Source organism: Seriola dumerili, unplaced genomic scaffold, assembly GCF_002260705.1.
Source record: "Seriola dumerili isolate Sdu_G_001 unplaced genomic scaffold, Sdu_1.0 BDQW01000003.1, whole genome shotgun sequence".
NCBI classification, from domain to species: Eukaryota; Metazoa; Chordata; class Actinopteri; order Carangiformes; family Carangidae; genus Seriola; species Seriola dumerili.
In genome coordinates, this window is record NW_019174258.1 from 7,401,907 (window position 1) to 7,473,995 (window position 72,089).

The 72,089-nt window shown below is 40.0% G+C and overlaps 2 protein-coding genes across 2 annotated transcripts; one reads left to right on the top strand and one right to left on the bottom strand.

Moving 5' to 3' along the window:
* Positions 1-277: 277 nt before the first annotated feature.
* On the top strand, positions 278-6,806 carry LOC111220692 (secretory carrier-associated membrane protein 5-like). The gene is made up of 7 exons (XM_022743873.1): positions 278-446; positions 897-959; positions 1,053-1,172; positions 2,653-2,809; positions 4,043-4,144; positions 5,032-5,149; positions 5,506-6,806. The coding sequence occupies exons 2-7, from the start codon at positions 953-955 to the stop codon at positions 5,683-5,685; spliced, it is 684 nt and encodes a 227-aa protein (XP_022599594.1). The 5' UTR covers positions 278-446; positions 897-952; the 3' UTR covers positions 5,686-6,806.
* A 14,421-nt stretch (positions 6,807-21,227) lies between these two features.
* Positions 21,228-36,412, bottom strand: LOC111220595 (lysyl oxidase homolog 1-like). Its single transcript, XM_022743730.1, is given in 6 exon segments — positions 21,228-21,347; positions 21,719-21,814; positions 22,124-22,280; positions 28,385-28,522; positions 29,627-29,735; positions 34,878-36,412. Coding segments are annotated over 6 exon segments (1,725 nt in total). The 5' UTR covers positions 35,983-36,412.
* Positions 36,413-72,089: the final 35,677 nt, after the last annotated feature.

Here is a 72,089-nt window from a genome sequence, read left to right on the forward strand (position 1 = left end):
ATGTATGCGAGTCCACTTATTATGAAGCTATGAAAAATATTAATCTATGAAACAACACAGAAATGAACGGTAAATGTTTTCAGTGTGTTTATCTTAAGCGACAGACAAATGATGTTAGGTTTACCTCAGTCAGTGAGTCGGTTTCAGCACCATGGACAGAGAGCTGAACGGTGATTGGGTCAACAATACAACGCCAAGGATTAGAGTAATCCGCCTATTGGTCTGAATCAAAGTGACAGCAGAGTGAAGCACGGTGATTGGTCGAGTGTCAGGACAGTCAGGATCTGTTGCTCTATTCATCCCGTTCATAAGAAAAAATAATAATAGTCTAATAGTTTGCGTTTAGATATCGTCCGATTGGCAGCCGCAGTCTATTCAACGCGCATCTAAAGCCTTCAGCGGAAACTGTGCAGAGTGAGACCAGAAGCGCCTGCTCTCTGGAGGAGGTAAGCAGATTAGGTTTCCCTCGGAATCCGTAATTCCTGGCTATGGTAGCCAGCTCTCTGTCAAACTATCTGCGCACATGTACTGAAAATTGCTGCCTCATTTCATCCGACAAATGCAGCTCCGGTGTGATTGCAACCGCCGAGTGTTCCCGGTCACCCGGGGTGTGTGTGTGGGGTGGGTGTGTGTTTTCACTTGGGGTTAAGATCTTATCACCACCATTGAGACGTGCCTGTAGGGCTCACATATTAAATCCCCCGGCAGGATGTCTCAGTTCAGCTTATAGCACTCTCTGTTAAACGTCTATTTTTTTTTCTAACAAAGTACAGTATGTAATTTTGCAATGGTATATTGAGATGTGGTCACAAACATATAAATAAATTGCAAATAACCACATATACAGGAGCTATAAAATAAGTCACCTTAACCTGCAGTTTCTCCTTATTTGACAGACTCAAGAGACTGAAGAAGGAGTGAATCTTAGTGGCAAACTTGACACTGCATCCACATGGCAGGTCAGTAATTACATACACATGTACTGGAATAAAAAAAAACAAACATCATATACAACCTGCCATAACTAAATGATATGGAATTATATGTTGTAGAGCCCAACTTCCCTCCACTGCCTGGATTCATTCCACTCAAGCCATGTTTCTATCAGGACTTTGATGAGATCCCTGAGCAGCACCGCAGCATGTGCAAGAAAATGTACCACCTGTGGATGTGTGAGTGGCTTTCGGTTATTCAACTTATTATGTTACATTGTCCTTAGATCAAAGCTGCTATCTAAACTTTGGAGTTTAAGTTTCAACTTTTACTTTTTCAGCAGAGGCTACCCAAATCTGCAACAAAACAACAGGCCCTTAAAGGAGATTGAAATCATTTGAATTCTCCTGGAGGTCCCATAAACTGTCTTCTCTGTGGTTAGCTCATGATAAGAACAATGTAACAGAAGGGCAATGGTTTACAAGGATCCTTTTGGTCCAAAAAGATTTTTATTTTTATTGGCTGCGACTGTGATACCCTGACTGGTTTATTTGCTAATGAGTCATAGTGCTGACCAGATGGCCTTGGTTTGAGCAGAGCAGTTAACTTTGAAATTGTGTTAAACAATTTTTGCCAGAAGCACTTTCATCAAAGTTTATTACTCCATAAACAAGCAGTACAATGATATTTGTGATATTGCTCTGCTCTGGAAGCTCCCTGCCCGTCCGTGAAGGTGTGTAAGGGAGCCGAGGGCACGGAGAGCGGTAAGAAAAAGCCCAAAGCTGCTGCAACAGTGATGTATGTGCTGTGACATTAATTTAGCAGGTAAGAATAGAACAACAAGCTGAATAACAATAAAATAATATCATGAAAATAATGAAAACAAAAGGTGAAGCTGGGATGCTGACACAAGGTTGTAGTTGAACTTGGTCAAATGAAGAACTCCAATATACGTGCAGTAAACAACATGTGATTTGTTTGCAGGGCACAGTGAACAAAACCAAAGATGTTTTCTTTTCTTTCTGCAGGCGTCCTCTATTTTGTAATCGATAAACATAAGCAGGTATTCAAAAGTCGCAATCTGCTTCTTGATGTGTTATTATTCTTTTTTTCTCTGTATCTGTCCGTCTTGTATTTGGATTTGCCATTTTCCATGTTACAATGTGCAGGCATTGCTTTTTACACTTTATTTTTGTTGTTACTTTTATCTTGAGCATTTCTTCCTCATTCCATGTGTTAAAACCGTTTTAAGCCAACATCATGTTTTTTTCTTCTTCTGCTGTGCATTTGGGAAACTAAACTGTTTACTTAATTGCTGTCATGTTGCAGCTGTGTTTCGCTTCATAATTTTCTTGTGAGGCAATTTTCTTTATAGCCCAAGATTTGAAATTGACTGGCCTCTTTTGCTAGTTTAGAGAAGAAATATGGAACCAAAGCTCAGAGCTCCAATTAGAACCAAGTGCAACTAAAGTGGGGAGGACTGTAGATTCATAACATTACTGAGAATCAATAGAAAAGGGCACACACACAAAAAGGCTATTCAGGGAACACAGGCCATCTTGTGTCAAGTATTATGATTACATATTTCATTTTGTGTTAATGCTGGCTGTCTTCATATCCACTTTTTGTTTCTAAATACTTCTCTGCATCTGCATGTGTGTGTATGTGTACTGAATTGATGCATCAATGCCTAAAATATCTCTGTTGTGGGTCTTACAGTGAATAGTGCCACACTTGCGGTGAATCTCATTGGCTGCTTTGCTTGGATGTTTGGTGGAGGTGGAGTGACCAACTTCGGACTAGCTATCATCTGGCTAATCATGTTCACTCCCTGCTCTTACGTCTGTTGGTTCAGGCCCATCTACAAGGCCTTCAAGTAAGTCAAATATAAAGTACTGACATGCTCATTATAAAGTTGTGTTTTGCATTTTGCTGGCAGTTGTTGTAGTTGTTTAAAGTATAAAGTAACACAGCAACAATATAATAATTAATATAATATTGATGTTAATGTGTTATATTGAGGTATAAGATGTTAAAGGCTATTTTTGTGTATTATATCCGCTCAACAGAGACAATAACTGCATCATATACAATATAATGTATACTATGTTATTAAATAATACTGAGTGGCAGAGAGAATATTTCTGGCTCAGGGTTGCATATAGTAACAGTACCTTTTTTTCCTCACATCTCTTGTAGAGGCCAAACTATTTTTCTTAATAGAAATAAAGGATATACACTACACACGTGCATCTTATACTGTATTTTGAGGCGAAAATATGACAGTAACCAGACATCCCTCAACCATAGAAAGACTACATGGCATCTTCCTCACAGTAATGGGGAGTTTGCAAGATGTTTCTGACTCATTTCTACACACTACACTATTGTGTAGTCCAGAGCTACTACGTAGTACGTATAATGTGCACTCAGACTGGGTGATGGTCCACTATACACTAAGTGTAAATTGGGGCTTTGAGTTCCTTTTGCCTCCAGCAGGGTCAATGGAGCACCCAGAACATCCTCTCGTCCCTTTCGTCGAAGGGCAGTGCAAATTCCAAATCCTCTGCTGACATGGAGCTCTTGTCTCATGAGGTGACACACGATACGGCACTAACATGTGACCACTGACTGTACTGCCGAAAGAAACATCTTCTTAAATTGTTCTTTTATCTCTGAGGCTTAAGCATATTTCTTGTTCCCTGACTACTTTGCACAGCCAAGGCGAAGCCAATGTGTTGCATAGTACAGTCAATGATTCCCTGGTGCAAAATGCAGTGCTTACCTGCTTGGAGGAGAGAGGAAACATTACCTACAGACAGGTTAGGAGAAGTGGCACACATTTGTAGAGGAAGAGAGCTGCTGCTGCCATGCTCCGCCACACTTTTGTCACAGCACAGCACCAGGGGAGGATGCTAGCACACTCTGGTCACTGCTCTCTGGCAGCACTGTGCATTTGACAGCACATGAAACCAAATTGAGATAAGATGAATAAGATAACACAAAATATAACATGAAAATACAACATTACATGTAAATGTGGTAAATTTGGGTTTGCAAGTATGAATATTTTTTTTGCTTTTTTTTTTTGCTTTTTTGCTTTTCTCAGGAGTGACAGCTCTTTCAACTTCATGCTGTTCTTTTTTGTGTTCATGGCCCAAGTTGGCATCAGCATCATCCAAAGCATCGGCATCCCAGGATGGGGAGTATGGTAAGAAAACACAAATATTTCTCTCAAATAGCCCTAATCAATAAGTTGCATTTTACTCACAATATTCAGAGAGAAAGAGATTCAGATTTAATTTGAATTAATAATTACAATGAATTAATAATTTTCTTTTTATGTCAAGTTCTTTCAAGAAAATCATGGGAGGATTTGGAGAAATTTACTCACATAAAAAAAGCTTTAGTGACAGTTTAGTCAAGGGTAACTCTTTGTCTACTGATGCTAGATCTCACTGTTGTAACAGTAACAGTGAATCAGTCATGAATCAAAGTATGTGGCATCACTTGATAAGTAACTCATACCAGTCAAGTGTAACTCAAGTACCCCAGTCATTGATAAAGTGATTCATTTAAAAATCAGAAGCTGTTTTAATAAAACTACAAAATATGCTTTTGAATGAAACATTTTGAGCTCAAGCAGTAAGTCCAGTCAGGTAGACTATTTTTTAAAAGACCTTGTTCGCTGCTTTCATTAACATGACAGTGATGGACCATCAGAAATTGCCCTCATATAACATTTATGATCGTCCTGTTATTAGATTTTGAGAGGCTGTTAAAAAGCCCCTCAAAATGTCACCTGACTCAGGCTGATGATCAGAAATTACTATTATGACAGCCTCCATAAAGTTTATAAATGTCACCATGTGCAATTGGATATCCTCATGTATGAGCTATAAAAATTTTAAACTTTATATCACAGCACTTAAAGTCCACAAAGTTATTGGCATTTAACGTCCAGATGTTCAGTGGTAGTATCATGAGAAATACCAGACAATCCAATAACAGATGATAACGGATCACGTTGTGTTCATAGTCTAAAATTAATAAATTTTTTGATGAAATCTGGTTAATGGCCATTTGTGTCTTTTTCAGTGGTTGGCTTGCTACTATCTCTTTCTTCAGCTATAATATCTTGATCGCACTGATCATGCTGGTCCCTACTCTCATGTTCACTGCTGTGGCCTCACTGTCCTTCATTGCCCTCACCAGGGTAAGAATTTCACCAGGGCACTTCTACAAAGGGAAATGTAGGGGTGTTGTAGAGTGAAGAGTTTTGGGATATTTTATTATTGTTTTACATTAAAAGTAATTCTATTATTTGAATCAATTTAATATTATTTTCTGTAGTTTCTATGCTGTCTTCTGCTAGATGTTGCAGATGTTTCTGTACCAGAGTTTCAAGATTCAAACTAACTATAACACTGTTCAAATAGGTCTTAATAGAAAAACTTATTGATTCGGACACATAGTAGCATAACTCTAAAAATCTATGTGATACTATCAACTAAAGCAATTAAAACCACTTAACCTTTGTTGATAATAACTAGCGCTCCGACCTTGCTGCAGATCCATAATTTCTACCGTGGCAGTGGGGCCAGCATGACCAAAGCACAGGAGGAATGGACCACAGGAGCCTGGAAGAACCCTCATGTCCAAGCAGCAGCCCAGGAAGCCGCCATGGGGGCAGCTGCCGGAGCCATGCAGAATCAGTACTCCAGCCCACAATACAATGACAACCAGATGTAGCCTCTTGACAACAAGAGGTGTCAAAGAAGTGACGTGACAGTTATGCCAAAGTTTGAGCGACAGGGTTAGGTAGGGTTAGGAAGATCTCACCCACAGTACTGTTTCAGAAAAAAGAACACTGGCATATTTTAACAGGTTCAGTTTTTACATTTTGGTCACGTCACTCACTAAGCAGAATTGTCAGTGATTTCAAACAATTTCATCATTTGGCAAACAAATATCTCCCAGTGGGATGTTGGTTTTCACCTTCCCGTGTTGAAGGGCATGCTAATTATTTGTCATGTTTTATATCATTTCTCATGTATTTTCATGTTTGAGAAATTGAAATGTAACTAGTTTTGAATGTGTATTACTTTAGTGGCTCCATCATGAGAGCTGTGTACTTTGTGTTGACCTACAGTCCTAGCAGTTTTTACAAAAGAGGAAAAATATATTTTTTTTTCTTCAAAAATACAAAGATGTACAATAATCTTTATTGTATTGAAGCCTCAAATAGTGTGTATTAAATAGTGTGTAATAGTAGTGAATAGTGTGAATTCATGTATTTATTTATAAATGTTTGAATGAAAAATTACTTAGGATGTAACATTTTAGTATTTCTTTCATTTCAAACTCAAGGGTAAACCAAAGATTCATTGTAATTTTGTAACTTTATTTTAAATTATGCTACTTTCTGTGACCTCGGCACAATTTCATCATGTTTCTATGCAGTTTATCAATGCTTGCACTGTGAAATGAAAGAATGTTGCTGTGGAAAAAAAAACGGCGTTATCGCAAGTCTTAAATTGGATTTAAATAGAAACAGAAAATTTAATCTCACTCAAAGCTGCCTCTTTGATGTACTTCCTGTTAGCATGTCTACCTACACTGAAAATACCAGATTTACATCACAGAATGAACTCGTTTTGAATTAGTTCTACATAAATTCAGGAAAAAATGAATAAGTAAAAATAAGTGAAATACATTAGTCATGTGCTGTAGCCATTTTACTTTATTTAGTTTTGTGCTGACTGTCAGTTCAGCATGGTCTTTTATAAACGGTGTTGTCGAATGCAGTGTTTAAAAGACAACCTTTCTGCTGCTGTACGGCTGTTTGACCACAGAGAGGCGCTGATGGCTTTAGTATGAAATAAAAACCTCCAACATGTACACATTACCTTCATTCATCCTTCACAGATCACAGTCTGCATTTATGGTAGATCCTCCTATTCTATTTGTCTGCCTCTCTTTCTTCATGTCTCCCCATCATAGCAAATGAGGGCTGTGGAAATCAAGGTAATCACTTAATACCCACTCACAGCCACAAATATATATAAGTATTATGCTATTTTGGGACGTGTGTTCTATTTTAGCAGTTGTCTGCATCACACTGACACAGTTGCATAAATGGTCATTTGGAGAGGCGCACAGCGCACTAAGTAGCTCTACTGGTGAATCTGGGGTTTAAAAGCCTTGCTCAATGGCACCTCAAGGACAGATGGTAGTGAATGGCACACCATTGCTCACTCTGACCTTTTGGTCAGCACCATTCTCAAACGCACTTAATTCTGTGCGTCTTCTAACAAATTGTGTTTCCAATGCATGCATTGTGCAGTACATTGTGCGGTACTTTACATTTTACTTGACAGTTTTCTCTTTCATATATTGGCTAAGATGCAGGACCTTAATGCATTAACCACCCTTGTTTGAATAAAATCGTAAGACGGGCTACTAAGTTTAATATCCACAGATTGCAAATAGTTTGTTATATTATCATCGAGCAGTTACTCAAAGAGGTTGCTTGCATTGAGCATATTTGTTTCTTGTCTGAGTGTTTTGTTATATTTGCCCCATTTAATCAAGACATTGTACTCAATCATTAAAATGTGATTTTAAATTGTTTCCAATACATTACACACTGCAAATGATTCTACAGCTACATTTAAACACTGTTAACATGGGAGATAAAGAATAGGAGGTGCACTCTTTTCCTTCAGGTGGCAGTATTGGCCCTCTGTAGCTGCCTACCAGTCACACTGACCTTCCACCAGGGGCACTATATGACCTTTGTTTTTCTTCCCATTTCTCTGTTTATGAAGTCTGTGCAAGAGCACAAGAAATCTGAGATAGTTAGGGTGATTCATACTTGCCTGACCAAAAATTTTATCTATTTTTTTTAACTTACATGCAGCAAACACAATTTCTGTGTTGACATCCTGTGAGCAGGTGACCATCATAAATTAGATTCAAAGTACACTTGAAATGGATTTATCTGTGGATGTCCTCCTTACTGCTGTCTGCCTCTGCCTGCGTTTTGAGGGTGATAGAATTACTCTGTGGAGAGGGGGATGAAATTATACGGCGATATAGATACCCAGAGGACCCACCAACAGCCACCAACAAACACTGTAATTGCCATACACATGGAAATCTCTTGTGACAAGCTGTGACAGCAAAGACTTGCGCCTTCAGGTAAACAGGAATGGTTGACAGCTACAGAATATATTCATTGATTCATAACAAATCAAGACTGTACAAATGCTTTCGTCTTCTACAATTATATTCTGACCACTCCCAGAAAATGGGAGGAAATACATCTAACTACGTGCCTCTAGTCATTTAATTCAGGCTTTAACAAAGAATGCAGATCTGACTTACAGTGGGCTATGGGTTGTCTCAGTGTGGGATTCCCATACTAGCCAATGTACTCTTCAGCAAATGTTGGGAATACTGTGGTGGCTTGCAATTGCCAAGCTGTGACAGCAATGACTTGTGCCTTCAGGGAAAAAGGGGTGTTTGTTTTGGTATATTCCTGCTAAATGTTCCACTATGTTCACCAGCTAGTTGCAAAGTTTGTCCTTCTGCCTTTTGGTGCTATTTTGGTAGCCTACAATGGGTTTTTCACTGAAAATAGTTGCCACATCTGGAGAGTGAGAGGTTTGGAGGAAGGAAGAAGGAAGGAGGAGGGGAGGTCTACATAAAGGGCACGGTATGACCTAAAGTTGACACAGCACAGAGGGTCTTTTTGTTTTATTTCTCAGGAGAGATGGCGCTAGAGTGCCCTTTAATGCTGTTAAACCACACACAGACATTGCCATCTGGACAAAGGTGTACAGATGTGGAGTCATGCACTCACAGAGGCATGCCTTTATGCTTGTGTATCACACACAGTTACGCGTGTGCACATGGAGCTGGGGTCCCAACACCCAACATGTCTCCTATAAAACTGTTCTCTGAAGTCACAGTCCCACTCAGACCTCCTGTGGGTAAAATGTATAAGGGTTGACATGAGGACCAAGGTTAGGAAGGAAGTGCCTCGCTCCTTAACATGGTAATTAATTCAGGGTTGAAAATACAGCTACGTTTTTGGGGTAAACTTCTCCTGTGTGGTGCTGATCATAACACACAGGATAAATCACAGGAATTGTCATGTGACTTTGGTCATGTACGCCCACAGCAACGTCTCAGCACTAATTGCTTTGACTTACACTTTTCAGGGCAGAAGTACAATGCTGTTTTCTTATGCTGTCCCAGTTCACCTAATGTTCCAATATACCTGAATTCACCCTAACTCATTAGCCATCTGCCATTCACTGTAGACATGGGTGACTAAGACTAATAGCGAGCACATGACAGGGATCCAAAACAAATGTTTAGACTGAGTTTGCCAAATGACCTAAAGAAACAGACTTAAATCAATGTGTGGAAGTGAATCAGTTAACACTTCCTCTGTGAATGTGCATCCGCAGCCTGAGGTTTTGCAAATTGGGCAGTTAATGATGAAGTTGGCTTAAAACAGAATAAAACAGAGTAAAAAGTAAAAAGGAAGAAAAAATAATAATGTTCATAATTATGTTCGTTTGCAAAATTACCCATTTGCATCCTTCTAAAGTGGTTACTATTAATAATGGCCCTTACAGCTAGTGACCCCCAACACACCCCTGCCTTTGTGCAATGACTGATAACACCATAAGATGCCATTAGTAACATAACAGCAACAGAAGCTAAATCAGAGCATTTCACTGAGATCATCAAAAGTTTGCTGTGACTTGAAATAGGCATCACACTTTTATCTCTCATGAGAAAGTAAACAGCAAGGGAAGCTGAAAAGCTTAAACGTGGTAATGGTACATGCCAAATGATGATCTTGTTGCAGTGTCACTTGTGGATTTTACAACTTTATAACCCTGAATACAGTTTTACTTTGAACTACAAAATAGTTACACCCTATGTTAACATAACACACAAGCTGTTTCACCTTCTTTAGGCTAAGCTAAGCTAACTAGCCGCTGGCTGTAGCTTCAAATTTACCAGACACATTCTTACTGAGAGTGGTATCGATTAAGTGTATTTCCCAAAATGTCAAACTATTCCTTTAACAGTGAAGTGACTTAATTCTGACATTGTTCAACATTGGAACTACAACAAGGGTCCAGTCCCAGTTGGACTTTGATATTTGTGTTGACACAGACTCAAACAAACACAGAAATCAGCAGCTCCCAAAAGCTATTGGCATCATGCAGAAAAAATTTCCACCCTAGATCTTTACATGTGCATTATGAGAGGAATCAGAGCATCCAGCCAGCTTCTAAGGAGGGGTCACCCAGCTGTCTGGAGTGGGGCCATGTTAGTCAGCTACAGCGAGGGAGTGCTGCTGCCACCAGCCTGTGAAATCACCGATCTGATGATGGGAGTCGTCCCCCTGACAGCACAGGAAACGGTGACAGTGGAGGTTGGAGAATGAGTCTGGTGAAATATGGGCCTGTCAGAGGGGAGAGAGGCTGAGCACAGTGGCGCAGGGCCGTCACTCCCGTGGCTGACTTCATCATTGACACTCCCTACGGAGCCAGTGGAAGGGTGGGTGGTGGAGCGGGGGTTTTGCGAGGACCCGATTAAGGCTGTAAGCCTATCTTCCTTCTACAAGATCTCCTCATTTGTTCCAATTGCCTGGGACTATAAACACGAATATCCCAACTTCAATTTCTACCTTTCAAGGAAGGAAAGCCTTAATGAGAATTTATTGCCCTGTTGTTGTAACGGTGTGGACTCCCAGGGATCCATTTGCATACTCCTTGAAATTGATGAGTGGGTAAAGTGAGGCAAGTAAGTTGTAGGAAAGCGTGCTTTTTCTGCAGCAGGCACCAAAGACTAGCCAGATGTTTCAGTGATGGGGCAGGTGGTATTTAAACTGTCAGGCAGTGCACTCAAGTGTGTCTTGTGTCTATGACACGAGCTGCTTCTTTGCCCCGTATAACGCCCATCGCTTTCGATGTGGAGTGTTAACACAAGAAGTGAAATGTTTGTTAACTCAGATATATATGGTGGCGTCAGCTCTGCATAAAGTGTGTGAAGGGTGAGCTATTATCAAAACAAATGAGCCAGCAACTGCAGCTGCATGTAAATCAGAACACTGTTTTTCCCTACTTATTCAAATGTCTTCAGCCATTCACTATCTCCGAGCCAGTGGTTTCTCATCTGCCTCTATTCTTCCTTTACAAAGCCAGCCTTTCCTCTTACCTTTCCCATGCAGCAATGTGTTTATCCCTACGGAAATGAAGATTTCTTCACATCTTTATTCATTTAATTAGGTTGCAAAGCAGAGCTAGAGCCAGAAGATGAATTACCTGTGGCCTTGATATTGTGCCACAGAATCTCTACACAGTAGGCTCTGCAGAAATTAGACCTTAAGTCTGGAGGTGGGCTTTTTGGCAATGTCGGCTCCCAGACTAGTCCCTATTTTCTCTTTCCACTAAATTCAATTATCCTCACATAAACCTGCTGGAGTGAAGAGTGGAGGTCTCAAGTCATGTCTTTTAGCCCTGTCTCACTGTAAGATAGCTGGTCAATTAGGGTGGAGCTGTTTTAGTCTGTCAACAGTGCAATTTATTAATATGAGGAGAAGTCTAACTAATGTATCTGAGAACTTTGTAACTTTGCTGGACCAAGAGGGTGTTAGTAAGTTGAGCACTCTGCTCTAGAAAGACTTATGTTTTTATGATTACATCTATAAATATTACCATAAAAAATAAACAAAAATAAAAAAATATCTTGAGAGAAAGTCCAAACTAATAAATAAAGAAGCATACATTCAGTAAAAGCTTAATTAAACTCTGGCACATGCTACATGCAGATTGTAGAAGCAATAGCACCCCAGACAAAAAGTCGGATTAAACACAAACAATTATAATTTACACACTCATGATGTGACCTCAACATGAACTAATATACACACTGGCTGTAGCTAAAAAGAGACAGGGATGGGGAGGGTAGTAAAGCAAAATGTTGTCACTTGTCATCAGTGTCACCACAAACTTATGATTATGCACTGCATGAGTGAAATTAATGTCAGATCAACTCAACTATATGGTGCACGGGGGAGGAAAAATAGAAAAGGCGAAAAGGAAATAGGAGGAGGAATGTCAGTTTGTAATAATATTTTTCGAGGTAAGTAAAGGAGAAATTACTTTAAATTATTATTAGGAACACCTGCACAGCGGGTTATTCATGCAGCCAACCAGACGATAGCCACTACCACTAGACCACCAGCATCTCAGACCAAAACAAATGCTTCGTCGGCTACACTTCCGGCCGTAACCCCCGTCCCCTCCCTTAACTTTCTCAGACAGCAAAGTAGTACAAAGACCAGTGGAAGCAGCCACTAAACACACACAGAAGCACAACTGAATAAAGTTACCGTGTACACGAAAGCCTACAAAGAACAATCCAGCCACAACCATTAGCCCACGCTAGCATTGCCCTGATAGGAATGCTGACAGTTAGCAAGCTAGCATAGCAACATTTGCGAACATATTTATTATAATATAGGTGACAGCAAGTCAGCTGTCTACTGCAGCCGCTCACTAATGAAAACAGACTCATAACATTATGTATCAAGTTACTTACACATTGTGGGGAAGAAAAGCCAGTTCTGCGTCAAGCTGGAGCCCATTAGCATCTTGTGTGTCTTTCCATCTTGGTAAAGCCAGACCAGCCTATTGGTTCCATGGTCGGACCCGGACTAAAATTCAGCCTTGGAATTATCTGCTGGGACCGCAGGACTGACACTGACTGAGCAGATAAAGACACTGATGTGACACAGATAAAAAACTTTTAAAACTTAACGGATGCTTTGATGGCCCTCTGGCTGACCGGGATTTGAGCCAGTAGTCCCCGTGGCACATCTGCCTGTGCCCAGTATCATCTCTTTCTTTGTCAGAGGCCTTTTTTTTCCTTTTCTTTTTTATAATGAAAGCGTGATTTCTTCAATTGTGGAAATTTTGGACGTGACTCCCTGTGTGTTTCTGAAGTGGGGAGGGCCAAAGGTTTAACAGGGGGGACTGGCATGCACTAACATGCACACGTACATGCACTAACATGCATGCTACCTGACCAGCTACCAAAACAAAGAAAGAGAAACTAAGATTAAAACACATATAAAGGGGGTGTGACTTAGTGATCAGCTCAAGACGCAATTTATATTTACATAATAGTAGTAATAGAAAATAGTTGTTTGCTGCTATATTGCTTTTTGAAATCTCATTTACAGAACATTTAATGTTCACATCAAACACCAGAATGGTGTGATCAGAAAAAATGTGATCTCAGTGACTTTGACTGTGGCATGATTGTTGGTGCCAGATGGGCTGGTTTGAGTATTTCTGAGACTGCTGATCCTCTGGGATCAAAAGTTTACTCAGAATAGTGCCAAGAAAACCAACCTTGCTGTTGCTCTGCTAATCTTTGTTGTCCACCACATCATTGGGAATAGCAGCCGTATGACGCGACCCCTGACTTACTTTTGTGAGACTTAGATAACACAGATTTTATTATGTACTTGCTAAAATTCAATAAAAATAATCATTTTCCCAAACTATCTAACTACTACTACTATATAATTATCACAAGAATTTGACATACAGTATATATACCAACAAAAGCCAAGGGATTGCTTTGTAGTTACTAGGCCAAATCTTCCAGCAATTCCAAGCTGCTGCCATGTCACAAAGCAAAAGTCTTCTGTAAAGTGTCCTTGAGTGCTTTGAAAGGCGCTGCCAGATAAAATGTATTATTATTATTATTATCATCACATTTCATGAACATGACAGTGAGTTCAGTGAACTTCAGTGGTCTCCCAAGTCACCAGATCTGAATCCAGTGGAAGACCTATGGGATGTGGTAGAACAGGAGATTGGCAACATGAATGTGAAGCTGATGAATCTGCAGAAATGATATGATGCAAGCATGTCAACATGGAGCAGAATCTCAAAGGAATGTTTCCAACATCTTGTGGAATCCATGCCACAAAGAATTGAGGCTGTTATGAGAGCAGAGGGAGGCCCTACCCAGTATTAGTGTATCTTATAAAGTGCTTGGTGTGTGTATATGAGGTTAGTTGTATTCACTTAAATAATTTTTATTCAATTAATTATTTTGTATTTATCATCATTTTCACTGCTTGCTTATAAGCCCAACCTTGTGATCATGGCTTATCCAAAGATGGTGATGGATTTTGGAGATGGATAAATCAGTCTCAGTAGATGGTCAAAGTTGTTATCACTGGCATGACAACCTCTACAACCTGTCTGTATCCATCACAGATCCCCAGGGTTCAACCTCTTCCAGCATCATGTACAGACAGTACAACTGTGATGGCCCAGTGTCATCCTGCTTCACTGGTAAAGCTAGAAATTTCAGCCAAGGGACATTCACGGTATACAGCCCTCATTTTGTCATGACTGACAACTTCAAACCACGGAGAAGGTGTTTCCTCGTGTTCTTCATCAGCAACAATACACCCATGGCTTCAATTCCAGCGGGGGTTTTGTGTATTCGATGACGTCTCGCCTCCGAGAATGCTGGAAGACCTAATCAGTTGTGCTTCACTTCACTTGATCTGTTTCCTCAATTATAGTTGCAAGCTTGCAGCTGCAAAAATGCTTGTTACTTTACATAGGTTTGCTGGTAAAGTAAATGCAGCTTGTTGTAAGGGGAAATATTTGTCTTGGGGGTTTTTATGGCTTTCTCTACAGATCTTCTTGTCGTCAATGATCGGACACAACATTTTGCTGCCCAAAGCGGAATATTTACATATGTAATGGATTTGCTCTTATCATGTTGCAACCTGATCTGTGTGCAGTCAAGAGTCTTTCCCTTTTCCTACGCTGCTTGAATCCCCCCGGGATGGAGCCCCCAAGTGCAGAATGCTTAACGATACATAGAGTGTCTTACCCTCGATTTACTCTTGGATCAGGAAGAGCAATGATGCTGAACATCCTGTCAGCTAATCAGTATCATCTGACTCTTACAATCACCTCATAATCTAACAAGCTGTTCTGACCATTTATACCAACACATCCTCCTGCTAGTTGTGCCAATTTGTCCCTCCAGTCTCCTCCTGTTCTACTTTCTTACTGCCATGCTTGCGTCGGATATCTCTGGCATTGTGCATTATGTATATTACATATCTCAGCGATACAGTATGTGTCTGCCGGGTTTTGTTCTGTACACCCCTCAGGGTATTTTTATGTGCTCCACTCAGAATCTCACACTGTTTGGATTCACTTGGGAAACACCCTCCAGCACATTTCTTATAAATACAATTGCATATTCATTTGTTGCAAAAAATGCTCCTAAATCATTTACATGTCTCTAATTCTATTGCTTTGACAGCCAATGCAGACACTACTGTTGGAAATGTGCTGCAATATGTCCGTTTCATTACCAACAACAAGAACATGAAGCCAGCAGTTTAAAAGAGGCTCCTGGTGGACATTGTGCATTACTACTTAAATCCCACTGAGGAATATAAGACTTCATTTATGCTACTTCACCAGCAGCTGCATGAAAATATGTAGAAGCAAAAACAAGAGGCATGCTTATGAAAAATTGATCTGTAACAGTGAAACTTTTCAACAGGACAGGCAAAGTCTATCCAGTTTTTTTGGAAAAGTAATACCTCTACGCAAAACAATTCAATACATCATTTGGCTTCTCTCTCCCTCATTAGGAGTTATCCATCTGTCTCTCCCCCTCTCTCTCCCTCTCTCTCTCTCTCTTTCTCTCTCTCTCTCTCTGTCTCTCTCACACACACATACACAAACAAAAATATACACAGACATACACACAAACACATTAACATAAACACATACGGTCAAAGTCGAGTACATGCCAGCACGTACTGCATCACTTTCACAAAACAACATAATGCTGGAATGGGGTGATTTCGTGTGAACAGCCTGAACAAACAGCCCATACCAAGAGGAAGTCCCATCACAGGGGTCAGGGTTTTGTTAGGACGGACCAAATATGAGAGTGAGAACTGCGTATGAAAACAACCAGATAATGGATTCTCATTCCTCCGGGGGACAGGAAATACTTCTACCAAGAATGTCTATGTGTTTTCCAAATGCCATATTTCACAACTGAAACTAGATACACTGAGTTACCAGTTTGTTAGGTATAGGCTAGTATACAATGCTGTCAAATGGAATTTAAATGTTATCTTTTCACCATAAGGCCATATAGTTAGTTGCAGTTTAATATTGCTTTGCATGCTGTTCGATTTTGTGTGTGTGTGCGTGTGTGTGTGTGTGTTTTTGTGTGTACTCCTCCTCTACTCCTCTACTCTCATTTAATTCCTTCCATCTTGTTCAAATAAGTTCATATAAGTAGACTAATTCTGTACAGTTTGCAATTTTTGTTCACACTTGGATGCTTTGCTGTTAAAAGCAACTGCACATTATCTTGACTTTAAGTCATCAAAGTGTGATGAAGCTTGTAATCACTGCACAAGTACTATTCGTTAGTCGGCATTTCCATCTCCACACAACAGTTTGGCACATCATTGCCAATACTCTTTTCTAAGTCACTGATACTATTTAGCTATGATAAAATGTGCTACTGTAATGGATGATTGATGAAAACAAAGCAAACATAGTAATGTGATTGTCTCCTTATGTATAAAACCAAAAACATAACGTTTTGTGCAGTTCTACATTTAGTGTTGATAACATTATAGACTCCTCTCTCATTGTTGCAACACAGTGCTGTGTTCCATGTAATGCCTCCTCATGCATAATGTGACTGGTTGCTGCCTGAAGAAGTCAGATGTCAAAGAGAGTAAACTTGTATGAATGAATGGATCTTAAGCTGTGTGGTGGTGATGTGTGACAGTGATGGAAATATGACCCAGTCAGATTATATTTTAGGGTGTCTACACACATGTCAACATGGCAGATTGTGGAAAGTCAACAACAGCATGAAAACCAGTGTGACTGATTCATGTATGCACAGCACTGGTGCCACCACACAGTTGTTGCATTCACTGTTTGGTGTTTGTAGGCAGCTTATATGCAGTGTCTGTTTTCCTGTATTTGCAAAGGTCAGATTTGCATCCCTGCCTGAATCATCCATAACAAAATCACATACAGTGCCAGGGAAAATGCCTTAATGCATTAAACATATCACACCTAATCTTTTACGAGGGGGATGATATCAGTAATTTGTCACACCTGTCATATGGCATTTCCTTTCGATCTACTAATTCGTATTCTGTGTAAACCTGAAGATATGGTCTTGTATGCAGCACAGTGAACCACTGCTGTAAGAGTGCTGCATAGTGTTCATATTCCATTCTGAGAACACAGCAGATGTGTAAATGTATTTATTGTATATGACATTTTGACAGGTGTTCAACTGTAAGAGAAATACAAATTTCATCACCACATGTCAAAGATGCTGTATAACTGTCACCTACTCTTGTGCTGTCGTTCCACTGAGTGTCAGAATCACATGTTGATGCAACTTTCTCAGTGAGTGTACAGTATTATCATGAGCTACCAGAGTAAAAGACTTGTTGTTTTGGATCAAATTAAAGAACTGACTATTTACAGTACAATATAAAAGACCTATGGGTATTACTGTAAATTGGATACCAAAGAATAGGCCTATTCTACATTTAGAATAGCACGCCTGTTTCAAAAAGCATTTAAAATTGCAGAATGAAAACAAACTTAACCAAATTTAATGGTAAAAAAAACAACTAATTTTGGCACTCTATCAATGTTTGATCAATACATACTGATCCCACACTGTTACTGGTAAAAGATTGCTACTGAAAAAAAGGTTGCTTCACTAATCACACTCATGGATATTAAAGTAATTATCTTTAAGATTTTCATCAAATCCCATTTTTGCTACTATTTATGGTTGGCATTTTTCTTAATGGATGAAAAAGGACCAGCCACAGTGAAGTGTTGCACTCGACAGACTGTACAACTGTTACTGTGCCCTGCTGTTGTGTAAAACACTGCTTGCACTATGTGCAGCATAAGATTATGGTTGCTCATGATATGATGGAAGAGGGCCAATTATTGACTGACTCAAACATTAGTTGGTTTGGCTGCACTGTAACGAGATACGCCACTTGCTCTCATGTTGTATTTCTTAGTTAAAGGAGTGAGTGCTACCCCCAGAATTATGGGATCTGTAGTATTGAACCACAGGTGTATCAACCAGGACTGAAATCTTAAGGATTATAAATTTAAATCTTTTGGAATATTAATTAATTAGTGATAGTCATCCCAAATCGCGTGTTCTTTGATAAATGAGGGTTTCAGCTATGTGCTACAACAGAATGGCAGGAGGCCACAGTCAGTAATTGCAGGGGTTTCCAATGGAAACCAAACACTTAACAGGAAACAACAGCTCACTCAGGTGGAGAGGTAGGTAGAGACGGCTTTCTGGCACTCTGCATTATCATACTAAGTCTGTAGCAGTAGTGTTTTTTCCAACAACACATTCTATTTGAATATTCAGATTATCAAGAAAATATATAAATTCATTAGATTTCACAAATTACAGTAACAGGTCAAAGTGGATAAACAAAGCACAGTAACATCAAAATATTCTCCATCATTAAAGTCATGCATCAGTGGAATATTTGTATATACATTCTTCAAAAGGTATAGATGACTCATGTGCCATCTGACCAGTGTTGGTAGTTGAAGAAAAGACCTCAAGACAGTGTAAGCATACAGTTTACATACTGTGAGTCTTGTTTTCTGGAAAGCACCCTTTTCTGCCAGTTGAGCTTCCTGTTCCTGTTTTACTGATATAAGAAATGACGAATGGGGACACAATGCCTATATCCAAGGATTTGGAGAAGTACAGCACCCAGTGCTGACAGTCTGTCTTTATGATGACTTACAATTTGACGGAGCTGACAAATGAAAATAGGACCTGCTTTCTTCCTCTTGCTGTTAACACAACATTAAACAGGATGTGCCCAGAGAATCACAGTATCCCAGCCTGACCCATGGAGGCAGTGGAGAGGAAAAAAAAAAAAAACTAACACATTAAGGTTCTTCTGAGTCACTGGGCATCTCTGTCTGTCCCCACACTGCATGGATAAATGCACTTGGGAAGACTTTGTCCCCTAATTTTATTTGTTGGATTTCTGCTGAACCCTGACTTGTGTGGAGCCACTCATTTATGCACCGGCACCATTTAATGCTTTATTTATAATTCAAACAAAGCCACTCTGTGGGGGGTCTGCATAGATATTTGTGTTCAGATACAGTAAACAACTTTTTTGAAAGTCAATGATGTGTCCTAGCATGTAACCAAACCAGACTGATAGCATTGCAGTATGAGAATTATAGTTGGTTGGACAATATTATAACATAGATTGCAGGGATCTGAACTGTTGGTTCATTATTGGGATATCAACGTGCAATATGCATTATGCAACGTTGTTTGTGTGTCTACTTTAAAACCTCACATTCTTATCAGTGCCAGTGGAGCCCTTGTTTGCCATGGGTCCAGGATACCAAAACAGAATAGTAGAGACAAACAACATCAACAATGAACCAACAACAAATGGATTCCATTCACATTTCACTCTAGTATGGCAGCCATCCAGTGCCTGATCAAGACCTGCAAAATAAACAGACAACAAAAACACATTTGTTCGAGGAACTGTAATGTTGCAGACTCACTGAAGGATTTTTATGCAATAAGAGATGCATACAGTAATGAACACACAAACATGAATTATAAAACAGCACACAGATCTAGCTTAAAATGACATATATGTTTTTTTTCTGTTCACATTTTCAGTACCTTTAGACCATTTTATAGATGTTCGATGTTCACACTGTAATGGCAAAACTGTACAACATCTCAAAAAATATATGCAAAATTGTCGATTACCACTAAGAGGCTTGGCTGAAATGAATGACTAGACCATTATCACAAACAAAAATGTATGCCCAGCTCTCCTTTGTTGCTTCCTACTGTTGCTTGAGGGTTCATTTCATGATTCGCAATCCAGGTGTTTTTATTGGTATATTAATGTGTTTTTTTTGTTATTGTGAGTTTGAGGTAGCAATTTGATATATAAAGATCATAAATGCTTCTCGTTATAATGACCGTAAATGACTGTTAAATCCTGCTAAATCCCACCTCCCTTAGTTATTGTTGCTACACCAAGCTTTACCTTCTTGTACAGGCACATATGCAGGTTATAGTGATACATAACTAATTTACTAATATATAGTAATCTTTAAACAATGGGTCCTTGATTTCAGATTCCTTGTGATATTTCAGACAGGATTAAAAAAACAACACCAGTGATTCACTACAGCCCCGTGCAGGCTTTGTTATATGGAGAATTTGAAAGCTTGACATTCCTAGCAATTATTTTTGTTGTATTCAGACCTTTAATCAAATCAGGTTTTCATACTGTTGCTGTAATTTTAACAGACAGAGAGTATAATGTCAATAACATCTCTGTTTTGTTATCAACAAGTGTACACAAACGCAGTACATCAAAAACAAATCTAGCTAAGCTACTTGTTATAAACAAGCTGGACTTTCATGTACTATTTTGTTTAAAATCAAACAAACCCTATTAGTATGGACATAACATAATGTAAGTGGGGTTTTTTTAAGAAGTGGTTAAAATATCAGACTTAAATAATGGTGTGCTGTTAGCATCTGCTCAGTATGCAATTATTTTATTGCCGTCAGTAACTGACCATTATACCCAGCTTCCTGGAACTCTGGAAATGCTTTGGCAAACATATTTTAAGTGAATGTTTCATTGTAGCAATGAAGCTAAGAGAGACCAACTGGAGTACTTGACCCAAGTCATTTAAAGAGGATATAATAGTAATTCTGAGTGCAATGATACACTTCCTAATAGCATTGTTGAAAGACCCCTACATCTCCCTTTGAGGAAAAATATGAAAGTTTCAGAGGCAATTCATTTCAACTGGAGAACATTATTCATTAAATCATCAAACATTTCAGCCAAGAACCCATTAAGTCTACAAAGTAATTCAAAACACTAAGACTCCTCCGCCACCTTGTCATGTGGTTCACAGTAACTCATAGGTGTGAAAATGACACAAACCCTGACTCACAGTTTGCTTTCCAATGCTCATTCTACAACAGATATCTGAAAATTACCCAGGGATTAATTGTACAAAAAACATCACAAATACAATGAACAGTAAAAGCAATTATCAGCTATTTGATAAAAACGTTATGTTCTGTGTTACTTACTGTGCTATTTTGCAGTTAGTTGTTCTAACAAAGCGTCCTGTATAGTGAATGTTACACCTGACCACATTGTTGGTGAAGTCTGATTCCAGCACCAAGAATTTGGGATTAACCTGGAGCTGGAGACAATGGACAGAAGGCAAATTACAGTTCATCATAATCACACAATCTCAACAAACTTGCGTCAAAAAATGTATTTGGGATAAATAACACTGAAAACCATCATATATAGATTTTTTTGTGTGTGAACTGTACCTCTTACAGCCATATTGGCCAAATAAAATATGCATGAAAAACAGACAATGTGATGGATGGGAAACCAATGCCACTGAGCCATGAAGTGCTGTAACTTAAAAAACTCTGGATAACTAGTAAACTAAAAACTTTATAACTTTATAACCCAGATCATTTTGTTTTGTTATAGATGTGACCCTGTGCTGTCCACAAACCTGCCATGTCCATGCACACCAGGTCCTCACTTGACTCTTACCTTCAGTATGTAGTTTCCAGGTTGGATGTCCGTGATATCGATCCATTGGCAGTCAATATCAGCATTGTATGTATCATAGCAGCCAAGGGCTCAGACCTTGAAGAAACAGGGGTGGAGGGGTGGGGTGGGGTGGGGGGGAGAGACACTGATGAATACTGATCTGAGTCAAAAACAGTGGGAATTTTAAGTTGTGGTCAAAAGGTATATATAATATGTTGCAACAAATATAACAGGTCAATGAATAACATCCTGCTGTAGCAACAACCTACTGTGGACAGTGGATATTGACCTGGTGATTAATATAGCATGTGGTGGAAAGTGGACCAAAAGTATTGCGGGTGACCACAAAATCTATTCTCTATCTATTGTCACAATCTCCACTCATATTTCTGCTTGCTGTTTTACCTGAGTGTGAGCAGTGCAGGCGTAGCGCTTCAAGTGACCAAAGTCACAGGTGGTGTCCTCCAGACAGAAGCTAGCCTTGTGACCCTCTGCCACTTTACGGCCAGTGCTGACTTCCAGCAAATCATAATGGCTGAACTCGTCCATACTGTGGTAGTGCCTATTGGATCAACATGCATGCAGTCAGAAATTAAACAATGAAAGAGTTCAAGAGTTCAAGATTGTTCTAGAATCAATCTGTTATGTCACATGTGCCTAGGCAACAATATTTAAGTAGAAGTTTATCAAGCCATTTTGTTTAAATTCTGTTTATCAAAGTTAAGTGTAGAAACTCTAAATTCAACCTGTTGACCTCATCTGTTAACATTTCTGTAAGTGATGTTGCACCTTGACTGAACACATCATTAAATATGAAAGGACAATGGATACTAATTAATGGAAGCAATAAAGTATTGCTGAGGCACGGCATTAACACCCTAATGATGTATGATTGTTGTTAATTAGCTTGTATCAGTCGGCAAGATCAGAGGTGTTTGTGTGTGTTGGTGTGTCGGCATTTACGTTTTTTTTTTTTTTGTGTGTGAGTGTGTGTGCTTGTGGATATTTTAAAGCTACCTGCACATATTTGCGTGAGCATGTGTAAGTTTGTGTGTGTATCATTGTAAGAGCGCATTTGTGCGTGCGCTGGTTTCAGTGTGTTTATGTGTGTTTGCACAGCTTTAGCAGCTTAGGAAAGCCTGGATGCACATGGCCACTGATCATCTCAACTGAACCGGAATATGAACCAAGTGACTCTGAGTGAGTGAGTCTGTCGATGAGCTGCTCCATTTGACATCATCTGCAATATTAAGTGCGTCATGGCTTGGACCTCTCTCGGATGCCAAAGTGACCTGAGATGCTGTTCACTTTCTTTTTTTTTACAAGCCTGCTCTGAACATAATTGTGGTACATGCTAACAAGTGTATATTTGCACTGAGCGCGGTGACAACATAATTCCATGTTGATGGGGAAAGCTCTACTTTTGCTCATTATTTTGATGGATTTATGCACAGCAGCAGTAACTGAATTATTGAAACACACATAAAATTATTATAAAAATGCCCTACAGTCCCATTTGCCTTTTTTTGTTTCCCCTCATCTACATGATTGAATGTTGCTATGTAGCAGCTTAATTGTTCTAATTTTTCATTTATTTCATAAAAAGATGCATCTAATAAAAATACTGCAAATGCAAATTCAAAGCTGTTTTTTACAGTGATTTTTGTTTCTGTGTGCACACGTCTGAACAGCCCTGTCGGCCAGCGTAAAATCATTACTGCAGTGGATGTTGTGGAGTATACTGTATACCAGATATACTATGTCATATGAACATAGCAGTAAGTTGAGTTGTGTTGTCAGAAATACATAAGGTAAGTGATACGCTTTAAGTGGCACAAACCTCATGGAATCAAGTGTCTGTTGTGGAGGACGTGGAGCTCTGCTGAATATGAAGCATGGCTGTCAGGTCTCTGGCCATGACATCATTTGTCACAAGCACCAACATATGCAGTATGTTACGAATGAGAATCTGGTCTTTATATCTCAGACAGCAAAAATTTCTAGGCTACAGTACGTAGGATTTTCTCTGCACACATATTTGAAAATGTACAAATAGCCAAATCTATGACAATCTAATGCACCAGCTTAACAATAAATCCTTCCTCAGAGAGGTGTTTAACTAACTCTGTGGCCACTTTGTTTCTGTTGTGCTATTGTATTCCATTGTACCGTTGCATAGCATTGTATGTATCATAAGTTGTTTATGATGTTTTGTTCTACCCACTGACAAAATGCTCAACATTAGTCTTTACAGCACATATAATTGTATATTAACAATGCAACAATTAACTGTATCTAATTATCTGGGAGTCATTAACATACAGCATCATAGTGTTATGATTAAGGCATGCTGCCAGCTGCTAAATTTCCTCATTTGAGACACAGATAAAGATTTTTTTTAATGAAAACAACCAAGAGTAAGAAAGTTTCCAGCTTCTAATTAGAAAGTACTGGAAATCTGTACTTGTTAGATTAGGTAGTTACCTATTTTCACATATCATATAGAAGGTGTACCTTCCCTTGTCGGAAAAAATACAGCTGTCATTTGCAATAAAGGGGTTTCCTCTCATGTTACCAAAGTTGCTTGTGAAAAAAATAGATTAATTAATTAATTAAAAAAAAAAAAAACACATAAGAATTAGCACAGTCATTTTTCCTAAAGTTCTGATGAAGCTTGAAAGCTGACAAGGTATGAATGATTTAGAAACTACAGATTAGAAAGCAACACCTCTTGAAACTGCCCAGAAGTCTTTTAGATGCAAAAACAGCCTGCAACAATGTGACAATGTTCTTTAAGATGACACCCAATTGAAATGATACAGCACAGGATTTAAATACGCCTTCTCGCAGTTATTGAAAGTATTTCTTTCTTTCCATTATTCACTGACTCTTAAATTACTCCACACAGTATACTTAAGTGGTGTTGACTTTAGTTGTTGTAGCAGGTGAGGTAACCACTGGATCTCTTACAGTCAGACAAACTCAGACTATATAAATATTGCCCTTTCGCCTTACTTCATGGCCCATGTTTCGACATAGCAACAGCTTTTACTGGAACAGTCATTAAAGATTGAAGGATGACTTGGAAGGAAAAGTGGGTACTTTCCACTGATGGAGCAAGTGACCATTCAAGGACTCATTCTTTCCATAGGAGAGGCAACCAATTAGTAGTTACTCTCAGGTAGAAACCTGTCTGCTGTTATCTGGGGCTCCACACTACCTTTAGCGTAACTATGGGCATAAATTACTCTCCTGTCTCTGTTGACATGCAAATGTATGTGTGTGTGTGTGTGTGTCTTTTTCATAGGCTTATTTTATGTGGGGCACATGGTTATGCATTAAATTTGTGCGATGCATACATGTATGTGAGTAGATACATTCACATGTGTATGAATCAGAGCAGGAACTGGAGGGCCTGGAATTTTGAAGCAAAGTCTTTGTTTGTGTCCCAATCCTGGCATTCATTTCAGGGGCAATCTTGAGATGATTATCTACAGTATATGTGTGTACGTGTGTGTGAAATAGAAAGACAGAGTACAGGGAAGCAGAGAAAAAGATTGAGAGTGGGAGGAGCTGGACTACGAGGTGCTTGGAAAGGTCCCCAGCCTCCTTGGATTCCTGGATCCCCTCACTGACTATGTCAACTATAGAGAATGTAGTGTTGGAAGGACACATAAAGGATTTAACAAGAATAGCTTGTGATCGTAATATACAAAACATTCCAGGTTGTCTTCGTAGTCATGAGTCATTTTCCACTTGTGTTGCAACAAACAAGACTTTGAAGGTTTCTCAGATCACAGTTTGGGTTGTAAAACACAGATGACTACAGTAGGTTCTTTGAGAACTATCCAGCAGTGGCCTGACATTTGCCTTCCGTGAAGTGCAGTCAGGAATTGAAGACATATGTCAAAGCACCTGCACAAATAGCAGCCATGATCTTTGACCACAAAGGTCACATAGCTTACTGAAGCTGACTGAGATAAATAAAGCATAAGCTGAAGAATCATTTTATTAACTTTTGTAATATCAAAAATAAAAGTTAAACCAAACAAATCAAACACTTTTAATAACTTCCCATGCCTCTCACGCTGATTGGCATGAAAAAATAAGTTCTACGTGGAATTCTGTGTACTCATTTGGGTAAGAAAAATACACAAATTCCAACATTTTCACAGCCTATGATACTCAAGAGGATGCTGTTCCCTTTCTTTCTTCTAATACTCAAGCGAGAACGATAGGAGTGAATGTAATGAAAAGCAAAACTGTCAACTACACAGCTTATTTGACAAAAATGTAGGGCAGGAAAGTTTATTGTGAGAATCTGGGCTAGAGATTTTCTTCCCCTAAAGAGATTTCTTTGTAACCAAACACTGCGTCCCAGTAACCCACATCCATGCCATCATACTTTAGCAGCTGTGTGATCTGGTGTCACAGATTGACAGGAAAAATGGATTGATTTGTCATTCTGATCACACAGCCAGTGGAGTGATTGCCTTGGCTTTCTGCCCCCTGGGAACCACTGTGTAAATGCAGACTGATGTCAGACAGCAACAACACTGCCAATCTCCTAACGGCCAGTCAACATTCCTCTAAGATGAGGATAGTAAAGCAGGGCCTGGCACTAGCGTCAGTGGGCGGACTTGCTGAAATTGAGATAAGAGCCAGTCTACATGGAATATAATGTCATAAAACAATGACGATAGCCTCAGAATCACCTCATCAGCAGTACCCCAGAGATGTTCAGTCTAAGCCACTGCTGCCTCGCTAAACCAACTAAAATCTGTCCAATGAGGAAGACACAATGAGAAAACTGCTTTCTGAATTGATCAAACCCACAGAGCTAAATACCATAATTTTTTCTGTGATGTGAATTTAGAGTGTATTGTACTGCTCTATTTCACGCTGGGTTGGCTATCAAATGAACTCTATAGGTTTGACCCCTCCTCCCACCCCACCACACACCCCCAACCTCTCTCCTCTTTAGACGAGAATAACGTAATATACTGTGTGTGTACTTTCTCAGCCAACCAGAGCAGGCTTTGTCCTTTCCTGCACTGTAACCATATAGGGCACAATATGGGGCTTATGACTGTATGACACCCAATCTGCATTCACCTTCAGTCAAATGACATTGACATGCACCACGTCAACTTTCTGGATATGGACTCTGAGTGTGCCTCCCAACACTTTGGGCTGTTGCTGTGCAGCAAGGTTGTGCTGGTATGAACCAACAACCACACAGTGTTGTACTTCAGAGAACAGAGAACTCTCACTACCCTGAAAACCCACCATGAACCCAGACATTTAAAGTTCCTCCACAGATATGTTTTAAACTATGTAAAAATACTCTGCCATGATTAATATTTTGTTTAACATGGTTTTCCTACATAAAAAGTGAAAAAAAATTTGCAAAACTGGGGCTGGAAGCACATCTACTTTTACTTTCTCTTTGAGAAATCTGGATCAGACATTGTGCCCCACCACCGCTGCTTACGTTACTTTGAAAGAGCAGAGCGTATCAAGATGGTTAACGGAGGAAACAGCGTGAGTCTCGGCCACACATATTTGAGCCTCAGTCTGATCCAGACTCTGGAGTTTGCTGGGGTGTGAAGACAGTAGTAGTAGTATCAGAGCAGGAAGTGTAATTATTTGTTTGTTAGCTTGTATCTTGCAGTGGCTGTGTTAGTGGCTCTGTTACTGCAAACTCTTGCTCTCTGTAATGGCGACAGGTGGATGTCAAGCATGGTTAGGGTGAGAGGAAATACTGGAGAGAGTCAGCTACATGTTTGAGCCTCCGTCGGACCCAGACTCAGATGAGGAGAATATCAGAACAGTTAGTGTAGTTAGCATCTTTTTTTGTTGTGTTTTAGCTTGTAACCGGCAGTGGCTGAAGCAGCATTAAGGCAATTTTGCTAAGGCAAATTCTAACTCTCTGTACTGACAAGATGTCCGGTTTAGTTAGCCCGTCCCCGGCCCAGCAAGTTGACAAGATTGGTTCCTTAGTTATATGACGTATGAAACCCCGGCTGCCATTGGTTCACTGCAGTTCCAAGGTGGAAATACGCAGTCATGGCGCTGACTGCTTATTTTGGTCGTGATATGACTTGTATTATATAAAAAACATCATATGGACATGTTAACAAGGTTAGAAACTTGATTTTCATTGGAAGGGGTCATTAGAATATTAGTACCAAGTTTTTGATGTCCATGGGGTGGCACATTACCAGAGAAACGGCAACTGCACCCCAATTTTTATAAACCAGGGCTTCATCCAGTCATTTACTCATTAAACCTTTTCTTCTTCTGGTGTCCACCGAGATGTAGTGAGGCCAGCTGGGGTTATTAGTTTGGGTTACATCCAACTCCCAGTGATGAGAGGGTGAGTGCTGCTGCTCCTGTATTATACAAAGTCTTTAAGGTTTTAACTAGAGGTGTTCACCACATATCAACAGCCTTTCACAACACACTCACTGTCACCCACTGTCATCTCAGTCAGTAGTAGTAGTAGTTAGGTTTCGTACAAGCTACATAAATTGTAAATACACTCTGTTATAATGAAATCAGATGTTTACTAACTAACTCTCTGGCTACCACAGCGGCTGATGCTGTAGTGACTAAGGCGTGAGTAGCTGATTGGGTAAAATCTGTTTTGTATTAAGCACTTACTGATGACAGCTATGCCACTCCCAGGTATGACGTGGCCTGTTAGGCATGAAGTCGGCAGTGCCCTTGTTCTTCACCCTCTGTGGGAAACGCAGCAGGACCCGTACATCATAGTCGGTGGCCTCAGGGCTATAGGCAGAGCTGAATGGTGGACACATACAACAAGACAAAAAGCGGTGAGGGAAACTGCACAAGTGGCTTCAAAAAGAATGTCGGCATGTCTGTTTCTCATAACTAAGACAAGGAAAGGAAAAAAAAAGAGCAGGACTGTAAAGGCTTGGAGGCAGGAGAACAGCTACTAAATAATTCATTCTACAGATTACAACCATCTCTCCAAACACACAGTTTCAACATGGGGAGAGGGAACACTGTGTTGTACAATACACTTTTTTTGTGTGTGAAAAAGGAGGCACAACCTCGAGTTCACAGTACCACTGAAGATCTAAGCCATTCGTCTTGTGGCTGTTGTTGACACTGGAGTGTATGGCAAATTACAACAGCCCATCTGTCGGTGATTGCTGCAAACTCAGACAGGATATGAAAGGGCTTTGAGGGATGGCTGTGCTTGTGATGGGAAGAGGGCAAATAGAGCAGCCATGGGGACAGCGCACTTCCATCATTTCAATAGTGTCCTTAGTGCACTGACAGTCAAAGGGCCCAGGTCCGCGGCTCAGGGGATGCTATCCGCCAACACAGAGAAATGAAACTCGCGGCAGCCTGCATCCCCGAAGGTGACCGGGATTTAGTACACTTGTGTTGTACCGTTGGTCAACTTTTTTCATTATTTCTTTTGGATATTATTGCACAGAATGCGTATAATTCTGAAGGCTACATTACAATTGTGGATGGTTCACTCACTGGTTAATTTTACCCAAAGGTGAAGCAGCTTATAAAAAATTGTAATCATAAAAGAATTTACATTTTCTTGATCCAGCACAGGGTATAGGCTGGACGCACAACTAGTCTATCAAGAGGCTACACTAAGACAGGAAACGCAATTTATTGTTTCCAATTTAACATAACTTTAATATCTATGGAATGAACTAAACACTGAGTCATGATGCTGCCCTTAAGATGTAGCAGAAACCATTGAAATGAGAACATTGTCATTAACATGAAAAACAGAACTGATAGGGCCAAGATCATTTTTGATACTGCGACAGCAGAATGAACTCACTGAAAAAGTAAAGACATGTATAAATAAATAAATGCAAGCCAGTAAAGGACATCCAGAATTGGGTTTACCTTGACAGACATTTTTCCTCTGCAGCGCATCGGAGAGAATACATGTGGGCTCTCTGGATGTAGGTGGAAGCCTGGACATAATTGGGATCAGGAACCAGGTCAGGCAAACCTGAAATGATAGACAGACTGCTCAGTCTATATTGTCATTGTCCATTGTCAGAACTTTGCTACTAAATAGAACAGTAGTTTCTTCACAAATCACACAAAGCTGCTCATAAGTGTAATTACTTATACACATTATTAGAATAATGTTTGTAAGTGTGGTTAAAGTTCACAAAATGCATTTATAGCACTGTTATTATGATCTCATTCATAACTAAAGTAATCCAGATGTCAGTGATTGATCATTTAATGACAGGTCGCCTTTTGATCTCTTAATTCCAGCCAAACCGCCAGTGAGCTCTTTTGCATATTTGTCATCAATTTTTTATTACCTGGTAAATATGGTGGTGCTGATGGAGGATATGACAGGCAGTAAAGCAGTAACAGGGCCCACAGTTCATGATTGGGTCACTCTAGATAAATCCATTGGCCACTAATTACTGTGCATTCCAGATTATTATCATGGTTTTCTAATGAGACGCTTTTGCTCACATGCCTCTCAGACAGGGGTGAGTTTGGGGAGAGAGAAAACAAGGGTTACATTTTGGATTTTCCAAATGTAACTACATCTACAGTGCATCCATTTTCAGTGTTGAATACATTTGGTTTTCAACCAAATGTATCTTATTACTAGGGAAAAATGTCCCAATACTTGTTTGCTTTCTTGGCTATGATGTGTGATGTGATCTTTCATGACACTAATCTTAATATGCATGTGCCACTTTATCTTAACATTTAACATAGCAAACATAGCATGACTACTCATATCTGTTGGGGGTACGGCTAAACATGGGAGTTACAGTATCACAGGAGTTCTTGCTGCAATGCAGCCTGTGTTTTTCATACATTAGTTTCTGAAAACAAGTGACAGAGATGAAGAGATGTGGAAAGGCATAGGTGCACAGAGATACAGCGAGAGAGCCAGACAGAGACAGAGTGAGGGAAAACATGCATACCAGGGTAAAACAACAGTGATCTCACACCACTCCTGATTTTAAAGTGGGCCACTGTCCAAATCTGTCAGAAAACCTGAGGAAGGAGTAAAAAAAAGAAAAGCAGGCCTGACTTGTCAGAGTAAATGTCTTTCTGTGCAGTTCCCAATGAAGGCCATACCAGCAAGGGTCTCTGGCATAGCTTATCACCCCTCTCTACTGAGCTCACAAAGGCCAGACACGCTTTAATGTGAGATTGTTCAAACAAGTCAAAGTCAAACCATCTGACCTCTAAGCCTGTAAGCATTAATGAAATCAAAAATGATGTACAATCTTCAATTTCTGTTGTAGCATGTTTTAACAAAGGAATAGAAGATGATTAAATAATGTTATCTTTTGATTTTAGTCTAGCATGAGGGGCTTTAGTCATGGTTTGTTTATGGAAACCAGATAGGAAGCTTCCTCTTTCATATTTGCCCGTGTTTAACAACCAGCTGAGTTTCCCCTCCCCAGCTGCAAGTTTAAATAAGGGCACTGCGTTTGCGGGCACTGTGTAAACATCCCATCTGACAGCTCTCTCTGAGGCAGACATATAGGACAGGGGGAAGCGTCGTGGGGCAGACCACGTAAACACTGTAAGACCAGTGTGAAACGCAGAGGTTTTCCAACAGCACTCGCAACTCTGTTTTTTTTCTCCTCACCCTAGGAAGGCTTTGTTCTCTGCCCCCTAATCTTTTGAAATGTGAAATTGGGTCTCTTTCAGAGGGATAAAATGTATTGAGAAGCCAAAGCTGATCAGCTCTCGACAGCATGTGACAAAGCCACACATTACATTCTAAGTGGGGCACGGAGAGAAGAAACTGGTTCTTGCCAGGCTTTTTATACCATCTAATATGGCATAATAAAAGACACAAGGGCTCCCTCTCTAGATACTCCTGCTTTAAGCTATAGGCCGTTTAGCTGCAGACGACTGACAGATTGAAATACTTGGAATTCATTGAGGTCATTTTACAATGAAAAATCAAAAATCAAAACAGCATCAATATGGAAGATTCTACTGTCAAAGCTTCCTTTGTCAGGCAGTATATACGGCAGTATATACTCTCTACTTTCTCTTGCATCTTATCTATTTTCATGATTATCAGCCACTCTGCTTTTGGTTGTCAGTTGACACATTAAAGATTCATTTCAGCAATGATGAGGTACCAAAACTTCCTTTCCAATTTGAAGATATCATGGTAAAACTAATGAGTGAAATAACTGTGGTGCTGCCTTGATGAATTAATCTACCAATTACGGTTTAATTATTCTAACCAATCACTGCTGGTGGCTTTGTCAGGGAATATGAGAGTAAGGAAGAGTGAGATGAAATGACAACGTGCTGCAAAGGGCATAGTTGGGACAATATGCAGACGTTTTAAACCAATCTTTGCCATGACACTTCATTAAAGACAATTCATTATTCACAAAACCACTGCAACACTGCAGCTTTCAAAACTAGAACACACTCAAAGAGAGAATACCATCACCAAGGCTGCACTATTCAAGTCAGATTACTCTCAGCAGCGACTTGGTTAGAGTACAGCTAACACAGAGTAAAGTGCCCTTGAATTTGTTTGCAAATAAGACTCACTGTTCTTTGTTAGTTTGCCTAGTGGTACAAAATAAGGATTTCTCAGGAAAAAAAATAGAGAAAGCAGATTGTGGCTGAGATTCAGGGGCACACCTTCCACTTCAGTCTAATTAGAACTGGTGTTTTGTGCTCAACTAATTTGCAACAGGAAATATGTTTTGAAAGAAATGTTGTGCCAACCGGACTCAGTTTTTTCATAAAATAATAAGGAAATGTTGTCATTTAACACATAGAACAAAAATATTGTTACATTTGTTTTTTGCCAATATGTCCAATCTTACAATACAACACCATGTTGTAGTGATTATGTCACATGTATGTTTAACAGGGAAAAAGTCTGTGATGACTTGAGTCACAATGTGGTCATCAACATTTAACTAAAAACCATGATCTTTCTTCAACCTTAATCAAAGTGCTGTTGTTGCTTGAAACAAACCACAGAGGGGAGGCAGGATGCAAACCCTGGGTTCTGGTGTGCGCTTAGTTCACCCACCATCCAGCCCCACCAGTGCGACTCCGGTGCGGTAGATAAATGTAACACTTCATTCACTCCAAACAACTTTGCCTCTGAAAGTAATCCAGGCAGAGGTTACATTTGTCTGTTTGCACCTTGTGTCAACTGCACATGACTTGTGGTCATTGGCCCCATAGATGTCAACTGATGTCAGAGCCAGTGTGAGAGAGGAGACACTTGCAAACTTGATAGACTGCTCCAATTTTACACATGTAGTGAAATCTATTTGCTTAACACTTCAAACACACAGTACATACACTGTGTTGAGTTCTGGCTCTCCTCCTGCCACACTCTGCTGTGTGTGTTAAGCCCTATTCACACAGTGAGATTCTGTTAACAGGTTGTCTGTGGAAACATTTGACAACTTGAATGGGCAGTGACTGCACACTGGAACTTGATTCATGAAATTAAACTTAATCACTGCAGTTATCTGGTTGGTTAATCATGGTAATGCTCGCCAGCTCGTTAACCTTAGTTGTACCTTTATGAACTGACCTTAGTTGGCTACACATGATGAGATAGACTGAGAGACTTTATCTGAATTATTTCATGAGCAACCTGGAGATTGAAACTGATGTTTTTTGATTCTTCAATTCTTCTTCTCTGATACCTCACAACATTGTATTTAAAGAAAGCGGTATACAACTTCCCTTTCAAGTTAGTTTTAAAGTTGTAGATCACAATAGTTATTACAATACAAAACAAATACAAAACAGCCTAATGCCCTGCGATGAAGCGATGCAATAAAAATGTCAGCTTCTCCCAATGGCTGAATCTTTATCACAATGATTACTGAGAGCACTAAGGCCTCTGCACATATGTTGGCTTTTTGTGCTGTTAGAAATGGCTCCCAGCTCTAGAGTGTCTAATGAATGATAGCACACTAGAGAGACTGCTGCACAGTAAGGTAGATTACTGGATAAAACAGAGGGTAAATCTGCATCATCAAGTGCCTGAGAATTTCGTTGGAGGCCCTCATCTCCTCTCAGCTCAGACCAGACGCAGCCTCCGGCGGTTAGAACACAGAGAAAGTTCACATGTTGTTTGCATTTAGCTAAGTCGTTTTTTCCCACCATAGACAATAACAGAAACTTCTTCCTCCTTAGCAATGACAGTGTTATTAAAATAAATGTGACAAATTGCTAATAGATCCAAAGAAACCTGTTTTTTCTCAGTCAGGGTACAGTGCGTGTACATGTTCTGACACTCCTCACCCCCCCTCAACCACTCTGCCTGAATATTTCTTTGATTTCCTGTAGCTGAAGCAATGGACCCCATGTGTTACTGGGACTTTCCACGCTCTCCTTCCCCCTCAAGGAGTGGTGAAGAACTGTATCCCCCCTCCTCCCTTGTTTCCCCTCTCCTGTCCTCAAGCCCAGGAGGCAGCCACTGCCCACCACCCCCACCCCCATGTCACCAGCCCCCCAACCCCTATGAGGTCACCACCACCATTACCAAACTCCACACGACTCACGAACCAGTCTCCTCTCTTGTAGCACAGAACTCCCCCCACAAAAAAAAAAACACAGTGGTTCTTGTGTGTGCTCTCTGTACATTGGCAGGACTTGCTCAACACCTGGTTTCAATAACCATACAAGTGGGAAAAGATGAACCTTGTGTCCGCCTTACTTTGTTTGTAAACTGGAAAAGCGGCTGAATTTTAAGCAGCTGTTTCATTCTGATGACTTCAGACCTCTGACAAACATGAAAGAGGAATATTGGAGAAACACGATTGTGTAATTGGGGGGGGGGTTGGTGAGCTCTCTACACCCCTGGGTTTTGCATATTTCAAACTCATATGTCCAGCAATAACAGAGATCACATGGTGAGCTTTTCATTTTCTGCCTCAAAGACAGAAATACCTTGGATGAATGCCTACAAGTGAAAGCGCTCCATTTTTCCCCTGGAAATGTGAAATATTTTTGTTTAATCTGCAGCTATTGTCACTCTTCTCATGTCTCCCAGCCTCTCCTAATATTATCAAGATGTGGCCAAACTTCCTGGACAAAATGGGAAATAAAGGACACATTGTTTTAGTTCACAAACACCCAAACAGACACTTTACTGTACCTCTCTGCTCTGGTCGGTACACACTCCCAACGTTCATACTGGGGTTCTCCAGGGCAGAGTTGGGAGAATTTCTGCCTGGAGCAATGGGCTGCATGAAAGGAGGCTGGGGTCTTCCAAATGGGGGAAACTGCTCATACTGAGGGCTCCTGATTGGTTGTTGACCAGCTGGTCCTGTCCTGTCCACTATCATGGTTGTGGCCTGGTTGGCATCGGGGGCAGGGATAGCAGGGAGTGCAGGGGCAGTGTCCTCGTTGTAGAGACTGTGGGTGTATCTGTGGTCCAGACCATCTGCAAATGGTGGTTGGGCAGCACGTGCAGGCACCGCAGGATTGGACCCGTAGCTGTAAGATTGGTAGTAGCGGTAGCTGTCGTCAGTAAAATCAGAGGGCGAGCCTGGGAGCACTGGGGCCAGACCACCACCTACATACCCCCCTCCAGTAAAAGCCCGGCCAGCACTGTATCCTCCACCGCCATATCCCCCACCGACAGCAGGCTGAAAGGGAGGCTCATAGCTCCTGGCTGGTCCCTCTACGTAACTAGGGTCGTAAGGTACTGGTTGGAAGGGCGACTGTTGAGGAAGAGGGTACTGTGGGTATGACGGTACATTATAAGAGGATGAAGAGAAAGATGATGATGATGATGAAGATGAAGACCCTGCAGATTGCCTGAAGCGAGTGCTAGAGGATCCCTGGAACTGGCCTCCACCTGTGCTGCCTGTGCTTTGTCTCCAATTGTCAGGCACTTGCCCAAAGCCAAAGGGATGCCTTGCCTGCCCGCGGACTGTCTCAGAGGATCCTCTTGATGGAGCCTGTCGGCGGACATTGCCCCCCTGAGGTCTGCCTGAGGAGCGTGGGCGAGAATCTGCCACAACCACCCTGGGACCTCTGTCCTGGGTTCCTGTCCCAGCAGGGACATATTCAGCTCCACTGTTCATCAGGCTAAACACCCGACCATTGTTCTCCCACTGAATCACCTGCCTCCATGGAGTGGCAGCGCTGTCCTGCCCCTGGCTGCGACTCCCCTGCCCCTGAGTCTGTGTGGCAACCTGAGCCTGCCCCGAGCCCAGCAGGACGAATACCAAACATGCCACAACAATATGCAACATACCGGCTCCAAAGATGCCACAGCTCACCACACAGGAAAAAAAAACAAAAAACCCTCCAAGTCCACAAGAGGCTCAAACTCAAACCACCTGTAGCTCTGTCAATAAAACATGTGTATCCTCTTCCCGCGGGTACAGTGCTGGTGTGAGTGTTGAGACAGATGCAGGGTTGAGAAGTAAGCCTGTGGTTGAGTGCATCTGCAGGTCTTCACTGGCAGCAGTAGACAAGGTTGAACATGCATACAGGGGCAATAACACGCAGGAGAGTGAAAGTGGGCTTCAGAAGACCCACTGGTGGCGTTACCGTGTGTTGGTGCTATGAGAATATGTCCTGACTTCTTGTCGGTCTGCTGGCCCGTCTGTCAGTAGACTGAGCATTGCTCTCTGCCTTCTGGAAAGAAGTGCCTGTGCACTGCACGACTGCAAGCTTCTATTTGCCTGATTGCTTACAATGGGCTGTGAAAAAAATCTCAAACTTTTTTTTTTTTTTTTTCTTTTTTTTACACAGAGGTCCCACATGGCCCTAGTGCTAGTGAGGTTTCCTGGCCTGCAGCAGCCAAGGCTCCAGAGTCAACATTACCATCTGTAAAGGCATTCAGACATACTGTATAACACATCTCATTTTCAATGGCTTTAATTCTTTTCTCATGTTGTACAAGCAAAGAACAGGACAGTGTGATCCTGATTTTTCCACAGGTGTTTCAAAGGCTTGTAATGTTGTTACTTTGCCTTTAAACCTTTAAAATTTACAGTAACCATGTACAGATGGGAAATTACCTAATTGGTAACAGGGGCATGCTGTCACAGAGAGCCACTTTGTGCCATATCCTTCCGTAAAATATAATATAAAGAACTGTTGAGGTACAGTAAGTCATGTGTTTGCACAAACAATGAGAAAATAATCAGAATATACTGCCTGGAAATATTCAATATGACCTTATATGCATGAATCTCACCCCTTCAACACAATTCTACGTTTATGCGGTGGATATGTTGGGAAATGTGTTCTGTACACCCCACCCTTAAGAATATCAAACTGAGGTCAATTAAGCAAGCGTTCAAAGCCCTCCTCCCACCAAAAACACACACACAAACACACATCACCACCTCTCTCCACCCCTCATTCCCCTTGCTGCTTGTAGTAACACTGAATGCACAAAAGACATGCATACATGCCATGCTCCCCAGCAAGACAACACCGTGTGTGTTGCTGTCTGTGAATACTATCAAAGCACTGTTGCACTCCGAGACCCCCTATTACACAAATGTTCAGAGAGACAAGTCATTAGTAAACACAATTCAGGCGGGATTTGAAACAGCTTGGTTACTGTTCGCTTTGATAGAGTGCATGCAGGCAGAATTAGGTTTCACCCTGTTATCAAAGTCAGCAGTTTGTGAAGGTATTTTCCTTGGAATGGCTCGCAGAGGCAGCAGCCACAATGTACCACAGACCAAAGAAAGGACAACAGTCCTACTGGGCTGCAGCAGTCAATATTCCCTTTGTCTCACTAAAAAACAACCTGATTTCAATATGTATCTTCCCCCACGAGCAGGCAACTGAGCTGCAAAGTGAAGCTTCATCGGGATCATTTCGGAGGAAATGGTTGACCATGAGAGTGCAGTGGAGTGCATCAATATGGATATGATATCACTACATATGTATAAATCACATCTGGCATACAGACATGAGCAGTTTCATCATACTGCTCTACAATGACTCAGTGACACATTCATGACTGAAGCATTTTAACAACTTCACATTGTATTGTGCTCCTACTTTAACATGAGTGTTTGTATTTTCACCAGTGAACAGCCTGTTACAGAGTTACATCACAGAAACAGTGCCATCATTTGTGGAAAATTCATACAAAGTCAGCGTGTTTATGAAATGCTTCCTGCTCATACAAAATATGAGATAAAACCTTTGCTGTCCAATATTATTAGATCAAGATAAGACTTTCTGAGAGCTCAACAAGACCTTGTACTGTATATTCAGCATTAACAGTACCCTAACACTGGCATCTATTCTACTGCCAAGTGACAAGCTGGTTTTATCAAATCTTTTTTATTTTATTGATTTATGTTCAGTACCCTCTTACATTTTGTGTAGATCTATTTGCGATACCTCATGTGGGGATTTTACCTTAAAGTGACACAATATAGAGAAATTCCTCGTGGAAGGACAGTGTCAAATTCTTCTGAGGTTACACTATCCCACTTTGGTGCTTTTTAAAGCTAGGATTCTTTTACATTTTTTTTTTTTTTTGGATCAGACTTGTTTTCATCTCTTACTCCTTGCATTTGTCTTACATGCCCTTAGACTTTTCTATGGTTATGTTAGGCTTTTTTTTTTTTTTCTTAATTACAGATTGATCCCAGGGGATTTTTCCTCTGAGACAGAAATTGCTGCTTTAAAGATGCAGACCAACAGAGAGCCTCAGAATGCCTTGAAATCCTGTCACTGAAACATTCCACAGAGATTAGACTAAGTTGTGAGGCAAGGTTGGTTGTTTTTGTGTGACTGCTGTGTGTGTCTCCTGTCTGCTAGAAACACCGTGTATCCTGTGAAGTACGCTGAAAGAACGCATTGATCTGAGTGACTATGCAGCACGGGAGGAAAGCCCAAGGAGCAGGCATCCTGCTGAGAGCAACCTTTAGCTGCACAGAATCAGAGCCAGGGATGCTTATATACTTGAAACTACATTCAACTTCTGAGTCAATGTAGACAGTAGATACAAGCTCTCATATGTGATGCTACAGCTAACTTATCTGTGTTTATAGTCCAGAATACTATTGAATAAATTGTTGCTGATTATGAAACATAACTAATGTACAAACTAATATTGTGGCCTTCCTGCATCCTATCGAGGAAAAGTCAAGTCTGCTACACAGTGTTGCTTCGCCTTTACCTGAAAACTGGGACTAATCACAGTCTTATGATCAAACTGACAAAGGTTTCTGCTTGAAAATGTTTTTTAATCATGTTAGAAACCACTTTTGTTCTGTCAAAAGAGATGCCTGTTTTCCATGGAAACTGGTTTTGCACACTGCAGATTTCTTGCTAATTTTGACAGCTGACAACATGAGATCACATGAAGAGAAGAGATGTCATAATTATGAAAAAAATCTCTCTTTCTTACAAAAGAAAAAAAATCTTTCAACTTTGCAGCTGTCAGATGCTGCAACAGTTGCGTTTTGAAATATACTTATTTGATCCCTCCTTGTTCCAAAAATGAAATTTTCTAGTATACAAATAAAAGGTAGATGAAGAACATACAGAAAAACAAGAAAAGTTATATTGGCTGCCATTTTAGAACATCTCCTGCCCTGCATGTACTTGATATACCCTGCGTTTGAATTAAAGGATTTAAAATGGAACAGTGCAGCTGCAGCTCAGCAAACATGTTGTTAAAAACTGAGCTTTCTGTGATGGCTAAATCTGTATATTCAATGCCAGACATGACGATAAACCACTTCCTGAAGTTGGTTAAGAATCTAACACATTCAGCATTTTGTTGTCCTACAGTTTCCCTTCCCATCTGTAATCTGCTGGAAAAACATTAAAAGATTGCTGCGGCTGCATTTTCTGTGGAACATTTCCAGCTATTTTGCAAATGATTTTTGGGTCATAGTATCTTTTTTTTAATTATCATTACATCTGAACATTAAAGATGCTGTGTATTTGTTGTTTAGGAGCATTGATGTGTAATGTGGATGTGAAAATGGGTCAGTTTAACAGTTCACACTCATTGTTGTAAAACACAAGACATGGACACAGTGTATGCAAAAAGAAAATGCCAAACTGAAGATTCATATAATTATATCATCATGTGAGGCCAGTATGTACTTTGTGATTGTACCAGCCATAAAGTTGTACCACAATCTCTTATCTCTTTCTCCTTTATCTGCTTTACTCTACACTCTTGCTAATATTAAGTAATTACTTCCATTCACAATCCTAACTTTCACTCCTCCGTGGCAGAGATACAACAGCTGAGGTTGGTGATTGCAAGCACATTTGGTCATACTGTTGGAGCAGTCAGCCTTTGAAGTACCCACCTGCTTTCCATTAATTTCATTTTCATTCAAGGAGTGTTATCAGGCACCTGCACTCTGTTCCTGGCTCAGAATCAGATACCAGGACACAGAAACAACAAAAATGCCTTCAATCATATGGGAAATTTACTTCCCCCCCCCCCTTCTTAACACAACATCAAAATGAAGCATGTGATTCTAATAAAAAAAAAAAAAAAAAAAAAAAAATAAAATTGGTATTGATGGACTAATCGTTTGACCCCAAGTATATTGTAACAAAGTATACGTGTTTTTCTGGATAACATTTACATATAGCATTTGGAGCATATTTGTAAAATGTGATTAAGAGACATCCAGGCTCCTTTACGAGGTCCTAAACGCATGCTGTGAATATGTGTAATGATTAAAGTGCAGCATCACAAAATGCAGTAAAAGCTAATAAGCCTGCAGCTAAGAAGATATCAGATTTTGTTAGACAATACCACCTGCCTCATAGTACATACTATATATAATATAATATAATATTGCAAGTGCCAAGATGAAAACCTCAGGTGTTTTATATGGTGTTCTCATGCTTAAGTCAATTAAATTGGGTTTCCAACTCCCTCCCCATGAAGATGTAAGTGCCAAGATTGTCTTGATTGTTCCCAGTGGGATCGTTCTGGACCTAATAGTGCTGCTCATGTCGTTTCAATTCTTCTGGTAAGCAACTGCATCAGCAAAAGGAGGAGGAGCAACTATAAATGGGGTAAACATACCACATTTACACCTTTTGTTGGCTAAAAACATGATGTAAAAATGGTCATATGTCTCTGATATTTTCCTCACAAGGATAATTGAAGAAAGACATATTGTCTGACTCCATCTGTAATTAAGGCACCGAGTTCACAGAACCTTCAAAATACTTTGTACTAAGGGGATGAGATTATTCAGTCCCTGGATGCCATTGACCTAATGAAGTGTAAATCAGGTGGTAAGGATGGAGGAGGGAGGACACAGAGAGATAATTGCCTAACAGGTACTGTACATTACCTTGTCAATGGCTGCCCTCCCCACAGTGTGGTGGCATTAGCAAGAGAAAGTGATGTGACTAATGTTAAATGCTGGTTTAGGTTATAGCCAAGGGAACCGGGAGCTGTGGGGCAAATCTGTGCTTGTTTGGCGCTGATGTGTATGTACATTAATGAAAAATACACCAGAGTGTAACAGGCTCATGGGGAAAAAAAACACACAATTAAGCACAGCGCAGATGCACATTAACACGCACATATACCTGGCTCAGGCATCCATACACAGATAATACTGTAGAAAGTATGCACTTGAGGATCCCAACACTTTATTATTCCTCTCATGCTCCTTCCATAAATAAGCCAGATTTGATGAGTTATGAGCACTTTCACTTCCCTCGTTACTCTACAAATGTCCAGATGGACCTTTAGATGGTGGTGTTCACTTCTCACACATTGTGACAGAACCCGGGAGGGGGGTATTAATCTGCTCATCTGATCTGTCTGTTTAAGTGTGAGTTCACGACCTGTGACCCTTATCTCAGATGCAAACTTCAGAGGCGCGGGCTAATTTGAGCTCGGATCCCGTACGATGGGCGGCCTTTTGCACACACTGCTCAACCTCGAGGGAAGGACACGGAGGCAACACACAATCTAAATCAGAGATTATAATGCAAACAGCCCTGTGGGGCTCACTAATGACTAAGGTGAGCCTGAGATGCAGCTCCGACTCTGCTTTGGAATATCAATTAGGTCTCTCAGGGACATGGAGATGGGAGGAAGTGACTGGCATAGTAAGCGTCTACTGCTTGTCTGTGGGCACCTCTAGCACACGCTATGCACCACGGCGACTGCTGGGAGATACTGAGCTAAAAGGAAAAGAGGGAAAAGAAAGACTGGTAAGGTGGTGTGGGTGGGGGCAAATGATGCAACAGGAAGAATTCCATTATCATGAGTTTCCCAAAGAAAGAGGCGTCTGTAAATTTGTTGGAGCAGCCTATTCAATTAGCTCCAGAAATCCACAGCTGGTCCCCTGAGAGTCATCTCAACAGATGTGTTGTGTGCTGTTGTCTCCACACCCCAGAGAACTACCCTTCCTCTGTTCTCTCGCTTTCTCTCAAATCTCTCCTCCCCTCTATGTTACATTCTCAAGACAACACAACAAGGTCCTGGTAATCAGATGCCGGCTGAGCCAGGATACAGAGCACAGAGACAGGCAACGGGCTGTATCTGAAATCATCTCACACCTCCGCTTGATCTGACTGAGAATCTTCACAGACATCTCCACTTGATATTGTTCAAGGAGAAAGAGTCATCCAAGGCTTTCCTCTGTACAGACACAAAGGCAGGCACACTCAAACACACCCACATTCAGAATAATGTACAGAAATAAAAGCTGGCGTTCACTGGATTCATGGAGGTGTGGAGTGAGCGATCTCTTAGGGGACAGAGTGATGTTATTACGCCATTAGTGTGATGCTCCACCTGTGCTAATAGCAGGTTAGCCTCTGGAAATTCTTTGTATTTTGTTAAACAATGGTGCCTGATTTCAGACAGAGGTAAACAACGTCAAGCTTCTCGTTTCCAGCCTGTGATCGTAAAAATGATCTGTCTCCAGCCGGCTTTTTAATGTTTCCAGCTGACTTGTTTGGTTTCACTTTTAACGGCACAAGAATGAGGGCTAAGCGATGTGTTTGTCAAACGTAGTGCCATCTCAGGTAACATTAGCTTGTGCTGCTAGAGTATAAAGCTCCCTGAATCCACTAACATCAGAACAGAGCCGCTAATGTTACCCCACAAACTAATGTTGTTAATTAATGCGATGCTAACTCTCATAAATTGAATCACTATGTTTTGTTATATGAAATGCCAGTAGAGAGAAGGGAAATGTTAATCTTGATATAAAAATTTCACACATTACTCTTTTCTGTTTTTTTTTTCTCTCAATAAAGTCCCTCCACCCCCACCCCCCCCATCTAGACAAAGTGATTGATCTGATATGCCATTGAGTCAGATTACATTATGCAGTTCTCACTGATAAGAGAATAGCGAAACAACTATTTTCTTTCCCCTTATCTCCTCCAAGAGGCTGCGTTTCTAAAAGGAGAGCTAGCCTCGCTGGCCAGATATCATTATTCATTTTGATCCAAGGCCTTCAGTACTGATTACATTTTACAGGCTCAGAAATTTCACACCAATGGTCAGCACTAAGACTATTGCTCTCTTTTTTTTCTGAAGGATAAAATCCGAAGTATCACATAAAACCAGGTTACACAAGGAAAGAAATTTGCTCAGAAATTTGAAGCACCTAAATCATTTTGGTCAGGTGTTGAATGTGGAGCTTCTTCCTGAAATTCCACCTTTAAAACCTCTCCTTGTTTAAAGTCAGGAGGGGTTAGAATGGTGAGTGTGGGAATTTAAGCTACGTCACACTCTCTCACTCTTTGGGCGGCACCCAAATTATTACCCTGCCTCTCCCCTGGAGGGGTTGAAAGCTTCTAGTGTTTATTATTCTGAATGATTACAGCAGAGAAATAAACTTCACCACAAATACAAGCCACAACTGAGATTATCTACTGCATGCAGTGAAATTACCACGATATAAAAATCAAATTTCACATTGATTTAAGACCCAAAATAAGAACATGTGGAATCAATCTCAAACTAATAGATGCTGTAGATGCTGAATAGTCCCAACGGGATGACAGAATATCTCTGTTACATATACTGCAGTCAGAGGCCAATGCTTAAGTGTGTTTTTTTAAACCTTTATTTATCCTGGGAGGGTTGTGCTGAGAACATGTGCTCTTTTGCAATAACGCCCTGCTTCATAGTCACATGCAGTCATACCTAAAAACTGCTCAGTCCAAACACAGCCTTCCAACTGTTGGCCTCTAAGGAGCTTCGCTGAAGGGGTTTGGTGCCTTGCTCAAGAGCACTAAAGTTGAAGCAGGGGTGTGTTTCTCATTGTAGAATGTATGTAATAAATATTTCACAAACACATGCCGGCTTGGCCCGGCGGAATGGCAGAGTGTTTCTGTAATGTATGCTGCTATGCGGGGTCAATGCCAAAGTGCTTCAGAGAGAAGAAAGAAAGTGAGAGTGCTGTGCAAACTCACTGCAGAGGACAAGCCAAAAAACGACTGGAATATTTGCTCTGGGCTGCCTGATTTAGTGTTCTGGCATTTTGGATTAAGATGGGCAGGTTAAAACACTTCCCAGGCATTTCCTGATGATTACATTGTTGGTGTGTAAATGTTGGCTGCCAGACAGACCTATGCACATGACCTGATAGAGATGTAGACGTGAAGTCATGCTCTGTCTTTTTTTTCTTTCTGCCTTCTGCTGTGTTGGATCCCGAGGAGGATCCCATCTATTCACTTTCTGTATTTGAAATTGAAACGGAATCACGTACAAGTCATGTTCAGTGATTGCTTAAAACGCTTGTGGGAGGAAATAGTGTCACATAGGTGTTGAATGGCATTTAAATATAAAATTGACTTTCTTAATGTATCTATTGTATATGTGGTTTTGGCCATCCATTGTATTTTCAATAGGTGGCCAGAAAAACCTCCTTTATGAAATGTGGGAATTTCGATAAAAGCTTATTGATGAAGACATTAGACGTCAATAACATACCTGGCCTAATGTGTTTAATGCTCTTATGTGGTTTTGTGTTTCCACCCACTACTGGTACATTGGACTGCACCTCAGCATTAACTTTTCCTTACAGCCACATTTTAACTGACATGGACATCAACAAATTACTGCCCCCTTGTGGGTCTCTTTATGGGTAAAGCCATACAGCACCAAGTCACTAATACTCCCTTCACATCTTCTACAAATGTTTGACAAGGCAAAGTTGTCTGTATTATGTTGATTTCAAGCATTTTTGAGGAGCAGAATGGGGTCTAGCAGCTGTTATTGGTACCCAGAATTGTCACACCTGTCAACACGTAGGTCCTCATAATCCTTTCACGCGTTTATTTATCCCGTTTGTGTCAGCTGTAGTCATGGATAGGAAATTATCTATTTGTTATCGCGAAGATAATCTCAAATAAATGATGGAATAACTGGCATTATTCTCACTTTAAAACCCTGAGAATACAGAAGTCTTATCTGTTGCTGTACATTATAAATTGCACTGTATGTATGAGGACAATGAGCTCACGTTGTGCTTTTGTTGGTGAAAGATAAGCACATAGCTATGATGAGGTGATAAAACGCTGCCTGATGCGGCTCCTCTGGAGGTGAGGGTGACAGCGCACGCTGAGGCTTTTTAGTGTCACTGAAGCCTCTGTTTTTATGTGATCGCTACTAAATGTAGTTTACAGTATACTACTGTATGTAAACACCTCAGCATGGAGATGGTTGACTACTTTAGCACTTCTCAACACCTTTAAGTTTTATTGTGTATGAGCTTCCCTTGGCAAGTATAATAGACCTGAAGTGCTGACTTGGGATCTGCTTTGCCAAACATTTCTTCTCTTGTTAACTATTTTGAGTCCAGGTCTGAATTAAAAAGCAGTTTCAATACATTTCTTCTTTTTTTTTAACAGCAACTCTGTCGCTAAGACACTAAGAGCTCCTACAATTCACATCAGTGTAAATCAATTGGTTTATTTGCATTTTAGAGATTTTTTCAAAACATAAATCGCACATGAACAACTAGACATGGTTTAACAGTGGATTTGATGATCCATCATCTCAGTTTCTCAGATATTGAAACCTCAGTTTGAAAATTTCCAGTAAGCAAGACCGATTGCCAGTGTTTGGTACAAGATCAGGATTCTTTGTGCATCTTCAGCGTGCCCTTTGCAGGAGGCGGGAATCCTTAACCAAATAATAAATATACATACAAAGGAATCAATGACAGGAGCGACTTATTATTCCTGCCATGGTGCACTTCATGGGTCTTTATCAAACTGCAACCTCCCACCCCTATTTTCCAATACCGTATCTCTCACCCCTTTCAGCCCAAGCGGCTGGATTCTCCTCTTCTTGTGAGATAAGCAGACTGCCCTTTCTTCACTGGGGAAATGCAAGAATAAGGATGCAGGATTTGTCCTCTGCGTAAAATATATAAATAAATAAAAAAGTTAAAAAAAACAAAAAAAAAAACAGGACTCTGGCTCCTTGTCCCACAGCTGAAAATGTCATCCTGGCCCTGCAATAAATCACATGGGGTTGTGATGTGTTTACTTATTACAGTGAGGTGCATCGCTGTCATCCGCGCTCTTATTTACTCTCTTGGTCCTCTGCACGCCCCCCAAACACACTTCCATTTCTGCTCTTCTGCCTAACCTTTCCTCTCTCTCTGTCCCTCTCATTCATCGCAGGTTCAAGTTACTTTATTTGTACCTGTAGGTAGTTTTGTTTTTCAGTAGACGAGGCATCCATCTTGACACACACTTTACAGACAACAGACAAACACAATAAAAGTACTCAAGGTTCCACACATCACCAAACCACTAAAAATAAAAATAAAATAATTAAAAGTTCCTTTGATGGTTACTATATACATACATGACACACAAATGTATCAATCCCTGCATACACACTCATTTGCACACACGCATACATACATAATATTCTGCACAAAAAACAGTCTAATCTAGGAAACTCCTTGAGATACCAGACACTAAATTTGAAAGCCTTTACCTTACAATGCCCCAATGAGAATTTGCTGCTATTAAGAATGGTGCAGTCACTGTGTAAGTGTCTTAATAAATTGGCACCAGACACCAGAACCAATTCACTGGGGAGAGAGAGAATAAGGCCGACTCTCTTTATCTGGAGATAGAAGCTCTTGTCAGAGGGACACAAAACAAAATTGGTAGTAATAAGCACAAAGCCACATTTCCAAAAGAGAAAAATGTATTGAAACTTCACTTTGTTTCACCGATCATTGTTAATTAGCGTTGATATCACTGAATATTGAAGACTTGCGTAACACCATCAGTAGCGAACACAGTCCCTTCCTCAGTCTCAGTCTCTCTCAGTCTAACTGCACTGGTTAAACAACACTGCATAATGAGAATGGAAAAATAATTACTGATGCTCTCTCCTGTTGAGATGTCTTTAAGTGAGGGACCTACTCCTCCCTTTGCATCTCTGGAGGTTGTCAGCGGTCAACACAAAGACAACTGCATTTGCGCTGAACTGCAGGATATGGTGGTGCTTCACAAACCCTCTCCCAGGGTAAGAAAAAGACTGCATTGTTCATGTAATTTCTGTTTACTCTGAAGAGGTTCCCAGGGACTAGAGTAGGGCAGCAAAAGCTCGACATGAAAGTGGCAGGAGTTTGATAAGAGCAACAGCAGGCAATTACACTTCAGCTGCTCACCAGAGAATTGGTGGCTGTAACCTGTTGTTGGGACAGAGCCATCACTAAATCTGTGGCGACGGACAGTGTTGCCTGTTCTATGATTTGCTGTTTCTTGCTTTTAAGTTTGATTTTTTTTCTCCAGTCTCCACAATCACTACTCAGGTTTAGCGAGGACATCATTTCTGTCCTATCAAAAGTTCTAGCTTTGTACCTATTCTGCAATTTATTTAATCAAAATATGCATAGATAAATCTGGAAGTGCAATCAGCACACTTTTTTTTTTTTTTTTTACTGCAACAGCAGGTAATTTAATGGAATTTAATCTTCCACACTCTGAGCCTCATGGAGGGATTTCTGTGTAAACGCTGGTGAGTATTTGTGTATCTGTGTGTATGTGTATGAACACTATCTTCTCTCTCCATTTGAAGCTAGTATAGCCCTCGTGCCCTCCCTCCAGCTCATTTCATCTTGGATTAGTCATGGCTGATGCTGCAATACCGAGAGAACAGAACATGTGATTCTATTTTTTTTTCCAAAATTTTTTTTCCTCTCGTGAGTAATTTTGTGAACTAACTACAGTATTTATATATATACAATACAGTATTTTACATGTTGCCAATTATTCACAAAGAGGGCAGTTTTTTTTGTTCCAACTTGCAGTTTCTGTCTTCAAATACATGTGACTATCACCCTTATCTCGCTGCAAAGTTTTAAAAAAAGCACTCGATTGGTGATGTGGCCTTCTCTTCTGCAAAGCCTCTATTGATGTCATACAGAAGGAGAAGGAAGGTGAGCCAAATCTGAGAGAAATTTCTGCCAACAGATGAATTTTTTTTTTTTTTAAAAGAGACACAGATTGTGATTGCATTTTACTTGTATTGCCTCTGTTGTTTTTACTTACTGCATGTGTATCTTCAGCTTTCATGTCTGTGGTCAGAAACGGACTGCGTGACGAAGGCTATGACCTCTGGGAGTAGCTGAGGGCTCCTGGGTATTTGAAGAACAGTGGCAGGCCTGTGTGATTCTGTGGCATCAACATGGATTAATATGCAGTCTGCTGAATAACTTTAGTATGTAGGCTCCATATAAGGGTGAGGTGAGCAGTAAGGGGCATGAGAACATAAAGGGGAGAATGCCCTGCTCTCTTTAATCTGAAACGGTTTCCTTTGGGAGTTTTGTGTGTCTGATAAGTAAGACTGGAATTATGTAATAGTTGTACACAAAACTCTGCAAAAAAACGAAAACAAACCAGAAACATTTACGGAATGATTTATGCATTTCAGGGCATTGCAGTAAAGCCTCTAATACCCTTGATGATAAACAATGAGGAAACTAAAATGATAACTATTTGGTTGCTGCCAATCTACTCCTTTTGTTGATAAAGGTACACACTGCAGTGGCGCCTGATGACCTGTATTTACCTCATGGATGGATTACTGAACGGGCCTACTGGGGACAAGCCCAATGGCACTTCTGCCCCCCCCCCAGGCCTAAGTCTCTGAAGTGACAGTTAACATTTCTTTTTGGGAAGTCAATCAAACGAGTACAAACAGATGCAAAACAACCGCAAAGAGACACAAAAGAAGAAATGAGTACACAGGGATGCAGAATGACCACAAAGAGATGCAAAACAGCCATAGAGACACAAAATGACCACAAAGAGACACAAAACCACCACAGAGACTCTGAATCTGTGGGTCTTGCTGTTTTGTAGAAGGGGTGCGGGGCCTTTTATGTGTTTGTGCGCAGGGGCCCATTGTCTCATAATCTGTCCATGACTTACCTTTAATATATGTGGACTTTGTGGCTTGCCAGCACAAGGTGTATGAATTAATACATGGTTACTGTAGCCATTTAAGTTATTCACTGAACGTTTTTTTATATGCCGTATCCTGTAGTCTTTGCAGAGGGTTTATGTTAAGCAGGTTGTACAGAGTGAGTGAACTCATGAAATAATAGGATACTTTGCTCACTGAGGCACAAAAACTTCAATATGTGCAATTAAAGCAAGGCAACACTCATTTTTCAATCCAGTCATGCTTATCAAATTGATCATGCCTTTTTTTCAATTTTGTACATATTTCATAATTTTTGCCTTTTTGCACATAAATAAAACAGTTCAGTCAGCAGTTTCTATTTGTGTACCTTTCCTGTCTTGTGCTTGGTGTTTCCAGATGATGATGTAGTGCTGCCGGCAGATGAGAGATTGGAGAAGTGGAGCAGGGATTTCAGCACTGCGCGATGGTTACATTGTGTGTGTCAGCAAGATACCACAAATGCCCAGCACACACAAACCTGTCTTTTAGACGATGCCTTGTCAAGAAGAAGGTCAGATGAATGCAGAAGGTAGACAAATTACACATCACCACTGACAAAGGAGCAGGAGAGCAGGAGAACAGCATTATGGGTCCCAGAGCCTGGATTTGTCTCACATGACTAATGGTACCGGTGGATGGTGGATCATACATGTCATCAGTGTTCAAGAGCCTCAAATCCAGTCACTGAAAGGACTTTTAGTTTTTCTCTGCCCCTGGCCCTCTCCCCTGGGTGGCCATTAGTGCTGGTTAAAGTCCATCCATACATCCACCAGTAGATGGCGTGGGTGATCTGACTGTTCTGCCAAAGATGGAGGCTCTATGCCTTCTCTGACAGTCTTCATAATGATGTTGCTGAGTTACATAAGAGTGCAGTATCTCTCAGCAGGCTCTACATAAGAAATTATGCGTTAGATCTCAACCCAAACTCCCTGCTTTTATTTCTTTTTGTTACTGCGCAGAGCTGTAGCAGAGAGCCACCAAAATGTATTTTTTCCTCTCCTCCCGAGTGATAGAGAAATCCTGCTTTGATCACTGACCTAATTAATGAAGCAATTGATGAATGTAAATACCAGATTAGTTATGCAAATGATCACACCACAGGAAAAAAAAAAAGAAAAAAAAAATACATTGCCCCCGTTAGGAAGTTCTGAGGGCGTAGAAATTATGAATGCATGAGACAAGATCTTGTTCATGATAATTTTTAAAAAATACAGATAAACAAAAATAAAGCTGTGGATTAGAGACTGTGGCAGAGGGGTTTTAGGGTAAGAGCGATCTGAATGAGGCTGCAGGATTAGGGGTTTTGCCCTTGCTCTCCCTTCCTTTTTCTAACTGTGTAATGAATCCACTTTGTTAAGACAATCTCTGACATTTTCAGCCCTGCATTAGACTAAATAGTCTCTATCAGCACTCATGATACCCAGGACATTGCTATTTAGTACTGCTGACCTGTAAATTCAACTTTGTGTGAGAATTGCTACACTCACTATACAGTGAATTATGTACACACAAGTGACATTAAATGACTTGTATGACAGAGCAGACAATGTGGTCTATCCTGACAACCTAGAGCACAGGAGACATGATGTGGTTTCAGTATCAATATGTTGACAATATGTGTAAGATGATAATACCCTGAGATTATGCAGACATGTTTATGTAAAGTGGGTGTGTCAGTATGTGGAGATATATATGGAGATGTTAAGGACAGGATAGAAACAAGACTAAAGGCGTATCCACATTAAACAAGGGTCTGGAGCTGCGTTCTCTGTGTTGGAAAGAACAGTATTTACCACTGCAGAACTCTGAGTGGTATTTTACTATACAGAACCACCTTAGCTACAATGCTAATATTGCTAGCAGTAAATTACTATGTGTCAGAGGAAATTACTACTCCCTATATAGTGCACTATATAGTGAGTTTGCCATTTTGTAGTACTGTCTGAATGTATAGTGAGAATTATTATACCCTATAAAGTGGACTCATAGAACAAACCACTAGTTTAATCAATGCATCATGAAACGTAGTGTACAACCGATGGTCACTAACCAAGTAATATATACCATCATGCATTGCGTTAGCGCTGAAATGAGGGAGGCAGAAATGTGTGAAGCAAATTTCATGGCAATCCATCCCACAGTTGTAGAGATATTTCACTTAACGCCAGTAATGTGAACCTCATGGTGGTGCTAAAGGCAACATCAGTTTCCCATCATTCAGTTCAGAAAACATTCAGACAAGTCATTACAATTCATCCTCTGCAGACCATGAATGTTTGTAAAAAATTGCATGGCAATCCCTTGCAAAAGTTGCTGAACTATTTCAGGAGATCATCAAAATCATTAGGATTCGTCCTCTGAGTGTCTGCACAAAATTTCATGGCAATCCATGAATTAAGGGCAATGGAGTCACCAGAAGGTGCTTGCTGTCACACCAGAAGCTGGGGGCAGGGTCAGGTCTGTGGGGAGGTATAGGTTACAAAAACACCTTGCTGAAAGTTTGGGAAAGATCATGGTTTTGATTAAATACATATAAACATTGTGTTTGACGTCACTGTGAGCTTTTTCTGAATCAAACCAGACCACCTTTTCCAACCGATAACCAAGTGCTGGGAGTGCCTTTACATTAACCATAAAAAGATTAATAATTATGTAGTCACTACAAGTGGATGTTGTATAGAAAGATCAGATATTATATTTTATTTAATAACATTTCCTCATTATACTGATAGAAAAGGTAATACAGTTTCCTTTCAAACATGTTTGCTTTTGTATATTAGTTATATACTGTATGTACTGAATACCTTTAGGACTTTAATTCATTTGAAAGTTATTATTTAGTATTAATATCTTTAATATTAATAACATCAATATTTTCTTAATTCATGATGCCAATAAATTGATAGACAGCCTCCCACATATGGTGTCCCACTCGTGAAGCATAGCTCAGACCCAACATAGGTACTTGTTGGATGATCCCACCAACCAGGACAACAGTACTATACTGTAATTATCCCAGACTGACAATCCAGCGTCCACGCCCACTATGGACAACCATTGGCCAAGTGTTTGGAGGGGAGAATGCAAGGATTTAACTACTATCTCAAACTCTCTTTTTTTTGCATTTGTGTGTCTACAACTCAGTACAACACTATTTGAGGGAAAACTGTCTGAAGCTGTGCTAAATTATTGCTATATTTGGGTGATTATCATTTCTCCCCCACTCCATGACCTTTCTGAACATCTATACACTTTTGTATTCAGATGTACCCAAATGACACATGCAAACAATATTTTATCAGCACACTGAAACCTATAGGCCAACCAGATCAATTGTTTGTTTTATTTTGAGTGCAGTCATATCACTGCCGAATGAAAGAATAAAACTGTGGAAGATAAGTTTAAGATGCTTAATGATATTTAAACAAAAACTCTCAGTGTTGTTGCTATTTTTAAGTAAGTGAAACAGGCAGTTTTTAATCACTGGTCTGTTTGCTTTATGTCTATCCAGAAGACGTCTGGCTCATTTGGATGCATCCACTTAATTATGTATTGGAAATATATCTGGGGTTTCAAGACTTAAAAACATTTGAGATATTTGAAGTGTGGATAGTTTAATTCCGGGTGTTTTGCTTTTCCAGGATAATTCTGCGACGTTTGCATCAATGGATTTGAATCAGGTAAGAGGTGGTTTTTAGTTGGGACAATTGCAAACACATTTACAGTTTATTGCTGGTGGTGTGGTCTTATTGTAGATATTCTTTCTGACTGGGAAAGGTGCATTCATCTAGCATGGCAAATCATGGTTCATTGTTTTGAGCAGTGAGGTGACGTTAAGGTTGAGCCAGTCTGACAGTTTGGGACAAATGTTAATAGCTAAATATGTGATGTTGCCAGTACATAGAGAGATATGTGGTATTTGGGCCGTGCATCCCATTCACTCAGACAGAGTGGAAGGATTTATTCCAGACGATGGAGTAATTTGTGATTTGGGAGAATGCCTCACTAAGCTGGATGGTCTCTTGTTTCAGATTTTTTACAGCTACATCATTGTGTGCCTGAGGAAGTCAAATTGTGCACCAAACTGAAAAAAAGATGGAAGCAAATGTATGACTGCAAGGTTGCTCGGTCAAAAATCTGCACCAGCACTAAAATCTTGGCTTTGGAAGTGAATGAATAATCCCCTCTTCCTAACCCCAACAGCTTAAGTGGAGCTATTTAGAGACCTGCAGTTGAAGACTGTGGTCTTAGTGGGCAGCTCTAACACATGACTGAGCAGTGAGCATAAAGTAGGGCATTTCTGAAGAGGAGAACACATACACAGAAAAAATCTCTGAACAAATGAGAGTTAAATTATCAAGATTTAATTTAAATATTGCGGAAAATGTGAGGCAAATATATATTTGATATCCCCTTTAACCCTCTTGTTAAAATCTCAACAAACTGTGCACTGAAGGAAGTTTTTTACCAAAAAAGGAAAGGAAGCTTCACACTTCTGCTGATGGGCCATGATGTGAGGAGAAATAATGATAAAACCAGAAAGGCTTAAAAGAAGTCCAGCTTTCTAAAATTACCTGAATTTTTCCAGCTGTCTGTGCCATGCACTAATAAGGATCAGAAGCCCTCCATATGCTCCTCATGTCCCTTTCTACACTGGAGACTCCAGGGATTAAGAGGCTTGAGCTGCAAATGAAGCCAAAATGGCCTTAGCTTTACTGGGGCATATAGACAGCCAGAGACTGAGAGCGCATGAGAGAGTCACAATGATGTTCATTCTCACCACTGTACTTTCTTATTTGAACTCACACAGACTGTTGGATGCCAGATCACTTCATTCACTAAATACATTTGTGTGTGAGTGTGTCACACAATTTTCAGTAACTGCTGATATCACAACATTTATATACTCCTACCTCAAGGATATAAAGTGATGGCTTCTTCTTGTGTCAGGGTTGTTTATTAAGTAGCATGTAATCCTTCCAACCTCTGTATAAGCATGTTCATTTTAAAGCTTCTAATAAAGATATCCTCACTCCTCACTCCTATGATGGTGTACAGAGTCTTCAGGGTTATCATGGAAGTTCAGAAACTGTTGTGCCTGTAGGTACAGCCATTAATGCCATTATCTGGGCAGATTTGCATGGGTAAGTAGTAGCTTTCTTGTGAAGCTGAGGTGCTGTGCAGGAGGATCTGACCCTAGGCACAAGCGGCACAAGTGGTCTAGCTACCCTGCTAGAGGCCCAGAGGCTTATACTCTTCCAATACATGATTGTACACCACCTACCCAGCAATGAACAGCAGACAGACAAAGAGAGCAAGTGGCTAGCAAACACTAAAGAGAGAGATATTTCTGTCAGGAGTTGGTGGAGACTAAAACAGAGCTAAAAGAGGGTGAATATTGGAGTTACAGTCAGCAGGTGATCACAAACAAGACTTCAAATGAAGGCTAACATTGCTTTGTGTCTGCTTTATGTTTAAATCCTCAACTTTTTGCTAACAAATTTGCCACGGGAGACTTGGCTGATGAGCGTAGTTAAGATAGCACTACTGCTATAGCAAGCTAATCTGCTAGCATGTACTACTGATGGCTGTGAGAGATAATGTCAATGTCAGTTTGGCTGTGGGATTGATAATGATGGTTAAAACTTTTTTTTGTTATATATAATGGATAAACTTTACACCGTTTTTCCTTTTGTTGTTTTGCTAACTTTTCAAGGATAGCTGTGTTATGTGCTCGCTATGGGAAAGCAAGATGACTGCAAACTAACCTAGTGACACCACTGGTTGTCTTTGTTGTTTATGTAACCCTTGACTTGCAGGGGGATATCTTCAAGATTTAATGTTTTCACAGAAAAAATTATCAGCGCCTTGAACAGTAATCAATTTTGTGACAAAAAAGTTGATCTTGAGGCTAAAATGCTATTATGTCCTCTCATCTGAGGCATCAAAGACAGGCGTGAACACCAGAGAGACAATCAGCAAAAACTTAAATACGGTAATGCTATAATCATCTTTGTGGGTAATGGTAAAATTAAATTACATAATGTTCCATGTAAACATCCTGATTATTGACAGGATATATGTGCATTTAAATATATCTACTGACCCTAACGATTACTGTAGTTGAACATTTAAATTTTGAAATATGGGTTAGGATCCAGTTTCTAGTGATCCAACGGATTCATTCAAACTTGTTGTTTTTTCTGGAAGCAGTGGAATTGGCTGTACCCTTTCCTTAACTTCTCCAGGGTCTTGATCCTTTAATGACTAAAAACAATCAAAGCAACAGCACAAATGTGCTTCACTCAGCCATTCCAAAGTCAACAGGGGCTCATGACTTAAACTAACTCCATCAAGAGTGGCTGTGACTTAATTAAACCTTGCAAACAATGTCACGGACCACAGGGGCTGGCACTGCTGCCTTGCCAGAACTCAAAATGTGAGAGAGATGCTATTACCTCAAGTTGCTTTACAAAGAAAATATTTTGCTCAGAGGAACTCACACTGCTTCTGGCTATGATCTTTCAGCAGACAATCATCAGTATTTATTGGCAACTAATTAGGTACTTTGTATTCATTTTGTATCCTGCACTTCTGAAAATGTAATGCATCAAACTCATTCAAACTTATTTCCCTTATGTATCATAGCAGCAGCATAACAATGTATGGTTTATTAAATTTATCATTAAGTCAAATAGAAAAGCTTGGCAGCACAACTTAAATTAAACCTGTTGACTGCAGGCTTCACCACCTCAGGACTTAGCTATATGGTTATAGGCCATTATCAACTGATCATTAGAACCAGCTCAGCAATGTGGAAAATGGGATGTTCAGTGTTTCTAGTTAAAGGTTTGTGAAGCAGATTGCATTAACACTCACTGAGAAGTAACAAAACTCAGAGGTTGCTTAATTAAAAGAAACCAGCATCTGTTCAGTGAGCGATTAAATATGAGAGGCATTAACATGTGGCATTTAAACAGAATTTTGGCACTATGGTTTCCTTAACAGATGATTTAGCAAACAGCTGTTGGTTTTTGTGAAATGAGCAATGAGTTTCCATCAGTCTGCCAAGCCACTTTGTTGAGCTGCTATTTTCTACGCTTCAGGTCTTTGTAGCCCATAAGTCTTGCCTAGCAGTGATGGGTGGTTAAGGAGTTGCTTCTCTGGTCAGGTTGGTCGACCTGAGAAGCAATTGTCAGGCTCAGGACTGTAACATAACTTCATAATCTGTCTCTATCTCATAGTGCTGTGCACTGCACATCTGTTTTACTGTTTGCCAAGTGTTTCGCACACAAAAAAGATTAAGCAGCCCAAATACACTGGAGAGCACCCTCAAAAAGTAAAGTTGAGGAAAAATTTAGAAAAAGAAATATTAATTTTATTGACCTATACAGGCTTGGCTATATAAGGAGTGGGATATAAATTAATGACCTTTAACTACTCAACCTTTTTCAGATACTGGAGCAAAATTCAAACAACTCACAGCAAAGGCAGTAAAACAACCAAATTAACCAATGTAGAACAAGCAAGACGGAATCAGAGATGGAACAGTTGTAGAGATAAAATAAAAGTTGGGCTGAAATGAAGCAGGAGAGACTGTCACAGATTAAGAAAAGGGGAAAATGTTTTCTAAGGCTTCATAAGAGTGCATCATCATGAGCGTCAGACTGGCAGACCAAGACCAAGACCAAGCAAGAACCTACATTTGTTATTTATCTTCATAAGGACACTCTCATCTAGGCATTTTTATTCCTCAGTTATTGCCTTTATACGGGTATTGGTCATTGTTAAAATGCTCATGTAGTGCTTCGGTTCTTGAACTTGATTACAGTGTTTATCTGAGAATTACACCAACACATTAACACTAGGGTGGAAGTGAGCCAAAAAGACCAGAGTTCACTTTTACACCCTTAAGTGAGACACAATGATGGGTCAAATGTTCAGCACTTAATTAAACAATTTGACTGTTTGGGCAACCTGCATGTGTGCTGCTTTGCAAGTTTGCATCATGATGTAGAAAAAATATCTGTAATGCTTATTCCTCCTGTAAACCCCTAGTATTCTGAACCATCTGAACTTCATATTCTTCAGAAAGCACAGCAGTCTATTTTACAGTGTCCAATAAGTGTATGTAAATGGCATTGCCCACTGTTATCCTGAACTAGACCCCAGGGTGTGAGCCTTTGGCGCAGAGTGTCTCATCCTTTCCTGATGTACCATGATTTTCTTATGACCACAATAAAGGACAGTCATCACAGAGCCTGCTGGCTATGCTCCAAAAATGCCAGGGGCAACAGAGACGAGAATGGATAGGTGGGCTGCTGCGACAGATGGGGACTGGGGGTCAGAAGCAGGACAGCAGTGGTGTGCATCACTGAGTCTCAGAGATATCATATACCAATTCATAAAACCACACATGGAGAAAGCATGTGATGTGGCATGACAAGGAATTAAATTAGGCTTTTCTCTGTTTTTGTTTTAACAATGAGTTACATGATGCATTCTCCATCACAACATAAGTGTCCTGTGAGTGCTTCTTTAGCAGCAAAGTATGGTGGCCATGAGAGCTCAATGCACTGCAACTTAAGGAAACATATGCAAACTGACAAAGCACAAACAAATTCAGAAAACACCTTCACCATTTGACAACACGTGCTGCAAATATACACAACACAACCAAATACATAAACGTGCTGGTTGGTCTCATCTTTGTTTCATCACAAAATCTAAGTATTTGTCTTTTGCCATAACGATCCCTACTCATAAACTGGTCATGTTAAGGAGAATAAAAGTGGGTGCACAAAGCAAAAGACAGCAAGTGTGTGTGGATTGTGAGTGTGTATGTATATGTGCATAAAGCAACCACCTGTACTGAAGCACCTCTCAGTAAGAGCCTGTCTTCTATTGCATCCAGACTCCTGCTTTGAGTGATATTTATTAATTCTCTCTGTCAGTCTGCGTCATCCCCGCTCTCCATCCAAACACGAGACAACAGTGTAGAGAGTCTTGTCACCTGGCCCTTGCCGGGGACTGAGTCGTCTGTCATTTATACAAGATTGCCCTTGACTGCATCAATGACACACCAGTCTTGATTACTTTAAAACAAACCATAGAATATTCTGATATTTATGTGCTTCACCAGAGGAAAGGAAGACAGAGAAGACAAATTCATTTTGCAGTTCCATCAACTTCTGCCTTAGGATGAAAAATGAAAAAAAAAAAGAATTTCAGTGTAAGCTGGCAAAAAGTGGTATTGTTGTTTTTCGTATCGTATCGTATCGTATCATATCGTATCGTATCGTATCGTATCGTATCGTATCGTATCGTATCACAAAAACACTGTAGTTGGCCCCAATTCCTTAATTACAAGTTTCCGAAGTAAATAAAGTGAATGGTGCCAGTTACATTTTACGAACCGAAGAAATAATTAGAGGTGGAATAGTTGTACAAGTTCTTCACGAAAAAATTCTTATATAGGCATTTTGATTCAGTTTAGTTTTATGTAGATAAGGATCTTTTTTTTTCATTAGGAGTCTGTTATTTGCATTATGCCCTGAAATCTTGGAAAAACATACTGTATATTCATAAAAACTATGAGTGGTGAGAGAGATAACAGTCTGCATAAAGAGGAATAATTAATTATCTACTGTCTGTTTATTTTCAGACAAACATTGTTAAAGGCTTGGTGAGTGTATCAAACTGTCAGCCCGAATAATGAACTTATTGTGTTTTTACACCCCTAGAAGCCTGTCAATGTACCGGGTGATATACTAATAATACAGTGCTAAAGCATAGAAAGATTACCTAAATCCCACATAGCAGTGGATGTTTTAAGGCACTCTCTGTGCTGCGAAACACTGCACACACATTGAAACACAAACATTGCAATGATCACCTTTTGCCTGAGGGATGTGTCCACTTATGTTTGCGTAGGCTTATACTGTATGTCTGCGAGTGTGATTCGGTGTGTATTTATGAGTGCATGTGTTTGCATGTGTCTATGTGTCTTGCTGTATCAAGTGGCAAGTTTTGCCTCAATTACTTTATGTGAATTTAGCTACTAACATATATTTTCACTGTGGACTTTTTATCCATTTTATTTATTTGTATCCATAAGAACTCCAGCCACAGAAGTTGAATACTGCCAACATTTTGTCTATACGTTTGATGATGATCCAGTGTAGTTTGCATCAATTTATGTATTTCTGTTGCTTGACAGGTTTCCTGGGCTATCACAGTCATCTGGGGTTGTCGCAATTTATTCCTCCCATCTCCACCATCCTCCCCTTTGACCAAAATAAGATTTTCTTGATGCAAAATGGCAGCGAAAGGCAAAACCAAACTCCAAAACGCCTTCAGAATCAAGTCTTAACAACCTGCTTTGATAAAAACCAGTGAAGGGATCCTGCTTCAGAGGTTAATGCAATGCAATTAGAAGGCTCCAGCAAGCAGAAATTCTCACACTCTGCTTTACAACCACTAAGTCTGGTGTGTTGCATTTGTACCACCAACACAAATCAATTTGTCATCATCATCACCCTGCAACCTACCAGCTGTGATCCTACAGTGAGTCACTGGACACTCTCATGATGACTGATCCTGCATCAGTTACTAAGTGAGGCCAACAAGCCATCAGCCTCTATGGCCTGGATACAGCCATTAGTGTAATATGATAAATAGGAAACAGATTAAGGAACACAATTTCCCTTTTCTAATATGACCAGAGGTCTCATTTGGAGATATGGCTAATCTTTACACGGCTCTCCATCTCCATCATGGCGCCTCCTCTGACGCCCAGTGAGACGGATCCTCTCCTCCTCCAATGACATCCCCATTAGAGCAATCCTGCTGATAAATGCCAGGTAGATTACAAAAAGGGTGGTTTCATTTCAACATGCTCCTTAGGCTGCACTCCAAGACAGGCCAAACCTCTGTTCCCCGCCCTTTAAATTATACCCTGTTTCTTCACACAGTCAACCAAGACCCACTGACTATGAATAATGCATCAGGGTAATCAGGGCCTCTCAATGGATGCGCAGAGCATGGAAGGGGTTGATAAATATAGTACAGGTTTGGCTACCACATACTGTATGCTTAAAACATGACAGAAATAATTTAAACACCATCATAAACTTTGAAACCATTCTCTTAGTCAAGTGTATAAAGCAGGTTTTAAGTAAGGCAAGCTGGTTAATAAGAACATCCTGGATGCAGCACAGGTCTCAAGTATTGGTAAGGACACTTATAGACTTCCCTCGGATCAATAGCATACAGTTTTCTGGCTTTGAATTATCTACTACCCTGCAGCATGCAGATTGTCAAGAAAATGACTGAGCTTTTAATGTAGACTAAATCTTCACCCCACCACATCTACTGGACGATACAGTGCTGAAGAAAATGTATTGTTATCATCGGGGAGTGATCGATCAGGGGCATTCACGGGGTGCTAATGTCACGTCGGAGGTCTACATACTGTGAAGATCAATCGGAGACAAAGCCCATCCTCCTGCCGGTGGCAGTGGGACGGTCTGTTATCAGTGCAACTACGACTTCAATTATAACAGTAACAACGTTCAGAGCCAAGATAATGGCTGAACCAAGAAAGGGCTTTAACAAAAAGCTAGAGTTTCTTTCGGGTTCTCTATGAAAATAAAACCACTGGTACCTTCTGTCCATCTAATGAACTAGCTCAGGCACCATAACTGTACACTGTAAACAGCATCTCTTATATTAGCTCCACAGCTTCGTCAGCTTGACTGCTCATTAATAACTTGCCTGTACATAAACTTCAAGCTGAGGATGGCTATCTTCCCCACCGCTTAAATCAGCGGCCAAGTTTAAAATACAGTTTTTCAACTTTTAAAAGAGATTGCAATGCTTTGAACATGTTTTGAATGAAACAGTAGCATGACCAGTTTTTTCCACATGCTTGTACTGAGAGCTGATTGCTAAAACAAACAACAGTAAAGCAACACCCACTGGACACAGGCTCCAATCTTTTCAGCTGGCCAGCACACATAAGACCCATTAACCATGTGATGTGTTTAAGGATAAAATAAAACATTTTTTAAAAAGCACTTACAGGCATGATTCACATTTTGGGTCTTTGATGGAAAGTGTCCCACATGTTATAGACAATGCAGAAGGACTGTCTGAGTATAAACTGCATACTGTGATTATAAAGCAACTCTTTGTTACATTACAATGCCATGGGGAATTAGTATGTAAAGATTAATCTGAACTTTTTTCTTTGCTAGACAATAAGTCAAAACATCTAGCCAGGTGGTTATACTGAGCTTTTTTTTAAGCAGCATCCAACTTCAATTGAGTTGAAGGAACAGCGATTTGAAATTTTCTTTTTTCTTTTCTTTTTTTTTTTACATATTGCCTTTTTATTTTGTTGACAGTGTGATCATTCATAGCCTATATTTAAGTAGTACAATAGATCAATCTCCTGTCAAATAGTGCACCCTCAGAAGGTGCAGTGAGCTCACATCACACATCTTGTTTACAAGCTGCGACAGTCTGTCTCTATGGCTACAGACATTACTTCCTCGTTAGTTAGTGAGGGCTTGTGTCAGAAATTGACACACCTCAGCAACGGGCTGGTAGCCCTCACGAAACAACAATGTATGACTGATGTAACAACTGTTGCTCTTACTTCAGAAAAATGTATGGAGCACTGGAGATGTAAATAAGAAACTGTGCATGTGTGACAAACAGCAATGCTGTTTTACCATGTATATTAGTTGTAGGTATTTTTGTATGAGAGCCTTACTTATTTGGTTCAGTGTAAATTCATAGCCACAATGGACTTAGAGATGGAAAAACATTGCCTGTTGCATATCTTATTATTCCCTCAATATTATATATATACTATAATATATATAATAGGTTTATAGGTGTCTTAAAAAAAAACAAAACAATGAATGGATGGCTATAAAATCAGAGGTTCTTCAACAAAAAAAGTATATCATAATCTAGAAAAGAGTAAATTATGATTAAATTAGTTACCATGCTTTCCATAATAATGTTAGTATACCAAAAAAGGTTGAATAAATTGCTGCTTCACAATGCCCTATAAAACATTAATCACTTATAATTATATGATACATAAATAATAATAGAGAAAAGATAATTTCTCCGTAAAGTCTGGGGAAAAAAGTCAGTCAATGACTTGCCACTGCCTGTAAATCTTAAATGTCATGAGTGCACGTTAATAAGTCAACTTAGATGAGCATTTTGACATTTTGAGCAACTCAAAGCTTCTCCCATCTTGTCAGGTGGACAGATAGATGAAACAGTTGTCTTTTAGTGAGTAAATTGAATTGAAACTGTAGAGATGGGGGCAACAATAGGATTTTGAAAAGTGAAGGAGACATTATGCCCTTGGTAATCTGGTTACAGGACATGTGCCCTGGATCTATTACAACTGTATAATTACTGTATAAAAACCATCTTTCCAAAGAAATTGCCAAAACACTCAATCATTACGGGATTCTGGTTAGACAATGGAGTAGTGTCAACGTGAGGGAGACTAGTTAAGTTGACTTTGCTGACATTTTCAAATTCATAGCTGTGGGGGAATGAACATGGCTCTCCAGCCAGCCCAGATGTTGTTGAGCTGGCTACTCTTCCCAGCAGTCAGCGTTTGCTTCTAACCCTGAGGAAATCACAGAGGCTCAGTGTTGCTTGCAGTGTGAGGAATTATTGGGTTTGACTGGACTTTTTAGTCACCAAGGGAACTTAGCTGGGCAGGTACTGAGACCAACAAACAGGGTATTTTTTTCACCTCCTCTTTGGTTACCAAACAATGTTGATGTAGCTCACCCGCTGTTTCTAGACCATGTTAGTGATTTCACTTCAACCGCTGAAACTGGATGATGTCTTCGAACACAGAACACATGGCGCAAAAGTGACTGGTGGAAGGAAAAGGTGCATTAAGAGTGATGAATCTCATGAACTGCTGTAGGTGGTTGCATGTTTCTTTGCTGTATTTCACTTCACAAATTTCAAACAAATGTTCTGTTGAAATTATCGTCCCTCTCTAACATTCAGATACTGCTGGAATAGTATAAACAGCATTTGATCATTCATTGCTTGGGATTGTTTTTATAAGCTGCTGTACTTAGTAAAACTTGAATGGCCCATGTGAGAAAGGGCAGATCACATTCAGAACCTAATGCATGATTCCTGATTCTTGAGGTGAGATAAGAAAGGTGATAATAGACCCCCCCAACCCCCCACCCCACCCCCTCCGTGCCAAATACACACACTCACACAAAAGAGCATGGGACCAAAATGCAATTTCCATGCAAATTTTGAGCATACTTACAAAAAGATTTCCATATTCAGTGTGATTGTGACTCAAACCCTCTGTTTTCTCTGCTTAACCTTTTCATTTATTTATACATTTATACTTATTTTGTTTCCCACTCGCTCCATCTCTGTGTCTCTTTCTCATGTGTTGGCTTAATGCAGGTTTTGTGCACTGACCAGAATGTACGGGCACAGGGCTGTTTTACCCCCCTGTTCTTGTCGCTTTATTTATTCATGTGACATCTTGTCCTTTTGCCTCATCCAGCTCAGTGCTTCGCAGGGATACAGATGCTTTAGATAGCAGACACATTTGGGTTGCTCAAGCACTGATCGTATGCCAGCTTCTCAGACAACACCATTAATCTCTCTTATCAGCATCTCAGTGGGTGCTCTGGCCCCAGAATGGTATGTTCTGCATTGGGCTACCATTACTCAACTGATGCTAAATAAACCACATTGCTCCCTCTGATTTACCCTCAGTACTGAGTTACAGTCTCAGCTGAAGAGACGAAAAGGGCCATCGCTCTCCCAGTGGCACTGACCACTTTGTTATTGTTAGTTCCTTCAAACTGTTCCTGGCCTCTTACACCAACGGCTTGACAATTTTGTAATTGCATTGTGTGATAAAAAGCTAATTAAGTTATGGAAGATCTCTTATCTGTTTTATTTTCCGCAGCGCTATTCAGGGGATGACCTTGATAAGATCAGTTGGAGGCTGCTGGCTTTTTTCACTGGTGCTCTGTGTTAATAGGGACAGTGATAACTACTGTGGATGGAGATGAGAAAGGGCTCCTTGATGACAGTAAGCTTAACACAAGATACAGAGATACAGGCCCCGATAAAAGGCAAGGGAGTGCCTGAGGGAATCACCCACCAATAAAGTTCTGGTTCTTGTGATCCCATAAACAACTGATAAGACTTGGAAGCCTAATGAGTTGAGTTATTTTACTGACACATGGAAAATGCGGGTTGACTGGTGTCTTATGAAGCAAGACCCTATGCTCACGCTTGCAAATTTGTACCGTAAGCGACGGAAAATGACTTTGCGAAGCCCCTGGTGTTTTACCAGCAAGCGTTGAAGATGTGGTTACACTCAGAGCAAACATCAAGCTGAGACAACACTATGTACACACTGGGTAGTACTGCACTTCCACATTAAAAGGCAGACATGCAAAAAAGAAAACCCCCCAAAAAACATCTAAAGCAAACTCATCTCTTGCCCACTGTCACTCAAAAACCAACAGGCATACCACTCATGCAGACCCCGTACACATACTCACGCTCAGCCATTTCATTCAGACCCCATCTCTTTCCTTAATACTGTCCCAGGAATCGCACAGAGCTGATATCCCATGATTGTGTATGAGGACAGATTAGGATTGTGCTGTCTGTGCAGGAAATACATCTTACTCTGGGATTTATTGCGCCTGGTGGCTTGTTTACGGTGCTAAGCATGGCTAGCTGAGCAAGCGTAGCACCAGACATAAAACATCATTTATTTTAGTTAGGGATGCCCTGCTGGACATATATGGCACAGGAATGGTACTAAATAGCTTTTTCAGTCTGTAACACACACGTCAGGGATCCTGTACTCCACCTGAGGCTGTATGAGAAGGCAGAACTTGTCACAAATGGCCCTCTCTTTCATCTAGAAAGTATAAGACACATAAGTTGTATACAGACATTCGTAGATGAAAACATGATGATTCATTTGTTTATATTAAAAACAGACGAATAAACACAAGAGTCCATCAAGACAGAGTTTAAGGTCTGATATTGCTATATTTGAATAAGAAAAACACCTAATTTCTCTCAAACTAGCCTATTTTCATGGACTTCAAGGCCCGTGGGAACCCCTTCACCATTAATGATTTTGGCTATACCTCGCTAAACAATGTGGCTTTATACTTCTGTTCTTTTGGATGTGTTAAGAATGTATCTGGGGGAAAATTTGACAGTGCTCTCACCATGCATTACCTAAATGAACTGTTATCCTCAGCGCTCACCCAGACCTTGTTTGGTATTAAATAATTCAGGACATTCTCTGTTGCAAACTTCAGCTGCATGCACATCACGTCTCTGCTCGCTGTCTCCCCTGTGTTTCAGAGGCCTAATATATTACATCGGCCTATGATGCAGTGGAGACTGTTGCACATACTGTATATAATATGTCAGCCTCGCTTTAACCTGCCCAAGGGTGTGGTTAGGGTGATGGTGGGGGGAAATGACTACACTGTTATACATCATTCTCTACACTGTTCTACCATAATGTTTTCATATAGAGACAGATGATAGAAGCAGTAATGTGGTTAAAAGAGCAGTTGTAAACAGAATTAGATACTTAATGTAAATGGTGAAAAAAAAAATAAAAAATGGAGATAGAGAGAATAAGGAAGAGAGGATTGTTCTGTCAATCATAATTAGGGGGAAATAACCTCAAGCTTCTTCTTGATGACTGACTCTATGGTCTTTTTTAACTTCATGTGGCAGGAGTTTCGCAGTCTGACAAAGCCTCCATCAGCAGCTGTCGTGTCTTGAACACCTTCTCTTGCAGAAATTTAACTGTCCAGCAAGCTAATTAGTTATCTGACATGTGGCCTTTCCATTACAGAAAGAAAACATCAGAGCTGTGTTATCACTGCTACAAGATGACCTGCTGACAGACAGTGTCAGGGACCTCGCTGGGATTGGTGTATTGATCAGATGGGGTAAAAACCCCTTTCACAGTGCGAATGGACAGTTTACATGCGAGTGAGAATACCTGGGTGGATGGGGTGGGGGGGGTCGGGTGGTCAATTAAAAATGTGTACCGTGTAACTAAAATAAGTGAGAAAGAGACAGCAGCAAGATGACAGGAAAGTGATGCAGAAACAGAAACACTAATATTTCACAACACATATTGTACACACAAACAAATACTATAAAAACTTGCACGCACACACACATGCACACACCAATGCAGATATAATTTCTTAATTTCAGGTAATATTCTCCAGGGAAACTGATATTGGATTTTTCTTCTTTTAAGTATTGGGTGAACAGAGCAGCATATTGACACTGCCTGGAAAATGTGCCCTTGAATGACTGCCCTCAGCACCCTGGCATTTGTACTTGACAAACAGGCTCATTATTGGATGACTTAATGAAAGCCTTCCATTCAGAATAGATTTCAGTCCAAGACAAATGATGTACACGTGGCACCAAGAAATTAGAAGTCTGGAAAGGCAGAATGTGGCTCTGTCAACACCCACTCAACTGGACAAATTCCTGCGTCCAGAAAGGGTAATGAGGCTAGATCACTGCAATAATTGTAATTATGGTATTATTTTGATCAGTTAGTCCCACATATTAGACTAGTTTCAATATAATGGGTTTCACAGTCTTTTTGGATTGGACAAACCCAGAAGTCAGAGTTAAACATAACCCTAGGGACTGCTTCTAAATGTCTATTTAATTGAATGAGTAGATAAATTTTGTCAGGCAATAAATGACTCATATGAGAAAAAACTGAAAAGAAGTACTGTAATTATTTTATTTATCTGGTGATATAACAGAATAAAACCACCAAACTCTGGAACATTGCATTTATTACAGTGCAAAGTCATATTTGTGATAGACAGGAGGTATCTGCTGTTCTACACTCTCAACTCATGCACATTGTGTGAATTATTTGTAATTCAACAATCAATTCCATGGTTTTCAGCCAAGGTAAGAAACAGCAGCCATAAAAATTAAAACACAGCAAGGTACAAGCAAAAGAAATGACTCTGTGATCATAGTTAATGCAGAAAACTTATGTCCAAGCAGTTTACCCAAATGTCTTCCTCCACTGACCTCTTCTTTCCCTGCCTTTACTCCTTCGTACTCTGTCGACCTAGTTCTTCCATAATCTCTTTCCTTCTTTGCAAAACTGCCCTTGCTGTCTGTTGGGAAAGGTGCTGGAGTCAGCAGAAAGCCAACTTGCCGTGAGCTGGCCTTTAAACATCGCCTTGGTAAACCACTGAATTTCCAAAGATCCAGGTCTGAGGAGTGCCACATTAATTTCTGCACCACTGGCTTGTATCCTTTACCCTTATTAATGTTTAAGCTTGAATGCGTTCTTTTGATACATAGCTTGACATCGAGACAACGTCTGTTTTTAATATTGCAGATGACAATGAGTGATGCCAATACAGTCAGCCTATTCATTTCAGATTACACAAACAAAGACCAATGTCCCCCTTTTTGCATTCACCAGGTCAATAACGAAGACGCTAACGAAAGTGATTACTCATACAATGACAGCCCACTCATCTGTACATGCCTAAAAGAAGCTGCGGCTTAATTCAAAATAAAAGACGACTACCACAACCCTTCTTGTGTGAGAGAGAATGGTGGAGGGCTTCAAATGCCGTCCTTTTACACACATTGCCAAATACTGTAGGCTGAATGATTCATAGTGGCATTAAAAATTCACTCCTCTGGAATTTGAATTATAGTGTTTTTTTCTTGCCTCTTTAAACCTGCAAAACATGTTTTTGTTTTTTTTTTTTTGTTTTTTTGGCTACTGGAAATAAGGCAGTTGAAACAAGCCATGAATACAACATATTATCACTACTGAAATAGCAGACACGGAAATAACACCATTCATTTGGAGTCATGTTTTTAACCTCCTCGAGAATCTAACAATATTTACTCTCCTTTTAGCTCTATTTTCCTCTCTACAAACTCCTAGGCAACAAAGGAAATAAGTTTTTTAGCTAGTAATGGCTAGCCGCTAACTTTGTCTGCTTGACATTTGATACTGAGCAGGCAGCATACTGTGGGATTTTACTGCTTTTCACTGGAAACAGCTACCATTTGCTGCTGGAAACAAAACTGATGAGAGTGGTGAAAATGAAAGAAAGAAAAATCTGCAATGTGGTGTTTTAGGTAAATTTCATTTTCAGCATTGAAATAAAGTGTAGCCCCTGGTCATCTACATACAGTAAGAGTCTAATTGTGTTTTACCTCAAACTATTTGCTGATGTTGATGAAGCTAAAAACGACTGCCATAAGCTAGGTGTTTATGGCTACTAACTTAACATTTGAGGACCTTCTAAATGATCTTATTTTTTTCTGTTATTTAAAGAATTTGCTCGATATTTTTAGACCTTACCAGGCACATACTCTAATATATTGCTGTGGCCCCAGAAAAAAAAACAAACAAAAAAAAAACTAATTTCTTTGTGAATAAAATTGCTTTGATGCCTTGAAGCCATCCTACCATATTTCTACTTTCCCTGAATTATGTTTAAATATTTCAGTAGGCATTCCATCTCCAGAATATCAGGGTTCAATATCAATGAGACATACATGTTTTACATGTATCCTAAGTTATGTTTTAGACACAACACACAGACACGTCAATGTGTCTTTGCCTGTAGTCACACATGCTTGTAAGAAGACACGTGAATAAATACATATTATACTGTAGCCTGTGGAGCAACACCACTGTCCTAGAAAGCCAGCATGAGCAACATAAGTACTATATATACAGTACCTGGGGCATCTACACTATTGTGAATGTATTTATGTAAGGATATGGCAACTGTAAAAGTTAGCTCTTTAATTATTTTCACTTGTTATCTCCTTTGATAGCTGCTTAAGGGAAAATTACTCATTCAAATACAATTCCCTTAAAAAATGACTTTCAAGCAATACAATCTATTCTACATCCAATGACACACAAAACAGTTGTTCATTAATACCCTACAGTGTGAGGAATATGTGCAAAGGCAACACTCTTTAGACTGTAACAGATGGTCGTGACTCTGGTATCTGTAGCTATAACTGATGTGATCAATCAGTGGCGTCAAAGTGAAGGTCAGGCGGCAAATGATCCCTCATGAAAACGCACACCTACTGAGGTTTTCACATCTTTGGTTTCAACAGTGCTACAAAGTTCAGTAATATATGTTCCGTGCGCACACTCAGTCATTAAGGACATACAGTAGATCACATTGTTTAGATCACAAATAAAAAACTACACGCTGTTGTATTTAGGCATTTAGCCATTTAGAAATGAATCTGTTCATGCCAGAAAAACTTACTGCATACTTTATTGAAGGACACAAAAAGACACAAAAAGCACAAGGTGCTACATATAGTATGCCATCGCAGAGTGACAATAAAAAGTTAGAGCAGATGAAGCATGGCTAGAGAGGGCTTAAGCCAGTTATTAGGGCCAGTAACAGCCATGTGCACTAGGCTGCTACAGAATAAATCAAATTCTAAAGACAACCTGATTGTATTGACAGGACATGATTGGTGACACCTGAGGATAAGAGTCAGCTGATTCTGATCAGTGACATCAGTGCTTTGCTAGAGCAAAAGATTTATTTGTTTTACAGATGAGTGGCATTAATTCGAGTCTTACTAATTCTTAACAAGGTAATTAACACATTGTAAAAATACAAACATTAATTAACAACAACTTTTATAGAAAAAATGAATACAACAGAAGCGAGTCAATGACCAGTGCAGACTGCATATGCATGTCTTGCAAACCTATAAAATGATTTGACATGCTGATGCCAAAATTTCACTTTTTATTATGTATTTTACGCTTGCAAAGTAACTTTAGCCTCATTTCAATTAGTGTGTCCACTGACTGAAATGGGACAGATGAATAATGTGGTCTATGCTCACAAAGAGCTTTATTACTGAAAGTAATTTGAACTCCTTGATGCATGCTTGTGGTTTTTACCTATATACCACTGTCTCATAATGGTCCTGGATGTAATGAATTCTGTAAGCATTAGCAAGGCTAAACAATAATTCAAAAACACTGGTGTGCACGCAACATTTGTCTTCAGCTGTCTGCTAAGTCTAAGATGCTGAATCTTCTCACTGGAACATGAAGTGTTTCAGCTTCATGGCACTGCTAACATAGCTTTGATAAAAAGAAGAAATAATACTAGAACTTTGATTTGCAAATGATGTTGACTGTGGGGGATTGCAAAATACGTAGCCCTTGAATAAGCCGTGGAGGGCAAATGATAATGTTTTATTGTGGGAGATATAACACAGTTCTCCTTTTGTGGTCCGAGATGAACTAAAGATTAATGCAGTAAATTGTTTGGCAAATAGCAAAACAGAAGTTGGCAATGAACTTCGAGGACATTTCTCCCTAGGAAGAAGGGTTCCTTCAGCAAATCACACAGTGGCAAGTCAAGGTTGCAATGGCAATCATTTATTTCACAGTAGCATGTGTAGGAAGGAGAGCTGTGTGTTTTTTTATGTGAGGAAGGTCAAAATACCCAACATGTCACGTACAGTACAAAGTTTAAAAACTCCAAGAGTATTTTTCCATTAACAGAGAACTAAGGCTGAAGAATTAATCAAAATATTATTCAAATCCCAATATGGCCAAATACAATATCCAAATCACAGGAACTGGAATTTTTTTGATAAAGGTAAAATGTGTCACAACATACAATAAAGGAAGCATTGGAACAATGGAGTAAAGGAACACCTTTGTTTGGTACAGACCCCAACTAAAACCACATCATCGTCATTTGACTCATGTTGCAATCGCAATATCTGCCAAAATAATTGAAATTTGACTTTCTTTGCATATCGTTCAGCCCTAAAAACACTGATGATATTAGACAGGCACTTTTGACCTGACCTGACCTGAAAAGGCAGATCATTTAAGTGCAAAACCCAGAAAGCCTTAACACTAAAATGACCTTGTGCTACCTGACTGCTACTGACATGCCTTCTACTGTGCTTCTCATCACACATTGAAAGTCAAGCTCACAGCAAGTTGCCAAAATATCAATCAGGTGCTGCTGAGAGAAGCTTTGTTTTGTCAAAACCAAATGATGGATTACACAGTCTCTAATAAGGTGAATTGTCTTGAGATTAGTGAGTGATACTTCTGTTAAACGTCCATAATTGTTTTAAGGACAAACAGATAGAGTGCGTCTGACCACTGACTTAACACGCATGGATTTCAAATGGATTAGACGAAGCCATGGTGGAGGAATCTGAGGAGAATCTATGATTTATTCACCCTTGTGAGGAAATGGGATGCTGCCTTATTTTTTTTTTCTGCCACAGAGTTAGACAATGAGACAAATGGTTGCATTAAAAGATAAAAGAAAGTGAACAAGAACTGAATACAAAGGGGAACACGAGCGTAGCTCCAGAGATATGAACTATAATTCTTTTTATGACGTAAGCATTGACCTGCGATACCACTCTGCACTCTTTCTCCTACTCTATTGTGGTGTCTGGGTTTTCCTTTCTCTGCAGGCTCCCAGACTGTCATACTACACAGGATATGCATCAAAGCTGCAAAAAACTCCATGTAATTAAATGTACAGTATGTCTATTCACTCATCCTCATCTCTTAACACACCGCATATTAATGTATCTGTGTTTCCCATCTCTATTCTGCGGTGCTTGGGAAAGAGGGTGAGCTTGTGTGTATGACAGTGTCAGTGTATGTGTGTGTGTGTGTGTGTGTGTGTGTGTTAGTGGCTTTCAGTGTATTATTGTTGCCCACTGAGCTCTTCTCTCATGACATATCTGAGAAGTGATTGTGTCTGCTGGGGATCTCATGTCTGGCTAAAGAAT

Excerpts from the sequence above, each read along its gene's own strand:
- LOC111220692 (XM_022743873.1), top strand. Across the intron at positions 1,173-2,652 it reads AATGTACCACCTGTGGATGT|TGAATAGTGCCACACTTGCG; the intron begins GTGAGTGGCTTT and ends TGGGTCTTACAG. Across the intron at positions 4,145-5,031 it reads ATCCCAGGATGGGGAGTATG|TGGTTGGCTTGCTACTATCT; the intron begins GTAAGAAAACAC and ends TGTCTTTTTCAG.